Source organism: Sabethes cyaneus, chromosome 2, assembly GCF_943734655.1.
Source record: "Sabethes cyaneus chromosome 2, idSabCyanKW18_F2, whole genome shotgun sequence".
Lineage (NCBI taxonomy): Eukaryota > Metazoa > Arthropoda > Insecta > Diptera > Culicidae > Sabethes > Sabethes cyaneus.
In genome coordinates this window covers 234,557,836-234,623,545 of record NC_071354.1, presented here as the reverse complement: position 1 = coordinate 234,623,545, position 65,710 = coordinate 234,557,836, and the positions used below count along the sequence as shown (strand labels likewise).

The following is a 65,710-nucleotide window of genomic DNA, read 5'->3' as shown; positions in this document are numbered from 1 at the left end:
AGAAACTAGGTTTGAAATCGGACTTAAAGTTAAACTTGAAACATTTAAAACTGGACATGAAATGATACTAAAAAACCTTTATATATAAGAGGCTTGTCTGTAGCCAAAACCAGATCCCTCACGTCATAAGAGGTTTATCGGTAACTAAAAACAGGCCCTTAACAGGACATCATGCTTCCGTAGCAATGGATTCTATTCTCAGTTACCTCACTGGTCCGGACTGCTCGACCACCCCTCCATGAAATGTAGAACCAAAGCTAAACTACTTGTGTAGTGTAGTTTCAAAAAAAATTAAAACTAATTTTTTAGCAATTATTTCAAGACAGCCCTAATTGTTTATAAGTTAATAATTTATTGTTCTCTGACTTTTTCTTCTTGTCTGATTTTGTCATTTTCCTATTTTATTGTAGTACGGATAATGTTTTATAGTCCAACTTCGTGTCCTTAACTTTTTTCTAATTATGTAAGAATATTGTCTCAATTTAGTTAAAAAAAATCTGTCTTAACTGTGCTCCAAGTTTGTCTTAATTCACAATTCTTTTTCAATTATCACTCCAATTTATACTAATAATATTTTAACCCTCTAACGAGTAAGACCGTCTATAGACGGTCCTCGCTTTTGGGGCTCCAGAGCCACATTCGAAATTTGTTTTGAATTGGCAATATGCAAAATGTGTTCAGAACAGATTTCTCGACATTTTGATGTCAATATTACAACATTGTGAATATGCATTCAAAAGTTATCCTCTTTCAAAAACAAAAATTCCGATAAATTTCGAAAATGATTATTGCGCGAATATTCCAATTTTTACTTTTGAAGAAAAAGGACATCTAGAACAAAATGATTGACCTTAAAAATTTTCTATGAGTAAATTTCATGCTTTATTTCAATTTTGTAATATATCTGAATCGAAAAAATATCTGGGTAGAGCGTTTGACATGAAAAACGAAAAAGAGAAATTAGACTTTTTCTAACCTGGCGCTGCTCCAGATAATTCAGATTTTTGCATGAAAATCAGAACTTAAGGTTATTTTGAGTGTACTTTTATGGTAAAATTGTCATTAACTTGATCGCATCGTTTTTACGATGTTGCCCGTTTGAACGTTAATTTAGTATTAATTTTGACTCGTTTTTGTGTCAAATGTATCCCGAATTTTGTCATTATTACCCTAACCTTATTTTAATTTTGCACTAATATTGTACTAATTTTGACACGAGTTCATTCTAATTTATTTTCACTTTTGTCTTGATTGTGTTAAAACTACGTCTTGGTTTTATCCTAATTTTCACCAGATTTACACTAATTTTCTTTGACGACCAGAAGAAGAGAAAAATAGCCATCCCCCAAGTAACAATTCGGGTTTTATTACACTTTTATGATGGCATTTAGCACCAAAATTAGTCTTCAAGACCACCATAAGAGGAGTACAAAAAAACTCACACTGTTGCTTGGGATGCTACTTGCGTGGGTTGACGCACAAACACACACACACACACACACACACACACACACACACACACGCACACACAGAGATTGAGAGAGAGAGAGAGAGAGTATAAGAAAAAAAAGATAGGTAAAGAAGTACAGAGGAAAAAAGAGAAAAATGAGAGAAGAGCACCGTGGGGGAAAAATGAAGGGACAAAGGAAAGGAAAAAAGGCAACGGAAAAGAGACAAACAAACAAAAAGAAAAAGACAAACAAAAAGAAAAAAACAAAGGAAACGAAAAAGGGAAAGTGAGAAAAAAAGGTTTAATAAAAAAGAAAAAGAGAGAACGAAAATGGTTAAGAAAAGTATAAGAAATATGCGTCTTCTTGTCTTAGCTTGCCTCAGTCAATTTAATCTTTGCTGTCTTCTCTTTTCAGGGGATTTCGCCGAAATTTCATCTTCCTTTCACAGTCAGTTTAATAGAAGAAACATCCTAACTTAGTTATATATATGTATCAATATACTGAAAATGTTTCACAGCATATGGTTCGGTGTGAAGTAATTCTACAATCCTGACTTATTATCGCTTCCTGGGTTTCACAGTAATCGTGTCATATAAGTTTCTTTGTTGGTCTTTAATTCGACTGGATTAACACCAATCCGACAGACAATAACTGGGTTCGGTTGCAAATGTTCCCTGACAGCGTCATTGGTGCTTCATAACCGAAGTGGACGAGTTTAGTTCGGCCAAACATTATTTACGCCAATGCCGCTGTTTGTCGTGACAATCCACAACGTTTCTCGATGGAGCTAGCAAACAACCGGCAGAAAGGATCAGCCGCGTCGTCATTCGGCAGACAGCAAACGTTAGATTGTATAGTATTTTGCTTCCAGCTTCCATTAAATATTTCCTGGAGCTTAGGTTAGTGTGACCCAAATCAGTCAGATTCTGACTTAAAATTGAACTGTTTCTGTTTCACTGCGGGTCATCCTAGACATCACGTCTTTCTAGTCGTTTTTCCGGATTTTCGCTAAGCAAAAAGACTTCATAAAAGCGTGACTATGGTTTGCTCTGTGCCCAGTGATCTGCTTTTCCGATTCCGGTTCATGAACACGGGCAAGCCTTGTCTGCGCTCGGCGGGTGAATCTGATGAAGCTCGTGATGCCTGTACGCTAGCGTTCGGTTCCCCATATAGTTCACTAGTGTACACGGCCATCAAAGGGATTTGTAACATCATCATTTTTATTGCATTGGAGCAGGATTTGCGTATAATAAAATGTGTTCTCTACTATTGATTGATTACTCTTGCGATGCCTCCGGAAGTTCCACTGAGTAGGGGAGCAGCCGTTGGTTTCTCGGATGTGGGGCTCGATTTTGTTATTTTTTATATTGCGTTAAAGGTAAAGTAGGTTAGTAAACTTTTACTTTAGCTGCGCACCAAAGAAAAAAAAAAAATAAATTTAAATATCTGCTGAGCTCACGCTGATCCCACGCGTTCAGTCTGGTGTGATAATCGTAATAATTTCCAGCACGTTTTAGTGTCACGAACGAGTGATCCACTGCTACACTGCGCCGCTGATGAGGATATAGAGCTGGAAGGCAAATATGGAACCGATTTGCGTATTTTCACACCCCCGCTCGCCTTCGCAGCAAGCAAATACGTCCTAGCGGCGGAAATCGCTAGGCAGACTCGCTGACGGCCTAATTGTGCGTGATGATTCGAGCTCGGATTTGATGAAACCGCAGCGCGAGGCACACAGGGGGATGCTGCAAAGGCGTAGAAGAAAAAAAACTCGAACATGATTGATTGAAACGATCGTTTCTTATTGGGGACCAGATAGAACGCCATTTCAGACGGATGGTTAACTACAAAATACGGTGTTTGACACATTTTTATTATTGAAAAAAAGCTTGGTTCAATACCTTTAATTGCTCATCATTAAAGGTCGGTCGTTTTTATTGCATTTGGATCAGTTTGTTTGTATGAAGCATTTACCGTTCACACTAACCAACGATATTCAATTACCCTCGTTCTGGCTGTTACACCCGGACCAGACATCCTCCAAGGCATAAGCCAGCCCATAATCGCTTGGTCAGCAATTGACTTGCTCATCACCGGCACAAGCAGAATATATTTGAGGAAGCACACAGCACAGGAAACGAGATCAGCTTTCAAATATTTGCTCCCACAAGGACCATTTCGATCTTGCTCGCTCTGATTACCGGTCGGTGGTACTGCAGTAGCAATCCGTTACATCGGATCCGTATCCGATGGCAGAGCAGAATAATACCTCGTTCAGAGCGACCGCACCGAGCTCCATAGAATATAATTATTATCAAGACAGAAACAAACACCGAACTTACCGCGTAACGAGTCCGAGGGACCGACTGCGTGTGACCTTTTCTCGGCTGCCGAGGACGAACGGTCCCTCGGCTGAGATGGTTGGCTAGGACTATCGGAATTCCACTCCGACGACGTAATGGTAATGATATTAATAATAATAATAACGATAACCATAAGAATAATAAAGACTATGTTGGCGGTCTAAGAACACGCCAACTACGATGAAGCTGATGACAATCCTCTCAATAGCAACCGGAGAAGGTAGCTAAAATACATGCTAAGAAGGTACGGCGAGAATGAGCTTATTTTGATTGCACCTGCCTGGTGGTGGTGAGTCAGTGACTGAACGGAAGAGAAATCGACTTTCTGCGATTGAATAATCACTATCGTTTGTGAGGTATATTAATTACCCGGAATTGAAATGAACGATTCGACAGGATATCTATCTGGTTAATGTCAGAGCCATTCGAAGACTCTGCGTTTGGTTTAATTTATCAATTTGAATCTGTTTTTATTACTACTGGACAGTTTCTACACTTTGCTTATTGGTTTATGTATTTAATTGTAAAACTCAACTAACAAAAATGTCACATTGAACATTTAGAGTCATGTTCATAAAAATCAACACTTAAAACATAAAACACTTTTCAATTTATGTGCAAACTTGTATGACACTCAAAAAGACTTTGAACGGCGGAGAAAGTTCAAAGTAGAATCATTGAAATCACGAGCAACTTTAGCGAAGAAACCAACCAGTCGGGAAGCTTTTGATATTGCCGGGGTGCGGTGCAAGTTGAAGGTGAGTTTGTCGTCAAGCAGTATCCCAAGGTCGATTACTTGACCGGCTCTAGTGAAGTGAGTACATGCTCATTTATTACTTGGCATTTCTGGATGCTGATAACAAGCAAATCCAAGAGCATCTACCGCCGGACACGAATCACCTAATATAAGTAGTTTCAGACCATCAGCATACATCAGTTTGTGTCCAACTCCAAGCAGCGAAGCAATACTCCCAGAGGTCCCATATTGCCTCCTTGAGGCACATTTGAGCGGTTGGCAAACTGGGAAGAGAAACAGTAGTCAATTCCGAAATTCCGAAATGCATCGAATGGTATAATTTTCTGCCGCAGTATTTTGGGGTCTATACAATCGAACCACGTGTTCGTACTTTTCTTCAATGTAGGCATGCGAACATTTCGACTATCGCCATTTTTGGAAAAATGAAATGAAAAATGAATGATTGCTACCAGATGTCCGCAAATTTTCCATGATCGAATGATTTATTGAAAATAACACTATAAAACACAAATTAAACGGCCATTTGCAGGTTTCTGTAATAGAAAACTACACTGTCGTGAACTAAAGACATTCTTCTCTGATGCGGAAGTGAATGTTAGATTACAACTTGTTGGTTTACTCGTGAGCTCGAATTAATAGAGAATAGAGAGAAACTATTATACCGTACTATTATACCGTAGTGCCCTGGAGATGGAATAGCGCTCTTCTATCTCCGGAAATGCCTCGACCGATCTTACCTCAAAAATTATCAAACGTGGAATAGAATTTAGCTTCCGTTATGTGAATTGCAAGCCTTTTAATTAAGATACGATCACTATTCGAACGTGTCATCACTTCTAGTGGCGGAAGATTTTCCTCCGTCAGAAGCACCACCATCGTTCCAACTTTAACATTATCCCGCTTCCTGGTCTACTTGGTTCGGTTGCGCAGATCAGTGAGGTATTGTGTCAACCACTTCTTCCACATCAACTGTAGGCCTTTCTGCAGAGGACGCTGTAGAAGAAGTACCGGGGAGTCTGCGCTTCAAAGTCGTCTGAATCGTTGCCAAGCGGTGTCAGTGGACGTGATTTCAGGATTGCTTCGATTTGCGTCAGAATCATATGAAATTTATAGTAAACGATTTTGCGTAAGCTGGCAATGGCAGTGTCTTGAGCAGTGTCTTGATTCTTGAAGGATTTCACCGCGCTTTCCCACGGACCCCCAAAGTGCGACGAGCGTGCAGGTATGAAACAGTAATCTATGTCTACTGCTTGCTTGATGATGGCATTCTGGAAGTTCTGGTTGGGGAACAATATAAGTATATCTTCCAGAAGCACTTAAAAGTTATTTAGTATGCTAAAATACACATTTTTTTGAAGACTGAAGACTTAGATCAAAGACTGATGTAAACTGCATTTCTGGCATATGTATCTTTATAAGAATCTGTGAGCACCATTGTTTAAGTGAACGTTTAAAAAAGAGCGAAATATTTAGATTCAATTTTTCATTGAATGGAATTCAATGAAAATACGTAGACGGGGGTTCACAAGTACAACGCCTGCAACCATTGAGACATAGAAGATTTCTTTTGAAAATCACATGTGTACATCATAAAGGTTGAAATAGTAATGAGTGACCAGCCCACAGATTATAGTATTAAATAAGATTATGCGTAGCTTGACGTGTTTCAATAATCTTACCTTAACTCACTTGCGACCTTTAAAAGGGCCATTGATTACAAATAACATTAAAGCCAAAGCACTCATCTCATCTCATCTCAAATATTATGTGCCATTCGAATGTCCTTCTCTTTTGACATGAATGGCGACAGGCACGTAAGTTAACGGCGTCGATTCACTGTCTTTCGCTCCGAGAAGGTTTTACTAATTTGCTTTTACAGCTTACCGCTTGTTACATAGCAGAAAATACGGCATACGCGCAAAAATTTCTGTTTTATTTGTATGATAGTCCTTATCCTCCTACCGCAGGGGTGAGGGGTCTCAAACCATCATAAAATTCATGCCTCCAAAAAACGTCACATGCTAAATTTGGTTCCATTTGCTTAATTAGTTCTAGATTTACGAGGAAATTTGTATTTCATTTGCATGGGACCCTCCCCTCTTAGAAGGGAAAGGGGCCTCAGTACTCCATAGGAAAAATTCCTACCTTCTAAAACCCCCACATGCCAAATTTGGTTCCATTTGTTTGGTTACTTTTCGAGTTTTGAGAAAATTTGTGTTTCATTTGTATAGGAGCCCCCCTCTTACTTACTTTACTTACTTATTCAGCCGAGAGCCGGGGTGGCGCTTGCCGTATCAAGAATTCCTCTCCATTGTACTCGGTCCTGGGCTACTCGTCGTCAATTAGTTGCGCGTCTCGACACACGCAAGTCGGCTTCAACCTGGTCGAGCCATCGTGCACGTTGAGCCCCTCTATTCCTGGTGCCGGTGGGGCTCTTGAAGAGAACGGATTTCACTACACAGTCGTCCGGCATCCTTGCGACGTGGCCGGCCCACTGTAGTCTCCCAAATTTCGCCAGGTGTATGATGGGAATCTCTCCAAGCAGTGCCTGTAGCTCGTGATTCATACGTCTCCCCCACACTCCGCCACAGCTGTTCGCATTCAACGGTATCGTATGCTGCTCTGAAAGCCACGAAAATATGACGCGTGGGCACGTTGTACTCTCGACATTTCTGAATTAGATCCGTTGTAGCACGGGCCCCCATAAAGCCCGCCTGATACTATCCTACGAAATCGCTTGGTATTGGGGACAGACAACGCAACAAAATCTGGGAGAGCACCTTGTAGGCGGCGTTGACCAGCGTAATGCAGCGGTAGTTACAGCAGTCTAGCCGGTCGCCATTTTGGTAGATGGGACAGACTACGCCTTCCATCCACTCCTCCGGTAGTTTGTCTTCTTCCCAAATCCTTGAAATCAGCCAGTGAAGTGCCGTTGCTAGCGGTTCTTGGCCATTTTTGTAGAGTTCAGCCGGGAGTCGGTTCTTTCCGGCGGCTCTATTATTCTTCAGTAGACCGATTTCTCGTCGGATCACTTCGAGATCGGGAGACGGTACGCAGTTTGTACGTTTGTAGGTACTCCGAGGTTAACTTCCATCGTGACTCCTGCTGCTATATCGCCGTTGAGGTGCTCATCGAAGAACTGCTTCCACCTGTCGACCACCTCGCGCTCGTTTGTGATTAGATCCCCTCCCTCGTCCCCACAAATGTCAGGTTTTGGTGTGTGGGCCTTGCGAGTTTGGTTCACCTTCTCGTAAAACTTGCGGGTATCATTAGCCCGGAATAGTTGTTCTAGCTCCTCACGATCTCTGTCCTCCTTCTGGCGCTTTTTCCTTCTCAGGATCGTGGTCAACTCATTCCTCGCTCGTCGATACTTGGTCAAATTCTCTCTCGTGGATATGCTCAGATAGTTTTCCCAAGCTCTTTTTTCCTCTCTATCGCTTCTTGGCATCCCCCGTCAAACCAATCATTTCGTACACTCGAGGTTTTCACACCTAGCACCGCGGTTGCGGCCTCGTTGACGGAGGAGCGTATCCTAGTCCATCCGTTTTCGAGGTTCGAAGCATCTAGCTCCACAAAGGCAGGCAGAGCTTCATCCAGTACTCGCGGGTCGCGGGACTTTGTCGCGAGGTATAAACCGTCGATAGTTTTGAGCGCACATGTGCTGCTACTAGGTAGTAGTCCGAGTCAATATCCGCACTCCACAGTGATGTTCGAGAAAAACCGGCCTTGATGAGAATATGGTCGATTTGGTTCGAGGCCAGGTGATCTCCAGGTGGCCTTGTGGATATCTTTGTGGGGAAAGAAGGTGCTTTTGATCATCAAGCCTCGGGAAGCCACAAAGTTGATGCATCGCTGGCCGTTATCGCTCGTGTCAGTGTGCAGGCTATGGGGCCCGATCACCGGTCTATACGTTGCTTCCCTGCCGATTTGGGCGTTCATTTCTCCGATGACGATCTTGATGTCCCGTGGTGAGCAGCTGCCGTACGTTACCTCCAGCTGCACATAGAACCCTTCCTTCTCGTCGTCGGGTCTACCTTCATGTGGACAATGCACGTTTATAATGGTACTCTTGAAGAAACGGCCTTTTATCCTCAACACGCACTACCTCTCGTTGATCGCATTCCAGTCCATTACGCGATCCTGCATTTTGCCCAACACTAGGAAGCCCGTTCCCAGCTCGTTGGTCGCTCCACCGCTCTGGAAAAATTGGGTTTCGCCGCCACGGATCCTCCACACCTTTTCGCCTTTGCGACAGATCTCCTGCAGTGCCACGATGCCAAACTTTCAGGGTTCTAGCTGATCGAGCAGCACCCTGTCGCCACCAACGAAATTTAACGATCTACAGTTCCAGGTACCAACTCTCCATTCCATGTCCTTATTTCGTCGCCTTGGGCCATGCCGAATGTTCCGAGAAGATATTTCTTGACTCTTGTTGTAAGTTTTTTTGGTTTTAGACAGTTAGCCGTACTAGGGCTTACTCTATCGAGTCTCGGGATGGGGCAGCCATCTTTCAGTGTCGAGACAACACTGTGCCTACTCCCCTGTAAGTATACGACCTTAGTTTTCACCGGGGTTGGTTACCTGATCTCCGCTAAGGTTGCTCGTATTCCGGCTGGTACCACGTGGAGGCAGGGGTAGGAGTTGTTAGATAAGAGGCTAGGGACCACAATGGGGTCTGTTTTACGCATTATCCAACCATTTACCAACCACCCCTCTTACGTCGTCCATAAAATTGCCATCTCGCCCCTTTCATAAAATTGCTGATTATTTTATCTTTCCAACGACATATAAATTGTTCAGTTTCGTTCAGTAGTTTAGTAGTTATTAGCATTTGAAATCTTTCATTCCAACGTTACACTTCTATTTTCGTTTTCACAAAGTGCTACCTAATCCCAGATAATAAACAAAGATGTAGTCCTACGTCAAAAATAATTGAAAAATGTGTTATTTTTTGATAAAGATTTTTGATTTTTTTTGATAAAGATTTATAGCTCCATATCGCCATATTCTAGTATTATGTTTAGCCCACAAAAAAAAATTCATCAAAGCAAGGTGTGAGTTGCAGAAAGAGTTATTATCAATCGGTTTTCATGTCACATGGAGCACCTAAAATGGTTTGGCTGGAAATTAAGATTGATTAACTGAATATATTTATTTTGTTAAAATGATTAGGTAGTTTAATGCGCATAATACACATTCCAACGTGTCCCGTTACGACGAGGACCCGACTTTCATTGACATTCTGCTCCCGTTACTGTGTTACCTAACTCACTGCGAATATACGTTGTGTTCGCGTTGTGTTAATTTTGATCACTAAAATTAACGTACTTAAACGTTATATTTCAAGCAATGTTGCTATTCATCGATAAAAGTACTGATTCGGTTCGAAACACACTCAAAAGTGATTCCATAACGTCAAATTCTCTGGCAATGCTTTTCTAGCTGAGCATTATTTAATGAGAGTGAGAGAAAAACGAATTATCACTCACTCTTTTTCATTCATGATTTGATCGCTAGTGATCCCAATCAAACACGAATAGCTCACATTTTGACTCATCGCGATGAGTAGCGATGATTTATCAATTTTTGAAAACAGGCAAAAGCGCTATCAGATATTGAATTACACCGTCAAAAAACTTGTACCTAACACTTATGTTGACTTTTCAGTTTGACTATTAGCACCTGAGATACTTGGAATATACATTTTTGCGACATAATACATAAATGCACTTCAAAACATCAACTTTCTTCTACACCCAGAAGACTTTTAATCTCATTAAATTATTTTAACATGTTATTCATAATTTTTCAACATTCACGTTAAATCCAGCATAAATCTTTTTTCCGTGACAATGACAAGCACCAGCAACGTTTGCAATTGTTTAGAAGATACTAGCGATTTTTCAGACATGTTGGCAGGATTAAATTTTGAACAGTGACCGACGATATTTTTATTATCAGCCTTCATCGTTAGTCACACAAGAAGATGTATTATTTTTCATAGCTTCGAACCTTCGAGGCACCAATTAATAATAATAATAGTGCACCAGGTTTGCATTTCATTGAAACTAAATCTTGAAACCATTCTATTTGTCCGTGTGCCGCTTGAAGTTACTGGTTGTGTACGGCGTCGCAAGTATATGTGGACGTTTGACAAGTTCATAATTATATGTGATACGAATAACGTTTTATATTTGAACGAGCAATATTTTTTCTTTGTAATTTGCCAAAAAATATGCTTGTTTACGTTTCATCGCAAAGTACATTCTTGGTTGGATGACAGCGATTAACGATGATTAGCGATGAGTGTGAGACAGAGATACCGAGCGAGTATTTGCCAGCGTAATCAATTCATATTTTGCTCACCAGTTTTTGCGTCGGCGATTCATCGCGAGCAATCAGGATACGATAGAGTTGCCAGTTAATGAAATTCAAATCGCTGACGAGCAGATGATGAGCTTTCATCGTGATGAAAATCAGGGATGGCACGTTCACTGTGTTTCTGCACGTCGGTGAACTACACCCTCACTTTGCTATGTGAATCACAGTTGGTCAGAGAAGTGAAATACTGAACCACACAGCGTCGGTGCAGCGCACTCAAAGGTGAGTGTGTTGTTTCTTCATACTCACACTTGTTAGTCTCCTCTTTTCCATCGTGTTTCGCTAGTTCGCACAAGTGAAGGTGCGCTGGCAAGAACAGCCACCGCTGCGTAGGTATCACACAAATGCAAGACGGCACGGAATGTTTAGCAAACATAGCAGGGGTATTCTCGTAGCGTTTGCTATGTTGCGAATATGATGTATTTCGTGTGTATACTGCCGTTATTCGCTTAAAAGTACCAGTTTCTATGGAGATGGAACTGTTATGCAAATAGCGGCAGTATAAATACGCAATACATCGTATACGCGAGCGGGTTGGAATAAAATAATATAAATTATGCATGAGATACCTATCCATTCAAAATAAATAATCCTTGAATCAAGCAATAATTAAGTATATTTTGCAGTTTATATTGACAAGTACCAACTAATATTTTGGGTTTTAGCATTATCAGGATTATTTAGCCTCATTTCACTAATATAGTTAATAGCTACAATTTTTTTATTCCCATCGTGTGTATTGCCAAAAATTGCCAAAAATTGCCAAAAAATTGCCAGCTGAAGAATAGGACCGCCGAAAAGGACCGACTCTTGACAAAACTCTACAAAAATGGCCAAGAACCATTAGGAACGGCATTTCACTGAATAATTTCATACTACGGACTCCCCGTTCTCCCGAAATGCTACATTTCTTCATAGAATCTGGCTCCAGTCATTTTGACTGGTGCTGGTATAAATGGAAAAAACAAACATTATATTTGTTACTAATATATATAAAGTAACATTAAGTTCATAAAATGTATTCTCTACTTATAGCTACAAAAGTCATAACATCGTTTCTAAAATCAAATGTTGGATGTTGTAGAAATTTCAAATTGAAATTGCACGACCAGTCAAAATGACTGGTCTGGTATATCTAGTGTTAAAATCGGCGGCTTTAGAGAATAAAGCTTATTCATCATCGAGTCAGACACATGCATCGCGTTTCTTCACCATCCGGCCGCACAGCCCACGAGACCGCATTCTAGCCTTTGTTTATTGTTTGAGGCTTCAGTTGGGTTCCCCATTTGCTCGTTAACGCTTGTAGACATTCCGAGTCGGATTCGCCGTACAGTACAGCCAGCGATCAGTATTCAGTTTTTTCGCCAAAGCGCTATGCCGTGATGCTGAGATCAGCCTTGACTTTCCGAATGACCCTCAACCGCAGTAGTTGATCAAGAGTTCAACTCCAACATCTGGCCTGCACCTTGCGGATAGCCCTGAGTTTCCTTGCACCTCTCGATTACTAACACCACAGCTCTTTTAGGATAATCCGTCAGTCCCACCAGCTCCCGAGCCGACGCTGATGGATTCTGCAGGTGACCGCAAACAATTACTTTCATTTCTCCTCCTGCACAATGAATATTTCCAAACCACGTTACCTTTATACTGCGAAAAAATTATACCCAGCAGAACCATTTACAAATAACACAACGCTACCAAAACCTAGCATCCATAACCACTGGGAGCGCCGCTAGCGCCAAAATGAAGTGCCCAATTTCTGAATGACCCCATCTTTACTACCGAATCGATTTAGCAAATAAGCTATTCAATATGTCCCGCATTCATCCAAAAAAAATCTGGTCACTTTACATAAACACCAATTTCGAGAAAATGAAATAAAGTAATTAAAGTTTCAATTTGATTATAAATACTCAATGCAATAAATTTTCAACTGCTAACCTGATTTTTAGATAAGTCCTGTAAACAAAAATAAATAAGCGAGAGTTTGGTTCCTTATGGTACTGTGGAATAACTCTCACGCAGTTTTTGCGATTATGAATAGAATAGAACCTATTTAAAAATCGGGCCAGAATGGTATATCACGAGCGCGGACAATCTGGTGTGTCTTGTAATATTATAAAACTTATGAGGCGTAAATATTTAGCATGCAGCGAAAAAAGCGAATCATCCATTTACATGTATCATAGAAGCATTTCAATCCTGTGTAGCTCCACGAAATGGAACAACACATAGCTCACACACTGCCCAATAAATTGCTTCCATGTGACGTCTCAGTATCTTTGCCGCTGCATCGCACTGGTGAACCACACAGTAACTGTTCTGTGAAGTATGAATTCACAGTAAGCCCACACTTGGATCGCACAATGAAGTCACACTTGTATCTCACAGTGAAGCCACACTTGGGGCCTTCACAGTGGCAGTGTAGTTGTTTTCATGTCCGCTTTGTGCGGTGTTTCGGAGAAGAAAAAACGCTGTCGTCAGTTCCATTGCCACTTACACGTTGGTTAGGAGCGAGTGAACTAATGATTATACCTCTGCATCTTTGCTATTTACTGAGTGAATTGTGTGAATCACTCTTCACACCCGCTGCGAATTGAGGTGCTGACCATCCCTGAATTGAAAATTAGCAACATTGATTTCAAGTGCCACTGGTACGCAATAATTGTATTGTGAAACTGAATTGTTATTTATGCAACTTTTTACAAGCTAAATACAATAACAAATGCACAACTTATAAAAAATCGTTTGTTATCGATATTAGGTACATATGCATTATAAACGAATAAAACGTATGGTTACGTTTTATTTCAATAACACGTATATTCGCAGTGAGTCAGGTAAAACAGTAGCAAAAAATACGTTTATGACTAAGTTATTAAACAAGTTTTAAATTATGTCTCAGACATTGTCTGTTAAATGTACTTTCTAACGTAGTATTTACTTTTTGATTAAGATTGTTATTTAGGTAGGTAGGTATAAAAAGTTACATTTCGTAACGGGACACCATCGTAGAAATACCGCTTTTTCCATCATATTTTAATATGTGTACATTTCAATGTGCTTGTGTTAATTATTAATTAACACTGTATATTGATTGAGTTGAGAACTACATTTTATTTGTAGTTCAATAATCGCTGGTTCATATTCGGTATAATATGAGTTGAAATATACAGTTTTAAATACCGATTTCTTGGTGCACAAGTGCGTGGAATGTGTCATATGCTGCACAACTATGGAAACTGCTGAAAATTTATTATTTGTTCTATCGGATATTTCATCATGGTCGCTATAAACTAAATTGGGCAGTAAAACTTTTACTTTTTGCTCACGGATATATATTTTCAAGTTACAAAGCTAGCTGATTTAGCTTTTTACTAGAGCAAGCGTCATGCTTTATAACTTTCTCGAACAAAGCGACAAACTTCATCAAATTATGATGATTAGTGTTTGACATCGGAACGAAAATTGAAGTCCGGGTTCCGGTCCGGTCCGGTTCGGTTAAAAATCGGCTCGAACTTTGTTATTCTTACTTTATTCCGGTCCGATTTGGCTCTGTTCCGGTTCCGGAACAGATAGGCTTGACGATGGCTGTCAAACAGCGAAAGCATATAGGGTACGGGAGGGTATTTTCAGTAGGTTCCTAAATTCAGCTTATTTACCTCTTCTTTCGCCAATAAAAATACTTTACCGACATACAATTTTTTGTTCAAAGAACGTCAAAACTACCTGTTTTCCACTAGAACTAGGCCATCGCTTAATGGGCTTAATGAAAATATCCTCCCGTGCCCTACCTATCGTAATTTGCTGGTTTCAGTTGAGCATGATAAGAGTACTTGAGCTTACAGTCTGATTCTAAAAGAGGTTATAAAAACTTTCTGAAGAGTGAGCCACTTGGTCGGAATGCAGTTTTATAGCGGTTACCAGAAAGTTCTAGTGCAGTTCATAGTTTTATTAGCGATTTTATTAAGTTGGTCGTGAAAGCCACTAGAAGAACGTAATAAAACTTAAATTGCTGCTTGGGATTGTGGCCAGTGATTTTCGTCTAACGACAGCCAGTGGAGTCTATGCCACCAAACGAAGTGGTAGTGCAGTTGTGCCGGAGAATTGATATCGGTAGAGGCTTTTACACCTGCAGTGTGATTCCACGTCTCTTTCTTAGGAATGTGCCATATTTCGCACACGACGAATTCCTTCCATCTGAACGGTGGTGATGCTAACTACCACTTAACAATCATATGATCCCTTCAGATCCTTTGAAGTTTGTGCTACTGACAAGTGACGGTCAGCGAGCAATGGCGCTAATGACAACTCCAGTCGTGGGATTTTCTACCACTTATTTAACTACCTTAGGTTCCCGAGCGGGACAACCCGAGACTTCACCGTGAACAACCGAACTGAAACAGTGTCATCGTCAAAAAACGATTGTAAGATAGTTACAGGCCTCGTAGGCCTTCTCGGACGTACCGTAAATCCCGTGGATTGGACAAGATTGGATAGTTGTGCTGAATCCGATCCAGCGTGATCGGTTGTTATGTTGTGTTCCTGTGCCGCTGCTTTTCAAGTTCGCTGCTGAGTGGAACATCCCAGTTACACTCCAGCTTTCAAAGTTCTTGGATGTAAATCTTTGCCTGCACGATCATAGGTCCGATAAAGTCCAACGAATCAAATAGCTGGTAGATAACTGAAACAACGGTCCGTAAAAGCCATGCTAAATTTGAATCGGTCGGTATGTGGTTCCCAAGCATCTTGACAGTGGAGGTGGAAGAATCCAGCACTAGAATGGAACCGCAAAGAACCGGTGCGCAACTTAAACGTTCGGATAGGTTGATCCTCAGAATCCCCCAAGTAGCACACTTTTGTCATTTCTGATTGCTGCAACCTATTTATGACTAAAATTAGTCATTAATCGGTTACCACAACTAGTTTATAACAACTTTGCTAGTAGGACCTCTAAACGATTCGACTAAAAACGCATTGTTCAATGTTACTACTGTAGATGTGCGACAGGAAGCGTTGAAGACCACTGTGAGCTTCGTCGTTGAACTTCATAGTTTCCATTCCGATGAAAGATAATCAATTCTTGATATCTAAGAGATTCTTAGAAAAGTAAAGTTTAACTTAAAACTAACCCAGTAAGATATTTTCGGCAAGAAAAACAATTTTCAAACTTTGAAGAATTACGGCACCATTCGCCGTCTAATACAGGAGATTTCTTTAACTTTAAAACATAATTAAGATATCGAATTAAAAATCAATGTACCTATACCTACTTTACTTTGAATCAAACTTCCCTGAAATATATTAATAGTCTACAGTAAAATTCCAGTTCTAAAACAAATCCATGGTTAACAGTTTTGTAGTACCAATTCGGATATTATTATCCCCACAGCATAGTGAATCATTCATTTCCAAAGCAATGAATTTGGCACATTTAATCTCGCTACTCCACCACCTCCGTGCACTTGCATTCTTTTGTCCGCCAGCTCCGAGAACGAACATTTGCCCGCACCGCTATTTATGTTGCCTTTCTGCCACATAATTTGACCCTCCAATCTAAACTTGTAGTCCCGTTTCAATCGGAACGGGGGGAAAGGTTGTCAAATAAATTCACTCAAATGCAATTATTAAAATAACCGCATGCCCATCGCATCCCCATCCACAGTCGGTCGGTCGGTCGGGGTGCTCTCGCCTATGGGAAGGATGGCCTGAAATCAGCAACCCAAACTCACCCGCTGCCTCACAAATGACCAACTGCTGCAGTTTGACCTCTGTCAAAGCCCTTTAATTAACAACTTCAACACCCATGGCTACAAAATTCACTACAAATGCATATACGAGGGAGTGCATCTGGAGCAGTCTGGAAAGCAGCTGGAGACGAGCGGTCATTTACTGTTCGTTCCGAGCTCGTTTCATATTTTATGAACTTCCTCCTCTCGGCAGACGACTGACCACTTTTCCCCGTGTCGAACAGGCCAGCCGAGGTGGGTCGACCACACAGTGCTGCCAGCGAATCTGAATAGGTGCCTGCTTCGGAATTGATGGCTATCAGGTTGCACGGTACCTGGCAACTTTCAGCAGCAGCAGCACCCAAATCGGTGGAACATTTCAATTACGGAATTTATCAAAAGTTGATCTTTGCACACCGGGCTCCGTGCGTCGTAGGCTTTCATCACCCCTGGCTTGGAAGCCGGAAAGATGGAATCACGTCTAAACGACGTCGTCGTCGTCGTCGTCATCATCGTCGACGTTCGGCGATGAACGTCGGTGCCTTGTACTAATGAAGAGCCGAGAAATCTATTGCATCTGCAGAGGAAAATTGCCAACAAGCACAACAAACCGGGTGCGGTGCCGGTGGGATGCTGGACGGGGTCCGTCCATACACATACAAGGTTGGTTTTCTCAGAAAATGGTAACCAATCGACTGGTAAGAGGACGACGGTTGTGTTGCATCGTTTTCAATCATTTCGGCGCAATGCCAAGCGGACGAAAGACATTCAGAATCCATCTTCCATCCTAGAATGGGCGGGCGGGGAATCGTGCGCAAATAAGGCTTTTCGCAGCGTGACGCTTTCCCTGCTCTTCGTCGCAAACGTTCAATTAAAACCGAATTAATATTTTATTAAGTTTTCAATGGGTGAGTCCAGAGCAAAGGAAGAAGGAAACAGCGCGGTGGGTTTATTGGAGTGTAAGAAGATCATTGTGACTGATAATTGCAGTAACGTAGTAACGATGGTTCGAAGGATCATTTGGTTGGAAACTGGTAGCAATCAGACGGTATAGTCATTGTTGCAACTTGTTATTCCAGTAAGTGTAGAGTTGCAACAGGAAAAGCTGAATGTCATTGCTATATTACCGCATCTCTTTTAACGAGAACAAGAGCCTGCTTTCGAAGCAGAAACTGCTGGCTGGCATCGTCGGTTAGCCTTGGTGGACGACAGGACGTCCTGCCGACAACACTAATCAATATTGATAGTCAATACACTTCGGGTTGCAAGTTAGCATAATAGGAATTGTTGGAGTTGCGTTCTGAATAACGCCCACCGATGATGATTAATGATTGTAAGTTGTAACAGCGCGTTGGACAAATGTCTGCAGCTGCAGTACTTCTGCTTGGTAACGGTAATAAAATTCTAAAAAAGAGAGCTTTTGTTTATTAGCTTTAAATTAGAAGAATGTTTTATTCAATTTTAATCAATGAGATAGGAAGTTGTAGCAAGTAAGAGTGTACACCAGTAAGATTTAACAGATTTAACAACGTATGAACGTCGTCAAGTCACTATTTAAAATACTTGTTCAACCAGAAATATTTTCTGATAACTCAGATTCAGGCACTTTTATTCAAATAGCCAAATTAGTATACAAACTGTTCAGATGAAAGGCTCGTTGATACAGGCAATGATATTTTTTATGCGTTTGTCAATAAACCGGTTAGGTAACGACGACAGTATAATGGTGCCATAAAAAATCTCATCACAAATGTGAAATCGATGTGATATAAAATACGGTGATATCAATTACACATAATAGCGAGATTAATCACCCCTATCGATTTCCACCTAATTGGCGCAATTACATTTACATACCTGCTTGTCCTTTTTTGTGGCTTCGATTCGTGTTGCAATTTAACGTGTTCTTGTTGGAAGGAGGAGTGCAGATGCTTTTTTTTCAGTTCAGTCATATCGTAATGTCCAAGCTGGTCAGCAATAATAGTGCTGATGAGAAATATTAAAGGGTGTCCACGGTAAAATTGCAACACACTCAAACTGCTCTAACTTTTGAACCGTTGGGTAAAATCAACTGAAAATTTGCATGGAGAAAGTTCAATGTGCATTGTTTATACTGTGTGAGTCTTTTTATCAGGTGATAAAATAGATATGAAAAATGCCTTTGAAAAAACAGCTCGAAAAAGTTCTGCACAAAAACATCGAAAATCAGATTCAGTATCATATCGTGCATCCTAGCTACTGCAAAGGATAAGTTTGATGTTCAAAAGAACCTCCGAAAACAGAAAAAGTCGAACTTTGCCAAAAAATTCTTGGAAATTAAATAAAAAGAAAACTTATCCAACTTAATTCTACTATGTAAGAGTAATTCACGTTGAAACGGGGCCACTACTGACACGCGGTCTTATTGAATATTGAATATTGAAACTTTTGCGCTTAATTGGTTAAAAATTGTTAAAAAAGAAGAATTACACTTTTGATACGAAATAGTGGACCCCTCGTTCGCCAAGGGGTCTAACAGGTTCAAAAAAGTTGAATTTGAGCCCCAAAAGGTTATAAAAACGATGGATTTCACTCTCGTGTCTAACTGATAAATACAATGGATGTACCCGAAAATGTTCAAATGTGATTGGTTGGAAGCTCATGCAAATTAACTAAAATTGTTCAACTTTATGTAACACTTCCAGCAATTAGCTGTAAAAATCCATCTTTTTGTAAAAACCACAGAATAGGCACACAATTTTGTGAATCGATTGGTATGCAAACCAGCCTAATCCGTACAGAACTGACTGAGTTATTGTCGTTCGAAATCTATCACTTTTTCGTGTCACGATCATTTTGCATGCATGCATGCCACCCTATTAAGGTAAAACGTAGTCCTACGTCAAAAGCGAGGACGTTAGGTCAAATTTTGTTATTGTTGGTATTTTATTTGAAAGGTTTTGCACACTTGTGCATTCGCCTCTGAATTATAATTTTAATAGCAAAAAGAGAAGACGTTAATTCAAATTTGGGACGCGAAAAGTCCTCTCTGCTAATACAAATGTAAAACGCAAAAAGATAGGCGTTAATGCAAATTTCGAACGTAAAAAGAAAGCACGTTTATTCGTATTTCGGACGTAAAATGAGAGGACGTTGATTGAAATTTTGTTCACGTTCAAAAAGAGAGGACCTCAATTCAAATTACGGACGAAAAATGAGAGGACGTTAGTTAAATCTTCGGGCGAAAAAAGAGAGAGCGTTAATTCAAATTTTACACCCAAAAAGTGAGGACGTTAATTCGAACTTCGGACGTTAAAAAGTGGATGGTAATTCAAATTTTGAACGTAAAAAGAGTAGACGTTGATTCAAATTTCGGACGTAAAAGGAGATAACGTTTTCTAAAATTTCGGACGAAAAAGGGAGGACGTTAATTCAAATTTTGGACTTGAAAAAGTAGACGTTAAGCCAAATTTTGGGCGTAAAAAGATATTTGTTAATTCAAATTTTGAAGGTAAAAACGGATGTTAATTCCAATTGCAGACGTAAAAAGAGATGACGTTAATTCAAACTTCGGGCGTAAAAAGAGAAGACGTAAATTCTAATTTTTGACGTTAAAAAATAAAACGTTAATTCTAATTTCGGACGTGAAAAGAGAGGACGTTAATACAAATGTAGGACGCAAAAGAAAGGCGTTAATGCAAATTTTGGGCATGAAAAGAAAGGACGTTTATTCATATTTCGGACGTAAAATGAGAGAACGTTAATTGGAATTTTGAACGTAAAAAGAGAGGACGCGAATTCAAATTACGGACGTAAACAGAGATGACGTTAATTCAAACTTCACGCGAAAAAGGAGAGAGCGGTAATTCAAATTTTACACCTAAAAAGTGAGGACGTTAATTCGGACTTTGGACGTTAAAAAGAGGACGGTAATTCAAATTTTGAGCGTAAAAGAAGTGAACGTTACTTCAAATTTAAGACGTAAAAAGAGGGGACGTTGATTCAAATTACGGACGTAAAAGGAGATTATGTTATTTAAAATTTTGGACGTAAAAAGAGAGGACCCTAATTCAAATTTTGGACTTGAAAAAGTGGACGTTAATCCAAATTTTGGACGTAAAAAGATATTTGTTAATTAAAATTTTGAATGTAAAAACGGACGTTAATTCAAATTTCAGACGTTAAAAGAGATGACGTTAATTCAAACTTCGGGCGTAAAACGAGAGGATGTAAATTCCAATTTATTTATTTATTTATTTATTTACTATTTGATGGGGCTTTCAACCGTTGGTTGGTTCGCTCCAAAACATTCCAATTTTTGACGTTAAAAAAGAGGACGTTAATTCAAATTTCAGACGTAAAAAGAGAGAATGTAAATTCCGATTTTGCACATAAACAGAGTGGACGTTAATTCAAATCTTGAACGTAACAAGAGAGGACGTTAATTCAAATTTTGGACTTGAAAAAGTGGACGTTAGGCCAAATTTTGGACGTAAAAAGATATTTGTTAATTCAAATTTTGAAGGTAAAAACGGACGTTAATTCAAATATCAGACGTGAAAAGAGATGTCGTAATTCAAACTTCGGGCGTAAAAACAGAGGACGTAAATTCGTGACGTTAAAAAATAAAACGTTAATTCAAATTTTGGACGTAAAAAGATAAGATGTAAATTCGAATTTTGCACGTAAATAGAGAGAACGTTAATTCAAATTTTGAACGTAACAAGAGAGGACGTTAATTCAAATTTCAGACGTGAAAAGAGAGGTCGTTAATTCAAATGTAGAGCGCAAAAAGAGAGGCGTTAATGCCAATTTCGGACGTAAAAAGAGAGGACGGTAATTCATATCTCGGACGTAAAATGAGAGGACGTTGATTGAAATTTTAAACGTAAAAAGACAGGACGTCAATTCAAATTACGGACGTAAAAACAGATGACGTTAATTCAAACTTCGGGCGAAAAAGAAGAGAGCGGTAATTCAAATTTTGCTTATATTATCTCACACTAACGCAGCCAATGCAGAAGGCATCATGGAAAATGACGATTGCTTGAATCAATCATTTTTCATGTCAATGGCCAGGCCAACTGTGCAGCATGTACCGCAGAGAGAATTCCAAAGAATCAAGTGTAATTAGAAATGATACTTAATTCCATTCAACTCATTGAAATCAAGGGGGAAAAGAAAGCGTGGACTTCCCGTACCAAACGGTTCCCTTGAAGATATTGATGAATATACAGATATACATATAAACCCCCAAATATCATTATATATTTGGAAAGAGCATAAAATTTCCTATTAAAAATGAACAAATTAATAGCATTTGCCTTACTTAGATTGTTTTGGAAAGCAAATATGTAGCGTGACGTTACAACGCGCCAGAAATTCGTCTTTCGGTTCTTCTGTTAAAAACCTGATTTAATCCACCTATTGGTGAAAGGAACCTTTGTTATACGGTCTTACTTGCTATTTGAGATAGAAATCGACACGTCTTTGGAACATAATTCATCTATTAGTTAACGTTGCATTGTGCGTTGGTTTACATAAAAATTTTGGAAATTGATTAAGCTTACAAAATTTGAACAAAATAGTAGCACTTACAAATTTTGATAGTTCTTTTTCTTATCAAATTGCTGAGTAAGTTGTTACTAATGTGGGTAAGTGCAAGTAAAAGTAAGTTGTAAGAAGAAATATTATTCTTTAACATATTTGAGTCTAGTTTATAGGTTTTTGAACTATGCATAACTATGCATCAATAAGGTTTTCTTGAAAAAATTTCATCAATTTTTATTAACCTTCGGTTACTCACGCTGTTGTATACTGAATAACATGTGTAGGTTTTTGAATGCCATATTTACCAATCGGAGTTTACCTAACGTATATTCTTCAAAAAAATGTTCAGCAAAATGTCTGAATTATTCAATGCAATAATACTTTAAATTGTTAGGAAAATAGATCAGCATAAACCGAGAGCACAGAAACGAAGCAAGCAGCATGTGAGGTGTACCCAAGGTTGCCACCTGGTTTTCCCAAAAATCTGGCGAACACGAATAAAAGTGTCTGGCAAAAAACTGGTGGTAAATTAGTCCGACGGGGAGGCGTTTTCCTGAAAAAATCTTGCTCGTTTTGCTCACCGTAGATGCAAAATTTTGTCCAAAATTAGAAGAGATAACCTTTTTGCAAGACGGATAATCGAAAATCTGGCACAGTGCCAAATACCTGGAAGGTTTTAAGCTTTGTCTGTTGGTCTGGCGCGCAATCAAAAATCTGGCAAAATCCAGATTTATCTGGCATACTGGCAACCGTGGATGTACCGCTATTGGCCGTTACTGGAATTTTTTCACGTTACTTCATAGGGAAAAATGATGTCTGTATGTAGCAAAACTATCAGCAAATGTAAAATGTTTAAAATGTATCCGTCAGTTGGTAGTCGAGTAATTCGGGGTTAAAATCAGGGTATTTTTATAATCAAACTTCTACAGTTCCTAAACAAGCAAACATAAAGGTATACTATTTTCAGCAAAGTCGTGTATTTTTACTATTTGTATAACTTTGTAACACATGAAAAAGTCATACAACAATTACAAAAAGAGCTAAAATAGAAAAACTGATTTTACAAATACAGAAACAATAAATAAGATTTCTCTGTCTTCGCTTCTATCTCAGGTTACAGTCTTCAGCAAAATTTCTTGTAATAATAGGCTCTAAAACTTTGCAGAACATATCAATGTGTTATATTGAAACTGAAAAAAAAATTTTTTTCACTTTTAGGGGGATTAATCCAAATTTAAATTGCACCTGATGATAGAGCATTCAATTTCAAGAAACTCTTCCAAAGGTTCGATAAACTTAAAAACAAGTTTTCCTAGTCAAAACTCTAGTGCGCACGTTTTCTTTGGTTTTGGGTTATTGTGCGCGCGAGTAACTGTGTTGCAAAAGTTGGCGCGAGCGTTTGAGGATTGATATCTTTTGACCGGTAAAACCAATTCTTCTGAAATTTTGCATATATATTCGTAGTGTCAAAACCTCTCGTTTGATATTAAAATAATTGAAATTAGGTAAATTATCTTGGTTAAAATCATTGTAAATTATTGTTAATTTTGGTGTGGTGTATACGATTGCTCATAACTTTCAAATTAAACGTCCAATCCAAAAACCATTCAATAGTGATCTATCCGGCTATATTACCTGCCAAATAAAACTAATGGCGCATAAATCGGCTTGGCCATCTCTGAGAAACAGGCGATCATTTGAACCTTATCAAAAATGGTTTTTTAAGGCTAACTTTTAAACTGCTTGTCCGTTTTCAATAAAACTTGGTAAAAAGTTTAGTAACAGCAAGAGCTTTCGTTTGGTACTAAAATCGTTAAAATTGGTTGCGTAGTTCAGGAGAAACGCGTGTCACGTAGTTTTCACATTTTTGCTTATAACTTTTAAACGAAACGTCGGACCGCAAGGCAATTCAATAGTGATATACTAAACAATAATACCTTTCAAAAAAAAGTAAAAGCGATCAAATCGGTTCAGCCGTCTTCGAGAAACAGGCGATAGAAAATGAGCTGCACATACACACATACACACATACACACATACACACATACACACACACACACAGACATTGCTCAGTTCGTCGAGCTCTATCGATTGGTATATGTGATTCGGCCCTACGGGCCTCGGATCAATTTCGTGTTTTTCGACCAATTTCTAAACCTTTGTTATATAGTATAACAAAGGTAAAAATATGAAAATTCAGCTCTCTTTCAAATTTTATCTAAAGACTCTCTTCTATGATTTGATAAGAGATGAATACTAAACAACTTGCTATGTTCAGAATTCCGATAATTAGTGAAGTTAATTTTTAAACAGGTTTTACTTTTCGTTGTTGCCTTCTGTACATAAGGGATAATCCAAAACCGTGTTGTTAATTTGTCTTTTCACTATTTTGCCTACGTAATTGTGGGGTTCTGCACAAATTACGACGCGCAGTGGGATAGATTCTAAGAAAGTGAGATGTAAGTAATAGCATCGAAACTTTAAAACATAGCATAATAGTTGCTTCAAAAAAGTTTCTTCATTTAAAAAGCACTTTCTAGTGGTGAAAAAGTATTCGGACATTAGGGTGTCCTTAAGCAGATACAAAAAGTATTTTCTCTCTTTTCAGTCAGAAATGATTGCTGTCTACAGAAAATTTATAGAAAAACTAATTTTAAGAAATTTTGTTGAATGCTAGAGATTTATATTTTTACATGAAAAAGTTATAGAGCCAAACTCTTACGGACACCCTTAAAAATATTTTTTTCGATCTACCTCTTTAATAACGCTTCGTATGGCTTGCGAATGTTCTAAAAAATTGTTAATCTAATTAAATTGCACATTTTTGTCGAAAATAGTAGAGCACTATCTTTTTCCCTTTAGACGCTATCACTGGCTTTTTTATTTTTACATGTACTCTTTAAGGGGGTGTAACTCGAGGGAGAGCAGCTATGAGCAGCTAATTTCACTTAAGTTTTTGGAGCGTCTTAGTAGAATACGAAACCTAAAAATAAAAAATAAGAAAACTTATCCAATTTAATTCTACTATGTGTATTTTATTCACGACAGATACGTATTTCGCCTACGACTTGCAGGCTTCTTCAGTGTCTGTTTTCGAAAACAGACAGGCAAATAAATATGCGGATTCTTAAAACAATAGCCCAATAGCAATTGACAGACAAGGATGTCTTCGAATTCGTTGAGATAACAAAAAGTGCAAAAAACTGACAACCGACCGTTGGTGGGTACATCGAACCGTCCCGTCGTTGTAGAACAAAGTATCAAAATTTTCATTTAATCGTTGCTTGTTATTCAAAACAACCACCGCGTCACCGAAGAGTGTACACTGCCAATGCGAAAGGGAACAGGCGGAGGGAAATTAATTGCTAGGATAATTCACTTAATTGGCGATTAATTAGGATCGAATTTCAGTCACGCGTTTCGGGTAGTACTTTGCAAGTTTTCACAAGAAGTCGCCACCGACGACGCGGGCCGCGTCTCAAATGGAGCGCGACAAAACGACCGACAGCAATCGGAAGAAACCGGATCTGAAAAGTTCTCTCAATTCTTATTCTGAGTGGTGTTATATTTAGAGTGTCTATTCCTGAGGAGTTCAAATTCCACTAAATGATGATTCTAATTCGATTCAACGGTCTGCCTGCATTAGTGATCGCAAATGATTATTATCGGAAGTGATTGGATTTGGATTACGTTTCACAGCCACAGGAATTCATCGACCGGTTATCGAAGGCGTTAGGCAGAGCGAATTCAAATGAGTGCCAGTTTACTGGAGTGGGCACATTTATTGTTAACAATTCCCGATTGATTCACATTGTTCAAACCAACTCGTTCAGGTGTTAAATACAATATTCATAGGTACGCGTTTAACTATAATAGCACAACACGGACACTGGATTGGAGAGATTTCATTCAAACTTATCCGAGAGTAAATGGTACAAATTGTTTGCAGCTTGAAAATAAAAACACCATCGAGCAGCAGCATCAGTATTTGCCAGATGCACTGCAATGCAATGGCAGCAAATCAAACAATGTACCTCCCTCACTTTTTTTTTGTTCGACGAGATCTGTAACTGACAAACGGGGGAAGCAATTAAAGTTCGATTACCATCACGCTGAAACCACAGTCAGTATGAGTTCGACATTCCACAGGACATCTACGGTTGAGTATTTACCGACTCGACTGCTGGTCGACGAAGCAAATGAGTTCTTCCGCGTTTTTGGCACGAACTCAACAAAAGTCACCACAATGCTTTTTCGACTGAAATAGGAATGTACTTCAATCTGTCCACGTTCTTGCTGCTGCTGCTGCTGCTGCTGCTACTTACCATCCTCGACAGGGAAGTTGTTCTTGTCTTGGAAGGACCTGAACGACATGACTTGTAGAGAAGACGAAAGAAAAAAAAAAGTACGCTGAAAACCATTTCTTCATCCGGAATGCAGTCCAACAGCAATGGGGGAGCTTTAAAATTAAATTTCATTGCACCATTGTTGGCACAGAACAGCACGTTTCATGATTTTGGTCGGTCTGTCGGTCGGTCGTCGCCAGTTGCCGGCGAACTGAGATGGAAATGGCGCCATTTCCATAATTGAGCCATAATGGTGAAGCGTTTTGGGATGTCGGTCGCTGCGCTCGAGGGCGGGGAAAGTTGCAGCCAACCAACCGACCGACCAACCGACCGTATTTTTTCTTTTTTGGTTTGAAAATAGAAAGCATGTTTCAGTCGGGAAACTGATCTTTCAGATATAATGCGGAGTAATTGCTTCGTAAGTCCGGATTAAGTTATACAAACATGTGAAATCGATGTTGAATGCTGTGAAAAATGGTTTCTCATACGAATATCAACAGAAACAGACAACCGGTTGGAATTAATTCCTTTTGCATGTCGGATTCTCGGCTGCAATTGCGCTGGCAGTGTGAACAGCCCCACAAACATAATTAAGGCTGAAGATGCGAAGTGAAACGAGGAACGTCTTTGCTTTGGAAACTTAACGCGGCGCATTCGGTGCACATCGCAACGCTCGGTGAGAGCCTGTGAGCCTGTGAGCCGGGAAGGAGCAAATTCCGACAATCTGTTGAAATCGGAAAATGGTACGAGATAATCACATACCCACTCGTACAACATTCATGATTATCGATTATCTCCAGCTCGTTCGCTCGCAGCATGTAAATTGAATGCATATTTTCCCGCAAACGGAGCTGCACTTGTGGAATTTCCTTTCATGTGCGGTAGAAATAGTTGTAGAACCCGTGCGCTTGGTGAATAGATCGGGAAGAATTCGAACGCACAATCTACCCGGAACTGATTAAAACTTTTATCGTTTGTTTTTCTCATTATCCCAATTACGATGTATCAAGTTTTGAATTTTTGAATATTAATGGTTTAAAAGGTTGCTTCGAGAGAGCATCATTTGTAATATATCGTGATATATCGTGTAATGACTTTTTTGGAAATTAAGGAAATGTCTGATGCAAAGAATGATTAATTGGATGAACTGGAAAAATTCAATATAGACCGTAAATATATCGGATTGTTCAATGGCACAAGTGAGGCTAGCACTCATACTATATCGGTTGGGTACTCGCATGTTTTACTCACTAAACCAATCTTAAGCCTAATGTTTAGTTCTAAATATAATTTCAAATGCAATTCGAATCCAACTTATATCTAAATCTATTCTTTAAGTTTACTTTCAGGTCTAATTTCATGTCCATTGCCAGGTCTAATTTCAACTTTGATATTAAGTCCAACTTCAAGTACAATTTTAAGTCCGATTTCATGACCAAGTTTAAATGCTTTCAGATTCAGGTTCAGGTTGTAAGACAGATTTCATATTAAGGTTCAAGTACAATTTAAGACCGATTTTTATTCATTTTGAAATTAAAGTCCAATTTTAAGTGGAAAACTCCAAAGAAAAGTCGGAAAATTATGTTCTGTCACATGGAAATTTTTTAATTTTTTTTTTTGTTAGTCAATTTCCATAACAAGATTTTTCTTTGTTCCTGAGGCCGAAAACCCTGATTTCAATGTTGCAAATTCTCATCACAATGAAGGCTCATCACCTGCTCGTCAGCGATTTGAATTTCATCAATTGGCAACTCTATCGTATCCTGATTGCTCGCGATGAATCGCCGAGCAAAATATGAATTGATTACGCTCGCAAATACTCGCTCGGTATCTCTGTCTCACACTCATCGCTAATCATCGTTAATCGCTGTCATCCAACCAAGAATGTATTTTGCGATGAAACGTAAACAAGCATATTTTTTGGCAAATTACAAAAAAAAAATATTGCTCGTTCAAATATAAAACGTTATTCGTATCACATATAATGATTATGAACTTGTCAAACGTCAACATATACTTGCAACGCCATACACAACCAGTAACTTCAAGCGGCACACGGACAAACAAAATGGTTTCAAGATTTAGTTTCAATGAAATGCAAACCTGGTGCAATATTATTATTATTAATAGGTGCCTCGAAGGTTCGAAGCTATGAAAAATAATACATCTTCTTGTGTGACTAACGATGAAGGCTGATAATAAAAATACCGTCGGCCACTGTTCAAAATTTGATCCTGTTAACATGTCTGATAAATCGCTTATATCTTATAAACATTTGCAAACGTTTCTGCTTGCTGGTGCTTGTCATTGTCACGAAAAAAAGATTTATGCTGCACTTAACGTGAATGTTCAAAAATTATGAATAACATGTTAAAATAATTTTATGAGATTAAAAGTCTTCTGGGTGTAGAAGATGTTGACGTTGTTGTTTTGAAGTCCATTTATGTATTATGTCGCAAAAATGTATATTCCAAGTATCTCAGGTGCTAATAGTCGAACTGAAAAACCAACATAAGTGTTAAGTACAAGTTTTGTTGACGATGTAATTCAATATACAATAGCGCTTTTGCCTGTTTTAAAAATTGATAGATCATCGCTACTCATCGCGATGAGTCAAAATGCGAGCTATTCGTGTTTGCTTGGCATCACTAGCGATCAAATCATGAATGAAAAAGAGTGAGTGAAAATTCGCTTTTCTCTCACTCTCATTGAATGATGCTCAGCTAGAAAAGCATTGCCAAAGCATTTGACGTTATGGAATCACCTTTGAGTGTGTTTCGAACCGAATCAGTACTTTTATCGATGAATAGCAACATTGCCTGGTTTTCCTGAATATCGACCTAATTCAAAAATTCTCGGGTAATTTTTCAAATAGACCTATGTGACAATGAGAGATTCTCTTCGCGTCTCCTCTCTTCCGCTTTTTACGGCTACTTAAATGCACAGACAAGAAAAATTTCAAAACATTTAGCTAACTAGCGACTCTGGCTAGCGATTTATGCAAAGCTGGTGTGTTTAATGCATTAGTAACTCCGTAAGAAAAAGGGAAAAAAGTGCACAAGAAGAAGACCAGAGAAAAATAGAAAACGCAGCAAAAATAAAGAGAGAATGAAAATGACAAGAAGAAAAATGAGACAAAAGTAGAAAAGATGACAAAGCAAGCGAGAATGAAAATGAGGACAAACTGGACAGGGTCTGAGAAAAAACGAAACTACAAAGCAAAAAACCGGGATAAGAAAAAAGAGAAAATACGGGAATAGGAAAATGGACAGACAGATAAAGAGAAAAAATAAGACCGGAAGACAAACGGGCTAAAACGAAAAACAGAACATTGCAGAAGAGGAGGATCATAATAAAATGAAGAATAGAAGCGACAAAACGAATTGAAAAGGAGGAACCGAAGAAAAAAGAAACGTAAAAGGGGTAAAAAGAGGTAGAGAGAGATAGAGAGTATCCATGAAGTTAACGAGAAACAAACAGGCAAAACGAACGAAAGAAAAATCTAAAAGTGGAAGATTAGAAAAGAAAAGAAGAAAACGAAAACAAAAGAAGAAAAACGAAAATGGATAAACTGGACAGAACAGTAGCAAAAATGAAACAAAAAAGGAGAACAAGTAATAAAAAGGAGGAAAAGAAAAGTAAAGAAAGGAAAGAAAAAAAAATATGAGCAAGAACATTAAAAATAGAGAATAGAAAAAGAGAAAATTGAGACATATTTCTTACATTACATGGGATGAAACGAAAAACAAAACGTGACAGAAAAAGAGGAACTGCAGGACATAATAAGACATACATAATAAAAACGGAACTTTCGTCGACAGTAGAAAGAAGAGTTTACGGGATAGGAAACAAAAAACGAGACTAGGAAAAGGGTGAAGATGGAAGAAAGAATACGATAAACAGAAAAATGTAAAACAAATGGAAAAATAAGATCAAGAAAATGAGAGATAACGAAGATAAACGGTATGGAAAAAGCAAAGAGAGAGGAAACAGCCGGCAGACAAAGGAAAAACAAGACAGAGGGACAGAGGAAAAGAGGGAATGATGGGACAGGAAAAGGAAAGAAACGGGACGGAAAAGATGGGAGACTGGGAAAAAAAGAAAGGCAAGAAGTCAAACGTGGGAAAATGGAACAGAAAAAAGAGAACCCACAAAAAAGGGAACAGAAGAATGGCAAAAGAGAAAAAAGAAAGTCGATGGCGGAAAAGAGTACTAAGAGGAAAGATGAGACAAAATTGGGTTGAAATGGGAAAATGGGACAGAAAAAGAAAAAAATTACAGTAAAAACAAACCAAGGAAAAGAGTGTAAAATTTTAGAGAAAGAGACGAAAAACGGAAGATAAAAAAGGAAAACCGGATAGCGAAGGAAGTCAAAAACAAAATAATGGTGACTGAAAAGTCTTCTGGAGCTGGAGCTTCTGGAAGAGGAAAAACTGAACAAAGTAAAACGAAAAACTAGGAGAAGAGTTGAGAAAAAAACGAAAACAGAAAACGAAAAAAGGATGAAGAAAAAGAAGGAAAAGTGGAAATAAAATAACGAGAAAATGAGTAAAACATAAGAGGTAAAACACGGCTGGAAATAAAAAGAAATGAGGCAGAAAACGAAGGAAAATGGAACACTGAAACCGAAACCACGAAGCAGAAAACAGAAAAACGGTAGAAAAAGAGGAACAACAGAAGGAAAAAGAGGATAAGTGAGCGCATAAACCAAGCAAAAAGGTACAGTTAAGAAGGGACAACAGATCGAAAAGCGGTAAAAAACGAATTGGAAAGAGAAAAAATTCTAATCTCAAGTAAAACGGATGAAACGAAAAACAGAACGGGACAGAAAAGGAGCAAATGTAGAACAGGAGTAAGAATGAACTGACTGGAAAGGCGGAGAAATGGGCATATTGTTGGAAAGAGAAATACGACAAAAAGGTTGATAAACGGGACAGGTAAAGAGTAAGGTAAAGAAAACAGGGAACAGCGTGCAGGAATAAGGAAAAAAGAGCAGAGGAAAAGGATAAGAAACAGAATGGAACAGAAAACAAGTGAAACCAAAAGGGAAAAGAAGAATAGTGAGAAAGAAAACCGACGGCGGAAGAAGAGAATAAAGTGGAACGGCGGGACAAAATAGGACAAATGGGATAGGAAAATGGGACAAAAAAGAAAAACGTGAAAAACAGACTAACGAAAATGGTAACATTTTAGAGGAAGAGAGAAAAGCTGGTAACAAAACAGGAAAACCAGAGAGCAAAGGAGGAAAACACGAAGTTAAGTACAGAATAACCGTGCCAGAAAAGAAGAAACGTCGGGGGATCTAAAAGAGGAAATCCAAACAGACGAAGATGAAAAACGAAAGTGGTTAGAAAAATACGACTACTGAGAATGAAAAAAGGGTAAAGAAAAGACGAAACATGGAGAAACAATATTACATAAAAATGAGTGAAAAATAAAAGGTAAAACAGAGCTGGAAATAGGAAAAATGGGGCAGGAAACGAAGAAAAATGGAAAACTGAAAACGAAAATACGGGACAGAAAAGAAAAACGACCGGAAAAGAACGAAAACGGAAGGAAAAAAAGAAAAGTGAGAGCAAAAATTATGAAAACGATCCAAAAGAAAAAGAAACGCAATGAAAAGCAGAAAAATGGTCTGGAAAGAGAAGAAATAGAACAGAAAATAAGTAAAACTTAAAAAAACTAATGATGAAATATGTTAATTATAATTTCAAATAAAACTTTGAGTCCATGTCCAAGTTCAAATCTAATTGAATGTCCAATATCAATTCAATTCAATACCAAGTTCAATTTTAAGTCGAATTACAAATCTAATTTAAAATAAACACTTCAAAGTCTCTTTTACGTTCAATTTAACGTTTAATTCTAAATTAAACTTCCAGTCCAAATTCCTCCAAATATAATCCAATTTCTAGTTCAATTTGAAATAAAATTTCAAGCCCGAGTAGGACTAAATTCAAGTCTAATTAAATGTCCCATGTCAAGTGTGATTTCAAATTCAATGGCAATTTTAATTTCTAGTCCAGCTCCAAGTCTTATTTATAGTCATTTCAACTTTGATTTTAAATCCAATTGCACCCGAAAGAAGAAGCTTTTTACTCAAATCGACCGATTTTTGTGATAAATGGTAATAGATTCCAGACCAAACCATTTTTCTGAAAGGTCCGGTCCGGGTACCTATTGTTTATGCCTGGGCACGCTAGTGACGATAGTTATTTAGAAATTCACAACTGAAACAGTATATTGAAACCACCTCGTGTTGGAAACCTAAAGAGCACTGAATATTTTACCGATTACTCCTAATGGAAGATGTCAATTGTTTTCCAAAATCCAGTTAGTTAATGATTCTTACCACTGTATTAAACTAAACCTATATTTACACATCACACTTGCATTATCCTTCCCAAGTATCCTCTTCGACAGCGGGTCGAAAGGGGCCATAGAAAGTATCGCAATTGTTCAAAATAATGCACATTGTTGAACTTTTAAACACATCGCACTTCAACCGCATCCACCGCCACGCCATACGGAGTCCATCATACGGGAGGGCTTGGAGCGCGTTAAAAGCTTGTGAATCAAACATGGTATGCATTTCTTTCGGTCGGTGCCCCCTCCCCCAGCTCCCCGGGTTCTACCCAGCTAGGGCGTGCCTCCGGAGATCAAAATTCCTGCCACCATTGTTTGTGTGAAACCTGCCGAACACGACACAACAAAGGCTTTCCATTCACGCTCTCGCTCTCCGTATGGAATATTCATGGGGCGACTGCTTCAGCAGCCGTTTCGCCCGCCCGTCCGTCCGTCCGTCCATCCACCCAGCTCCAAACCATCATTGGAATTATTACGGAAAAGGTGAAGAGCTACAGCCAACGAGGGAATTCCCGAAGCCATTATTATCCCCGACCAAATGCATTTGCTGTATCGTCTCGGCTACCAAATGTCACCATAGTCAAACCGAGCCGCTCCGCGCCACAACCTCAGCTGCATAAATAATGTCAACGCCATTTTGTATTCATCTTCAGAATTTTTATGGTGCATGTTTCGCTTTTGACCTCCGCTCTTCGGACCCCCCCAAGCGGGTATTATTATTCATATACGTATTGTGACGCCATGCATGCACTACACATATATCCCCGACCCGAAGAAGCCAACACGGAAAGAGTTTTAGACTAACACTCAAAAACAATAGAGAGCGAGTGGTTTACTACCCCTTAAGCGAAGTCCCTGCCCGCCCGGAGCCTGTGCCGTATTGGGATTGCACACGTACGAACAAAGCACTGCGGAAAAAGGTGATGCACTATCCCGCTTCTTGCATCGCACCAAACATACAGTCCGGGGCCGGGTAACTTCTCCGATTCCCCCCGGTGGTGCCTTCATAAAAAATACCTTTGATTTATGGTGTGTTTATTACATATTTTGTAGTTTCATCCACTTTTTTATTACCTCACCAAGCACCGACACCGACACACACACACAGTGGCTGTCTCGACTCGACTTGACTCGACTCGACTGTGTGGTGAACTTGTTGCAGAGCTCGATCCTCGCTTGGAACGTCTTTGCCCTCTCCTATGCTATGCTATATGGTAGCTGCCCTATGTGATAATGCTCCGGGTTTAAAGCTATCGGAACCGACCGACGAGCTGACAGTGGACTTGACTTGGTTGGTTCGGTTTAATTCAGCTGCTTTAGGTGTCCCTGTCTGGCTGGTTGGCAAGAAAAATGATGCAGTATTTGTACTATGGCGATGAACAGTTGATTGTTACGACATTACCCGGGAGCTAACTTCGCCACTATCCTATGTTTAGAATGTTTAGGTTAGCCTTTAAGAAAGAGTGCTTTAATTTGTGAAACCACGGTAAAAAGTTTAGTGTCTCAACTACACAGAGTTAACCGTTTTAATTTATTTCTATATATTTCAAGCGATGATTTAATTCAATTTATTCAGAATGCTTTCTGAGCTCATAAAAGCGTATATTTCGCTGGAAGTAGTCAAACCTGTAACTTTTGTTAGACAAAAGCAGTCCGCTATTTTCGTTTTAAATTAGGAATAATTCGAACTGATTATAAATGTGTTACAAGAAAAAATACTTACAGTTTACACCACTTTTAATTATGCATACAAACATTATGTTTCATGTAGTTGAAGCCAAATTTTAATCGTAGAAATTAATTTTTAAAAAAATTTTAAGAAAAAGAGTCTTGAATTCTTATTATAGAAAAGTCATATGAATGATGACTTTAGAGAAGATATATATAAGCTCTAGATATGGTCTAAATGCAGTTTTCATTGGAAACCTACCCTGTAACAAAGTGACAGTTATTAACAGTTTCCCATAACACCCGCCAGTGTCAAAAATGTCGCGACGATCGTTTTTACGTGCCGGTCAAAATTGACGCACCTTCGATTTCCAAAGGAAATGTTAATTTTTGTTACGTTAAATGTGAACGCAAAAAGCTGCCTGGACAACGATTTGAAAAATGCGTATTGATTATTTCAGCATTGTTTCATGTTTTCGGTAAAACTGTTTGAATGCTTGGTGGGTTGTTTGATTGATTTGTTTACAAGATAAAAAGCGGTATTTATAACAAGATTGTCACTCTTGTGTACGAGTTGTCTGCTCTAAAGTATTTAAATATTGCGTGTTTCATTGAAAGTTATCCGCTGCTCAATTCAAAATGAAATGGTCTTTCATGATTGCTGGATCGATTTTGTCGTTAACAGAACAAGTTAAGCAAAATTCAAGAGTAAATCCAAGCAATAGAGATCGTTGCAGTTGTACAAAAAACACTCTGTTACATGACAGAACCAAATAGAGCATGTTATTATGACAGAAGAACCAGTTATGCTGCTATTGTCATTACCACGGAAACGTTTTGATACTTGACATAATGTTGTCAGTTCGTAAAATACTCTATTGAAATAATAAACCAATTCAGATCTTATATGCACAAGGGATTTTTTGCCAAAACAAATGATAATAAACTCTTTCTTCGATATTTACGCCGCTTTCAAACATCTGTCGTGAACCATGAACCAGCAGTTTTAGGTACGTTTGATTAGTATGGGAGCTGTCACATTGTTACCGGGTTGTTGGAAACTAACATCGAAACAACTGTTTTGCATAAACCGATCTTCTTCATACACATCCTAAATTTGACATTGCACTGAAAAAATAATTTAATATTTTTTTTAGAAAAAATATTCGTAAAACTACCGTTTGAAAAATTTCATTTAATTTAAAAATATTCATGGGTTTATTTTCCACCGCAATTATTGTTGTAATAGAATGGTTTTTACGTCCATTTATTTTACGTGATTTCTTTATACGTTCGGTTATTAACGCCCGAAATTTTAATTATGTCCTCTCTTTTTATGCTCAAAATTTTAATTAACAACCTCTTTTTACATCCGAAGTTTGAATTGACGTCCACATTTTCACGTCCTAAATTTGTATTAACGTCCTCTTTTATACGTCGCAAATTAAATTAACGTCCTCTTTTTTGCGCCCAAAATTTGAATAACGTTCTCTCTTTTTACGCATGAAGTTGGAATTAACGTCATCTGTTTTTACGCCTGCAATTTGAATTAACGTCCTTTTTTTTTACTTTAATATTTGAATTAAAATATATCTTTTACGTCCAAAATTTAAATTACCGTCCACTTTTTCAAGTCCAAAATTTGAATTAATCTCATCTCTGTTCACGACCGTAATTTGATGTATATTTGTATTAACGTCTTTTTTTTCACGTCCGAAATTTGAATTACCGTCCTCTCTTGTTACGTTCAAAATTTGAATTTACATCCTCTCTTTTTACGTTCAAGCCCGAAGTTTGAATTAACGTAATCTCTTTTTACGTCTGAAATTTGAATCAACGTCCATTTTTACCTTCAAAATTTGAATTAACAAATGTCTTTTTACGTCCAAAATTGGAATCAACGTCCACTTTTTAACGTCCGAAGTTCGAATTAACGTCCTCAGTTTTAGGTGTATAATTTGAATTAACGCTCTCTCCTCTTTCGCCCGAAGTTTGCGTCATCACTTTTTACGTCCATAATTTGAATTGATGTCCTCTTTTTAACGTAAAAAAACTTGAATTTACGTAAAAACGAAAAATAGAAGTGTAACGTTTGAATGAAATATTTCAAACGCTAATAGCTACTATACTACTGAACGAAACATAACAGTTAATATGTCGTTGGATAGATAAAATGTCCAGCAATTTTATAGTAACATATTAATAATAATTTTTTATACGCTAAATAGTGAAAATGTGTGTAAAGTTTTAAGGTCGAATTTTTCCGTACATTTCCCTTGTGATCGCCTAGCTTCACAGGCACGGACGACAATTAGATACACCAAAGGATTTGGATCCAAATGATAACCTTTGAGACCACTTTGTAAGCCACACCCCTTTTCCAATCCAATTGGCAACATCGATGACTATTGACGGCAACACCGACCCCGAAGACAAGCGGAATCAGCGAGCAATGGCCAACGTGAATCCCACACGATGCACTTTACGTTACATTTTGCATTATCCCCATCGCAGACATGCGAAATTGTTCGATAGCTTGCTCAATCAGTGTCGGACAATCATTTAAGCAGCAGCAGCCGATATGGTTTCCTCCACCACCTACACTAGCTTACAAGTAGCAGCGGCAGTGCTAGTGACTATAAAATGGTACACTTGGTTCGCCGTTTGCTCATTTATCGCACGATCGCACTGACAGACGGTCAGTATTTTGATAAAACTAGTCCATTTCTACTTTACAGTGATTTGGTATTTCCTATCACTCCTGTATTAGCGGGCAACCATCATCCTAGAGTCTAAAGGACCGAATAGCGACATCCATCTATATATTGGCAACAGTAATTATAGTACTGATTTTTAAGAAGTGCTATCAGCTCAAACATAGTTCTTTTCAGGGCCACCAAACAATTTCAAACGGTTTTTTTCAAAACCACCATTGATTCAATGAAGAATTAAATTAGAATATTTTGCTCTTCTTTTACAAATAACCACTCAAACAATGATACTCACAGATACTCTAATATGCATATGCCATAAATGCAGTTTGCATTAGTCTTTGATCTAATGATCAGACATAAAGTTATACTTCATCGATTAAAACATGTTATCAATGTAATGAATATTATATGACACAGTCCTACGTCACCCTTCCGTACAACCCTTAGGGCTGTATACCTTGTAGTTTTTTTTCTATGTCACTTTAACAGCTTGGATCATTCGTGACTTCCGCGGAGTTGGGATTTGAACCCGGGTCCCCGGCGTGAGAGGCATGAATGCTAACCACTACACCGGAACTGATCTCTATTCAACCGGACCGATGTCCTTGCTAGAATAGCTGTGTATATACAACATGATTGGTTAAACAGTAAGGCTAGGAACATTGGGACAATGAGAAAAGAAACCTTTGAAAGGGTTCACAGGGAACCTTGGACCTTCCTTAGCGCTGTTACACATATTGATGTTACCAAAGCAGAGTTCAGGAAGAGTATCCATTTGGAAAGAAGAATAGCTTGTAAAGACTTCACACCTGGCACCCTTACTTGCATTACACAGTTGAGTAACACAAATATTAGAGGAGACACAATTTTCTTCAACACAGAATTAGTAGTAATTAAAGTAAAGAAGCCTCCCCATTATCCCGTTTTGCCTGAAACAATTGAAAGCGTTGAGGGCATTCTAGGACATTCTATCCATTCTATCCACCTTTGGCAAGATGAAAGCTCAAGATAGTATTTTATATGAAAGCAGAAAATTACAGAAGAATGTTACAAGAAGCAGAAAATCAAAATGTTGAATGGAAAAATTAGTGTATTCGTGATGGTGTTCAAGGATCTCAAAAAGAAGCTATACATCTAACAACCCTAAACCACTTCATAATGAATCTTGCTCATCCACAATACACCAATAAATTCATACTGATAATAATGTATTGCTTTAGCAACAATTCCCCTTCTTTCATCTTGGAAATTCGTGGAAATTTTTCAATGGTACGGAACAATACTGATCCATCTTAACCAAACAGGGGAGGTTAGGCCATTGCAAATCATATTTAAAGTTTTTCTCACCCCCCCTTGGAAATTGGCTTGAAAAATCGGGGGGCAAAAAAATAATATGTAGGATATGAGTCAAATTTCTTTCAACTGTCTGTAGTCTCTACAGTCTGAAAACCTCGAAAAGTGAGTCTCCGAGTTGAATTAACGCTTCTAGCACGAAACAGAATTAGAAATTCGAACAATGGAATTTCCGAAAATCGTCCAAAAAAATTTTCTTTCGTTTTTGTCTTTTTTCATATATTTTTGCATAGAAAATAATAACGTATATATTATAAGCAAGAATAGATTCGGTTTTCACGTTTAAACCTTAATTAAAAATTCTTAAAATCCATGTTTTTTTTGCCCGATTAAAAAATTTACTTTGTTTTTTTTTGACCCCCCCCCCCCTTCAGTGTCCGAAGACCGGAAGGACAAAAACTATAAAATATTTGTAATGGCCTTATTAGAATATCAGTAGATGGCATATTTGTTGGAGACCCAAAGATAAAACAGGGGAAGGAGGCATATAAGGAAGTGAACATTCAACAATTCATCCCAGGATGCACTTGAGTCGGGCAGCCGAATCGAATGGTTTAGTCAAGCAGACGGGTCAAGCGGTTGAGTCGAACAGGCGAGTCGAGCAGTTCATTCGAGCAGTCGAGTCGCACAGTCGAGTCGAGCAGTTGAGTTGAGTAGTCCAGTCGAACAGTTTATTCGAGCAGTTCCGTCGAGTAGTCCAGTTCAGCAGCTGAGTCGAGTAGTCCAGTCGAGCAGTTGAATCGAGCAGTTAAGTCGCGCTGTCGAATCAAACAGAACTCAAGCAGTTGAGTTCAGCAGTCAAACCGAGCAGCCTAGTCGAGCAGTTAAAACAAGCTATCCAGTTAAACAGTCCAGCCGAGCAGTTGAGTCGAGCAGTCGAGTTGGGCAGATGAAATCGAGTCGAGCAGTTAAATCGAGCAGTTCAGTCGAGCAGTTTATTCGGGCAGTTAAGTCGAGTAGTCCAGTCGAGCAGTTCAATCAAGCAGTCTAATCGCGCAGATGAATCGAGTAGTCTAGTCAAGCAGTTGAGTCGAACAGTCTAATCAAGCAATCGGATCAAGCGGTTCAGTGGAGCAGTTCAGACGAGTAGTCCAGTCGAGCAGTAGAATTGGGCAGTTAAGTGGAGCTGTCGAATCAAACAGTTAAGTCAAGTAGTTGAGTCGAGCAGTCGAGTTGAGTGGCTAAGTCGAGCTGTTGAATCAAGCTGTTAGTTGAGTCGAGCAATCAAATCGAGTACCGTGTACCCCCGTTGGTATGACCTTCTTTAATCTGAACATTTTTAATCTGTACCCCGGTGGTATGAATGCGTTCACATTAAAAACCGATCAAGCGTCACACACAATTGACGTTAAAGTTGACCGGTAAATTAAAAAAAAGCAAAAAATCTTAATGCGTTTCCTCTTGCTCAGGAGCTTTGGCAATATAGTTCATATGCAACTTACCTCTCTCCAGCACTCAAAATAGACCATTTTAGTCGAAACTGCCGAGCCAATTTCGTCTTATACAAACCGAACCTTTAGAATTCGCGCATGTTTGAAATGTTTTCAAAACGTTTGTTTTCGTCAAATCAAAACAACAAGTTCATAGGGTGCGCGTCTTGCGCGTGTGTGAAAATGGATAGAGTTACCAAATATTCAGATTAAAAATGAACTTGCCCAATCTGAACGAGCTGTTTTTCATATTAGCGGGGGTTGAGTGTAGTCTAGTCGAGCAGTTGAATCGAGCAATCGGGTTAAGCAGTTGAGTCGAGCAGCCGATTCGAATAGTCTAATCGAGTAGTTGAGTCAAGAAGTTCGTTCCAGCAGTCGAGTCGAGCGGTTGAGTCGAGTAGTCCAGTCGAGCAGTGGAATCAAGCAGTTGAATCTAGCAGTTGAGTCGAGCATTCTAGTCAAACAGATGAACCATGTGTCCAGTCAAACAGTCCAGTCGAGCAGTCGAATCGAACAGTCCAGTCGAGCAGTTCAATCGTGCAGTTAAGTCGAGCAGTCGGGTCGAGTAGTAAGTCAAGCAAATGTGTCAAGCAGTCGAATTGAGTAGTTAAGTCGAGTAGCCCACTCGAGCAGTTAAATCGAGCTGTTCAGTCAAGCAGTCAATCCGATCTGTCCAATCAAGCAGTTGAGTCGAGCAGTCAAATCGAACAGTTCAGTCGAGCAGTTCAGTTAAGCAGTCCAGTCGAGTAATCAAATCGAGCAGTTCAGCAGTCGACCAGTGAGGTGACTGAACAATTCGAACAATGGAATTTCCGAAAATCGTTCAAAAAAATTTTCCTTCGTTTTTGTCATTTTTCGTATTTTTTTGCATAGAAAATAATAACGTATATATTATAAGCAAGAATAGATTCGGTTTTCACGTTTAAACCTTAAATAAAAATTCTTAAAATCCATGTTTATTTTTTGCTCGATTAAAAAATTCACTTTGTTTTTTCTTCGCTCCCCCCCTTCAGTGGCCGAACACCGGAAGGACAAAAACTTTATAAAATATTTGTAATTGCCTAACTGTCAGTAGTAGTGACATGAACCAATCAACAAAGCGTAAGCCAACAATTGAATTATGTTCCGAAGACGAGTCGGTTTCTATCTGAAAAAACAAGTAAGATGGTATAACAGAGATTTCTTTCATCACAAGATAAATCAGAAGTTTCCTTTATGTGTTTACTTTTTTTATTCTCTAGGGCCAGGAAGTACGGAAACTAGCAATAATTTTCCCTTGGATGAGAGGCCTCATTACGCACCTCGAGCCAGTACTACAGTATACTTTATTTAATTTCAGGTTTCGTATTCTAATAAGACGCCCCAAAAAACTTCAGTAAAATCATGTTTAACTAATTCTGCAGAGATTCGAACCCATGACCACCAGGTTTCATTTTCAGTTTTTTGCTCAGACTGCAGCGCCTCTACGAAACAGAGTTCGAAAAAGTAGTGTAAAAGGCCGTTGTAGAGCTAATTATTATCTACATTATTGTTGAAGAAAGTATAGTTCTATCTTACGTATTTATGGCGCTATGGGGTTGCTACCCTGTTGGTAGTAAAAAAAGCGCTCATTTAGCTACCAACGGGTTAGCAATCGAATAGCGCCGTAAATACAAAAGATAAAACTATACTTTCTTCAACAATAATGTAGATAATAATTAGCTCCACAATTGCCCTTTACACTACATTTTCGAATTCTGTTTAGTTGAGGCGGTACAGTCAAATGAGCATCTACTGAGCAAAAAAACCGAGAATGAAGCCTGATGACCACTCACTTGTCAAAGCAGTATCAACGAAAAAGTTACACCGAATTCCCATAGACTAAATAAAACAATCGTTATTAAACCCACATGCAGTAAATCCTTACGAGCACATTATTAGCTTAACCGAAATGACCCTTATTTCTTGCCGTAAAACGACACACATAACTTTTCTAAAGCTGCACAATATAACGATTAACCCATTAAACATCAGTTATTCACTGATGCAATTTTGGAAGGAAAGCCAACCTCCAATCAAAACCGAACTCTGCCAGTACACCACTCTGGGGGGGATTTTCTCCAATAAAACCACCAGAAGATGTTCGCTTATGTTTATTAGTTTACTGTCACCGCGCCGGAAAGCCATAGATCCTTGGCTCGGTTTTCGTTGCTAGTAACTGCCTTTGATGGTATGTTCTTAAGCAATAAATGTGAATTTGTACCATCAAGCCGTTCAGAGATGCGACCAAACCGAGACAGAGAGAGAAAAAAACGGAAATCCCCAATTCGAATTAACCCATACCATCCGCTTGAGCTTCACCATCAAGAAGCAGGAGGATAAGACTCCGTAATCTCGAGCTCGCATCGCGCAGCGAAGGAAAGCGAATAAGTAAAATCGTACATTTCCGGGAATACACATGAAATCATCAAAGCGTGAAAATCGGCAAATTAAGTTACTATTCGTTAAATCGTACGCTGACCAACCATGGCATCATCGGCATGGTTGGCTGACCATCCAGTGGCAGTATAAGCAGCAATGAGAAAGCTACAACGATAAAAAGCAATGTAAACTGACCGAACGAAACTATGAGCACATCGGCCCCGGTCGCATCTTTCGCAGCCGATCCAGCTGGGGGAAGGCATCGTAACCGTATTTTATTTGATACGATCGAAATTACAAGGACAAGCGGTAAGATGGTTATTCAAGTTAATGTGCGCGCTTGTACGTTCTATGGAATTAAGAGCATCCGCCCGGTGATTGTGTCATAAGAATGTTGGAACATTAATAATTTCTCTTCTGCCATTTTTCAGATTTCTTTACTTTTCAAATATAAAATTGACGACTGGAAGATTTAGGAAGTGCTAAAGAAAGTCCGCAAAATTCACTAAGAAAGCAAATTTCTGCAATCAAAATGCAATAATCCAAACTAGGCTCCAACCAAACTCCTTCGACCTTAGCGAGTCCTCTAAATTTTATGCAGATAGTATATATTTAAGAATGAAACTATGAATGTTTCAGAACTTTCCAACTTGCAAATAAATAAAACAGTTTTAGAATACTAACCGTACCCCGTTGCAGCTGCTCACACAGCGGAATGACAATGAGGCCCGCGTCGGATGAAATTTACGGCGTCGTATAAATGATAATTATGCCACCGAGTGCAACCAATACGAGTCAATTTATTGCAGCATTCAAAACCGCAAACTTTCTCATATTACGTCAGATTGTTCCGGCTCGCCGGTGGCGCTGGCGTTGGCACTGGCGCTGTTCTTACGGGCCAACAGGAATTTCCGATTTCGACGGAGAATGCTTTGCACTCGCTGCTCGTGACTTATTTTCAGATTGCACTGTTTGCAGTTCACCACCTCAACGAACCAGTTTTGCTTCAGCACTTCGATCAACTTTTTGCCACCGGTTTTGCCCAACGGAGTGCCATTCATATGGAGCACCTTCAGCGGTCGATGGAAACCGAGCAGCTGCACCACTCGGAAGGCACCTTGCGGACCCAGCTCACAGCCGGTAACTGCCAGCTCACGCACGTGTTCCGTGTTTTTGATTGCTCCGCCCAGCATCAGAACACCGGCCTCACCGATAGGATTATGTGACAGATCGAGTTTGTCCAAAACGCCCTGGTAGACGTTGATTCCGTAGCTGAAATTCTCTATTTGGTTGCCATCCAAAAAATTTCCCGATAAGTTAATGCTTTTAAGTGTCCCGGGGCACTTGCTGATGTACCTCCCTAGAAGAATGCCTGTTTCTTCCTGCAAGTAGCAATACGATAGCTCTAAAGTCTTGAGTTTCACCAGTGCCAATTGCTCGAGCAGTGCTTTCAACTTCTCCGGAGACATTTTACTTCTAACCAGTGTAAAATTCTCTAAAACAAGCAACTTGGGAAGCGCTTTGCACAAATTCTCCATGTCTTCAAGAGAAAACTGAAAAAATCTTCGTTCATAACCTTTAAGGACATCGTTCAGTCCAAAAACTAAGCTCAACGACGTGAGATTTGCCAGATGTTTTAAGATTTCCAACGAACCATGGCTGCACAGCTCGGGAGGTACGTCGTAAACTTTGTACTCTTCATAACCTTCGGCGGTTTCGATGTTCTCCAACGGCGTCAGTTCAGATATCACAAGCTCAAATATATACGGAGCTGTTTTTATCAGAATATCTTCCAGAATTCCTTCAAACCAATATTCAGGCTTTTCCCGTTCGAGTGCTTCTGCCACCAGCAGCTCCATTCCCAATGATTTCCAGTAAGAGTTAGAATCTCGTTCATGTTTCAGAAAATCGATAAGACGCTTCGTTTTAGCCTTTACAACTCGTTTCCAGTAAGTTTCATTCTAAAATTAAAAGTTTTCAAAGCTTCTGAAAAATGTTGCACATCCACCGGAACTAACCTCAAACTCCAGCAGATCCAACACGGGCAACTCCAGCGGCAGAAGCAACCCGAAATCTCTCACCTGCTCGCAGGTCAAACCACTTGGCACCGGTCCGCTCCGGTAGCCGTTCACCAAACTTTGCACCGCCAGCGTGGCTAACGATTGCGGATAAAAGGTTCGGGACCCCTTCTGGTCACCGAACGCGATCGCTTCCGCGTAGATAGCTCGACCGGCTTCCGTTGCCAATCGGTGCGTTACGTCCGACACCCGGTAGGTTTGCCAGCAATTTAGTAAATCTCGCTCGGTTGCCGTGAATCGTAAATGGCAAATTTCCTCCAGCAAATCCAGTTGGGACATTTTGCTTGCTCTTCTATTTTGTTTTTTTGAACTAGCGGCCAAGTGTTGACAAAGTTGTCGCCCAACTGCCACATCATAAATTAGTAGCAGCTCACGACGGAGACAGCCTGCTTCGGTTGCTTGGCCTGAGTCGGTCAGCTGTAGGCGGAATCTTTGTTTTCTTCTACATCTTCTCTTCATCTTGCCTTATTGGCAAGAACTTTTAGGGCCCGATGTCTCTGGCTTGAGCAACCCAGATCAACCCAGATCGCCGGTGGCCAGCAGCGGGTGAGGCAGGGAGTTAATTTTAAAACATATTTTATGGCCGTCATAAAAGAAAAGTTCGCCTTGTCATAAAAATCCTCCGGTTCGCGAGCGGCCGCGCCGCAGGGGGTTGGAGGTGGCCTCCTAGGGAGTACAATTTTTTAATTAATTTTGCATTTCTTGCGCTTTCGGTGCCAGTAATTTCTTTTTCTGCTGACTGGCTTTCGAATTTCGATTTTATCTGGAATTTATACTTTCTTTCCTTTTGTGGCCATTTTGTAGCATAGCTTATGGTGGCATAATGTGGATTAACTGTTTGACGTACTGCAGTATAGTACTTTTACTGCTTATCAGCTATCATAAAGTTGCATTATGGGGAAAAGATCTCGCGTTTTTTACCCATTCGTAGACGTAACCTCTATGTAGCGATTAGCGTTATTCATGCTCAAATTTGTGTATCAAAAGATTGTCGGCTTACTCCCATGCCGAGTTCAACTGTTTTCGTTTCACAGTACTTGCAAATCTTAATTAATTCTCGCTTGGTAAATAATTTTCGTAACTTTAATCTCATTGCAATAAAGTGGCAATACTGTAATGGTTATCTTACAACCATTATCCACTGAAAAAATCTTAATTGCAAAGAATGTGGCCATTGGCAAGTTACTTTATTTGGAAAGTGAAATGTGTCGAAAGTCAGGGAAAGAAGGGATTGGGTATTTTTCAAAATTATCATACAAAATTAACGATTAAAGTTCTCAGAATTTCATAAAAGTTTGCTTCCTAACGTAGTTTATGGACTTATAAATGAAAACAATTTTTATTTCAGCGATCCAGGAAAAATATTAGTTGGTAAAAGTTTTCCGTGGAATTTTCCACGCTGGTAAAATAATACGCAGACAAGTCAGAAAAACTATATTCTAATTCTTAGATAACGGAGTTTTCCTCGAGTCGTCTGGCTCTCTCAGATTCTCTGCTGAATATTATTTTTTTAGATTGTATCTCATCCGGCATCCTTGCTACGTGGCCAGCCCACTGCCGTATGTCGTGTTTTAGTCGCTCCAATCATTTTGCATGTTTGTATACATGGGATATTTCGTGATTCATATATCTGCGCCGCACTTCTTCTAATATGCCGCCATGAATTGAGCGCAGAATCTTACGTTCAAAACGCAAACAGCGCGTCGGTTGCTCACTTTCAACATCCACGCTTCGTGGTAATGGAGTACTATTGGGAGAATTAGTATCTTAAAGAGCGCGAGTTTTGTACGGAGTTGCAGGCTACGGGACCTCGACTGGCTACGTAATTCGTAGAAGGCCCTGTTGGAAGCAGGGATGGAAGATCAGTGATTTTGATAAAATCTGTGAGTTATCAGCACACGCACAGATCACGATCGGTACAAATCATGACAAACAGTGAATCTTTAATGTTGATCACAAGATGTTGTTCTCTAAGCAGTCTCAGCAGTCGATCACTGTGTTACATCTTACCTAGCTGCGAGAAAAAAGGTCACACATGTTGTTTGTATTGTGATTCATACGATGCACACAACCAATCGTCTGTATCTGTTATATTTCTCAACGCAATCATGCAATGAACGTGATCTGACATGAGGTTTGTCGTAATCGGTACGGATCGCGACAAAGTGTTTGTCGCTTACAAGTAGTGATGTCAATGAATCTGAATCTGATCGCTCCTATGATCTTGATCGCTAGAAGCGATTTTTTTCCATCCCTGGTTGGAAGCCGTTATCCGGCATTTTTGCTTCACGCTTTGCATTATTGATGCTTGTTGTCACTAATCTAATAGACACTTTCGTTGATCATTCCAAAAGTATCTTCATCTGTTACCACCGCAGTTCCAACACCTGAAGAGCGACCACGCTCGACACCAGCCACCATATTCCCAAGCAACCAAAAGTTACGATAAAAGTGGATTTTTTAGCTTAATCAGTTGCCCAAATTATCATGAATAGAATACTATACAGCTCAATTTTTAAGCAACTAACCGTACTTTCAAGTTTCAAGTAGGAATGCTAAGCAACTTTCAAACAGAACTAGAAAGTTTGCAAAAAGTTTGCTTAGGTCGCTGTATAGAACGCTGTTTAACTCGAAAAAAACCTTGATAATCTCAAAATTAAAAAGTAATTTTCCACTTTTCCCTGTTTTTTCCTTAACTAAGCCATTTGTTTTGGTTTTCAATGATAAGCTTAGATCGAAAACCTAGATCAGAAGAATAATGATTGTTTATTAATATTAATTTATTTTCATAACTTGCCTCGAGTTTCGAGCTCGAGCACTCCTCTTGGTAACCTAGACACATACCACTGCTCCATTGCTGAAATATGAGATCTGCATAAATTTCACTCGGTGTACTGATTTCGAATTTACTGTAAATTCAAGGACAGCTCCTGTTTTCTTTTTGAACTTGTAAGTCATGATCTGAACTTGAAGTTCAGAAATAATACGCGCAAAACTTCATCCGAACGTGAAAGTTTTGAAATAGTTCGCGAAACTTCATTCGAACGTGACAGTTCAGAAAAAGTACGCGCGAAACATTTTTCGAACTGGATGGTTCGAAAAAAATACGCGCGATGCTTTATGTGAACTTGCGAATGACAGTTCAGCAGTTTGTTTTGAATGTTTCAGCAGCAGCAAGCGGTAATTCTTACTGCATCAACATTTTTCGCAAAATCCAGATTAGTAATTATATACAATGCAAACAATAATGACTGACGCAAAATTAATTACAGCTTCATTGATTACAGATATGCCGTTTGCCGAGGTCGAGACTATAAACGCAAGGGGCCACAATGAGCCTTCGGCGGTGCCAGAAATATGGATCCGAAGCTCCAAATCCGGAAATTTTATGCCGTGGCCCAGTTCACAGCGAGTTCAAGATGTGAAAAAAATGCTTCGGGATGCCAACATCACCCCCAAAAAAGCATGGCTAAAATATAAATGTACAATCAAGCGGAATGGCATCCGGTCCTACGATGAGGCGATGGGCTTATGTGAGGAACTCTCCGGTGGCCCCTCATCAGATGCGTGGCCAGCCAACAGCCAACGCAAGAAAAAGGTTAACCAGAATACTGTGAGCTTTCAAAACATGCTGGTTAAACTTTCAAGTCGCATGTTGAAGTTTCAAGTCGCATATTGAACTTTCAAGTCGCATGATAAACTTTCAAGTTGCTATAAATATTAACGGTACTTTATTAGGAATCAAGTTTGGTTTGAAAATGTAGTATCATGTTGTTCAGCAAGAAAGTCCTGCGGAACTAAATTTGAACCAAATATGAACTTCTGAGTTCGTTCCTTAAGTGAAATCCAAACTTTTGGTTGCTTGGGTTCTTTGTTTTAATAGAATTTATGATAAGCCCTACTCTCACAGCTTCTCCCATAAGATGCGTGATGCCTCTTTCACAGCTCGATGTCGTCCTGACACCCCAGGAGCATGAGTGATTTCGTGAAGATGGCGCCGCTTTCCTGCACGCCTGCCCTTGGAATACCACCTTCCAATGCAATGTTGACCTGCCCAGTTAGCTTTGAGGTACGATTCTGGTCTAACAAGCCAGTCGTCGTATGTTCGAATCTCGGTGGCGGTGCTGCTAGTTAGAGTCAGTAGGACTGTTGCACTAGCCCCGTAACTATCATGTACTCTAATAGCCGGCTGTGAAGTCTGTCGATAACGAAAGGTCAAGTCTTACAAGGACGTTTAACCTCAAGGCTTTGCTTTTTGCAATGTTGAACAGCAAATTTGATAGAACGTCACTTTGCTCAAACTATCTAACGTCACAAACGAGTCCGATGTCTCACTCGCTATGCTGATGGTTGATTATGAACCATAAAGGGTTCGTTGCCATCAATCAGTTTTGCTGGAAAATAATGTTCAAGTAAAATCCACCACGGCTTATTTCGCTTAACTGAAACTGCAAGATGTGAGTCTGCTAGATCGTCATCGGGGATATGAGCACCCAGGTCGGTAGTGAAGAAACATAGACCGGTGATGATAAGGACGATAACGGCCAACGATGTATAACATTCGTAGCTTCCTGATGCCTATTGATCCCAGGCACGTTTTTCCCACGCAAAGATATCCTCAAATCCAACGGAAGATCACCTGACCAACGTGCAATGAACCAGCTATACTTATGTACTCACAGATGAACGGTTCTTCTCTAACATCAAGAATCAGGATAACAAGCAATCTACCGAAATACGCATCAATGCTGGATGAGACACTGCCTTCTTCTGAAGAATTAAGTGCTTCAAACCTCGAAGACGGCTGGGGCAGAATACGCTCGGTTATCGGAAAGGTCGCTACCCTGGCACTAGATGCAGGGCCCCGGAGTGTTAATTTGATGGGGAATGCCAACAAGCGGTGGAGAGAAAAAATGCTTAGAAACATTATTTAAGCATTGCTACAAGCAGAACTTGGCCAAATACGTAATCGGGTTGCTGAAGGCCTACAAAGCTGCGAGTAAGGACCGCCGAGAAACGCCGGCACCGGTTGTGCACTGGGTTATTTCCAAGATTTGGGAGGAGGAGAAGCTAATATTTTTTATTTGGAATTAGCTTTAGACGCTAATTAATTTAACAAAAGATTTTCCTACAATTATAGTCTTCAATCCGATTTTCTCTTGTAGACGGATCCACTCTTACAAACTGACACTAGAATGCCTATTTTAATTTATTAAATTGTTAAATTAAGTTTTTATATGTTTAGGTTTTACCTAATTAGATGTTTTTACTTAGTTGGTTTTTAATCGGAACCATGTTCTATTTTGTTGATTTGTGTTCGATGTTCAATCTTTGTCTGTTTAGATCCTGTTTAGATTAAGCGATATGTTAACTAGAATAATTAATTTTCTGTTTTGACTTACGTATTTAGCAATAACAAATATAGATTTATATTAATTATCCGTACTAATCCGCATTAATTATCTATACTAATAGTTTGGTAAGCATTTAATTATCAAATATTCAATTTATCACTGCTTTTACTTTTCACTTCAATCTAATTAATCCGCTTGTTTTGATTTCTCCTGGCGTTTTTTTTTTTGTTAGGGGGGACTTAGACTACTCTCCTGGCGTTTACATGGGTTTCCAGTTCTTCACTTGTCAAGATCAGAAACATCATCTACCACTCATCGCATTTACTCATCAACTTACCACTTATCGACAGGGGTCAGGCAGTGCACCCAGTCTATTCGTTCTCAACAGGTAGAATGAGTAGTTTGTCCCATCTACAAAAAGGGTGATCACGTCGACTGCTACAACTACCGCGGCCCCAAGAAACACCCTTGGTTTTAAATAAGAATTGACAACAGGTTCAACCCTCTAGTGCTCAAGTTTATTCTTAGTTTTCGAGAATTTTTTACTTTTCGTAAGCAATAACTCTTTTAAATTAACATTAAAAATCGAAGTTCGAAAACAGACCGTGAGGGAGCCTGCAGTCGTAGGCGAAATACGTATCTGTCGTGAATAAAATATACATAGTAAAATTAAAAGCGATAAGTTTTCTTTTTATTTAATTTTTAGGTTTCGTACTCTACTAAGACGCTCCAAAAACTTCAATCAAAAATCAAACCACGTATTTAAATCGATAGATCAAACTATGATGAGAAGGTATGAGTGTATATTAATATATAGAAATAAAGTATAAAAGTTTGAAAGCGATTTAAAGAGAAATACTCCTACTCCAAATCGAATTGCTAAGCTTTCGTTTATCCATACATATTTACAACCTGATTACGACTGAAACAGTGCAAGAAACGAGTTGCAAAATAACATGTTTGTGAAATATTTCAAAGTGACGCCTATGCGTTGCATGGTTTTCGTACTACCAACATAAAAGCTTAATCGCGCTGTTAACAGCAATTTTTGACGTCGGATTACGTCTTACGGCAAGGTTTGGGACAGGGTGTCATTCCAAAAAATCGAAAAATGCGACCGTCACGAAAAATGAAAGATTTCGAGCGCTCGCTAATAGCTTAACGGTTTCCAGATCTATTTTAAATATGTTTACGCCAATCGATCGGAAAATCTTCTACGCATCCACACCAATAATGAAACCTACTGATTTCAAAGTACGTACTATTGAAAAATTGAAAATAATGAAGCATTGTCCAACTGGAAATCCTCGCTTCGTGATTGGTTGGAAGATTCTTTACGATGATCTAAACCTATACCAATTTGATATCTGTGCTTGGGAAGTAAGCCAAAACAAGTGACAAAGCTTCCTCATCTCAACAAGATTACTTACTTACTTACTTAGGTGGCTTGCCGTCCTAAGACAAAGCCTGTTGAACAAAATTTCTCCATGTAACTCGGTTGAGGGCTACCGCTCTCCAATTCCTCGGACACCGAGTCAACAAGATTACTTAACACCGCGATTAAACCTAGACCATTTGACGTCCTTGTTTGGGAAGTACGCCAGAAAGAGTGACAAAGTCTCCTCTTGCCAACAAATTTCATTCGAACGCGATTAAACCTTGTTTAGTTTGATGTCTGTATTAGGGAAAGTGTGCCGGAAAAAATGACTAGAGTCGATCGTCCCAACAGATTGCAAATTCCTTACGATGAGACGATTAAGCCTAGACGAATTTGATATCTGTGTTGTAAAAGTGCGCTACAGCCGTAGTGTTCGGTAATAATTTAATTCTGAAAAGATACGCATGTTTACCGTTTCATTGAAAGTGTAGTGAAAAGATATGCTTTTGATAAAATGGTACTGAATTGGTAAGATCCCTTCAACGTAGTGAAACGATTGGTAATAAAATCTTTAATTTCTGTAAGGTAGCAGAAAAGCAATAGTTTGTATTCTTGCTTTTGTTAAATTGTTTTCAAATGCACATAGAAATAACTCTGAAATATACATCGAGGATTGGACGTATATAATGTTACTACGTTGATAAATTATGTAACATTTATCGCATTATTAACGCATGTAGCATGTATTTATGCTGCATATAGTATGCACACATGAAAAATCAAATGATCACATGCATGGATACATGCTACTATCACTACAAAGATACTTTTACGTAGTCCTGCGTCACCTAAATATGCGGTCGTGTCTTATACACAACCCCTCTGATTTTTTTCCGATATTTCCCTGAAATTATACATTTGCAAGCAAAATAATTAATACTTTTTGAAACGGTGGTTCTACAATTGATGAAGAGACGGTAGGGGAAAGTAATGAAGAATTTTTGAATGGTGGTGAAAGAACGAAAAGATGAGGGGAGGGGCTACGCTTAACAAGTAGTCTTTGTGACTCCCACCTTTTGTCCAATGCTGGTTCGACCCATGCACCTTCCAGCACGTAGCTACTAATAAACCTTTGAAAAACATGTTGCAAATGTTACTTGTTGGCATAATGCTGGTTAACGCCGCCTACAAGGTAATTTCCGAGATCCTGTTACGCCGGTTTTCACCGATAGCACAACGTTTCGTAGGGAATTACCAAGCAGGCTTCAAGGGGGCTCACGCAACTGCTTACCAAATATTGGGAGTACAACATGCCCACGCATCACATCTTTATTGATTTCAAAGCAGCATTCGATACAGTCGATCGAACCCAGCTTTAGTAGATAATGCCCCTACTAATACAGTTGTTATAAAGTTACTAAGGCTGCTCCTTATATGACTGATTCTGATTATGAATAAGTCGTCTCAACTAGAAGTACCAAAATTGTGTTGCTTGGGGCACGAACACGGTTTTTCGGATAAACTGGTGCGGCTGATCAAAGCTACACTGAATCGAGTGATGTGTTTCTTGCGCATCTCGGGGACACTCTTGAGACGTGGCGAGGGTTGAGATGAGGTGACGGTTTATGCTGCATATTGCTGCAACATCGCTCTTTAGGGGGTAATTCGATGAGCAGCTATCGAAACGAGAGACATGGGTGCTTATTACCAATCTCACTTCACGGTGAAATAAATTTCACTTCCAAACTCACGTCACTTTTTTTGACCTATTCCCGATTCCACGTAGAGTGAAGTGAAAAAAATTTCATTCGTGAAGTGAGATTGGCAGTGAAGTGAGTTGCATAATAACCCCATTGACAAGATTGACGGAATAGCGTCGGATTGTTTCATTTGCCTTCTCATGTGAACTTGTGCAATAAAATCTACGGTCCCTTATCAATGGTTCGTGGAATAAAAGGGATGCCTTTCTTATTTCCCTTGCTGGACGGACGGCCTGTGCTCAAAGGCTAATGCTAGTACAGTAGTGCACATGTGCCATATTTCCATCTGATTCTGCATCATCCTTGATTCTGCATTCCGATCGGGCTCGTTCCGATCAGAAACGTCCCGATCGACGTGTGTTATAGCATAGGATGTATTCCGATCGAAGCGCAATTTCTGATCGGATCCGACTCCTATCGGCATGTAGAATAGAGGTGTGTATTTTAATTTTAGCCTGGCCAGCTGGGACTTGAGACGCGGAGACATCAAATTGGACTTGAAATCATACTGACCAGACGTGTTGGATTTTGCGGGACTGTACCGGATTTGGAAGGTTTGTTCCGGATTACCATGTGTCCCAAAAATGGTCCCGCATTGATTAATTTCTTTATCGTGTCAGTTGAATATTGAAACGCTACTGTGAGTTATAGGAACTATTCAAAAAATTCTCTATAGGTATACGAATTATTGTTGAAGTAAGTTCATTCAACTGAAAAATTTATGTAATTTTGTATTAAACTGCCTTTAAATAAATCTATTATATACTACTGATCAAATTTAGCAAACAATCCATTCAATATGTCCTGCTGTCGTCGTCATCAGCATCAGAGAACCAGGGTAGCTAATCAAGCAGTCGTTTCCATTCAACTCGATTTTGGGTCATTCGTCGCCGTTTTCTCCGGCGTCCTAGAAGTCGCAAGTCGCTTTCGACATGGTCGAGCCATCTTGTATGTTGGGTCCCTCTGTTCATGGTGCCGTGGCACATCAATGGGTTTGTTTCGTTCTACCCATTACGTCTAGTCTAGCGTCTAGTTACGTTCTAGTCAGTACAAACGGTTGCCTGCTCGTTGACGGCGTGTCGCAACGTGGCCCTGGAAGCCACGGAGAGCGCTACCAACAGCGGTAAGGCATCAGCCAAGCGTCTGAGACAGTCCTCGGGGGATGGCACCCCTGGTGGACCAAAAAAAACGCCTGATCGCTAAAAGCCCTCAGGCTGGCGAGTTGGTGGAGCCAACCGACCAAGCAGTGGGAAACACCAAAACGGGTGGCCCGTGGATCGAGGTCACGGCCAAGAGGAAGAAAAGAGGAAGATTCACCTAAACCGACAGGGAAGCGAGCGAGGAAGGGGGACGCTCTTATCCTGAAAATCGACGGGTCGAAATACATCCGCCGCTCACGCCGCATCCGCCGCTCACGCACGGGCGACATGATCCTTGAGTTGAAGAAAGACGCCTCCAAGAAGAGTTCCGCATACAAGTCGATAGCGGAAGGAGTGCTCGGGGAGGGAGTGCAGGTACGTGCTCTCACATCAGAAATGACTCTCCAGCTTAAAAACCTGGATGAGAACACCGATGTGTGTGAGGTCGTACAGGCCCTCAAAGAGCAAAGTGGAGTGGTGATGGCAACCGAGGCGGTCCGCCTGCGTAAGGGTCCTGTCGGGACCCAGGTAGCCACCTTACTACTTCCGCTGGCGGACGGAAACGAAGCCCTGAAAGCTGCTAGGCTGAAAGTGGGGTGGTCGGTATGCCCACTAAGCGTGCTGAAGCAATTGGAGGCTTGCTTCCGATGCTTCGAGCACGGGCATAAGGTCTGGAACTGCAAAGGGCCAGATAGGAGCCAATTGTGCAGGAGATGTGGCAGTGCTGGCCATAAAGCAAGGGACTGCGCGGAGCCTCCCCAGTGCTTGATCTGTACCGGTAAAAGGGACGCAAAGCACGTAACGGGAGGTCCAAGGTGCCCGGCTGGTGTGCCGGCGACCAAGCCACGATCATAGTGCAAGTGACACAACTCAACCTGAACCACTGCAGCACGGCTCAGCAGCTGTTACACCAAGCAGTTTCCGAGTCGGCAACGGACATTGCCATCATCTCGAACCCATATCGCGTCCCTGCCGGAAACCGCAACTGGGTGTCGGATGGGTCCGGGACGGCGGCTATATGGACGACAAGCAGGTTCAAGAGGTTGTGTCATAGGGGTCGGATTCTGCTTGAGGCTCTGGCAAAGCTCAACGTAGATTTGACCAACGTCGGCACCACAAGTACCTTCAGTAGGAACGGTGCGGAGTCTATCATCGACGTGATCTTCGGCAGTCCTGGTCTGATAGGAGGCTGAAGGGTAGACAATGGCTACACTCACAGTGACCATCAGGCGGTCCGCTATAGTGTCGGTCAGATAACGAGGCGGCAGGTGGCGAGTAGAGCCAACACTCCAACCACTCGTGGATGGAAGACATCATACTTCGATCCCGAAGTATTTGTGGAAGCGATCCGAAGAGAGTGCGGTAATCGCGGTATGCCCGATCCGAACGCTGATTATTTGGTTGAGGTACTGTCGCAATCGTGTGATGTTACCATGTCTAGGAAAGGTCGACCTAGGTATGGCTGGTCACCGGCTTACTGGTGGACAGTTGAAATTGCGAAACTCCGCGAAGCGTGCTTTCGTGCGAGGAGAATTATGCAAAGAGCTCGTTCGGACGAAGGCAGGGTTGAATGTCGAGTAGTACTTGTTGCTGCACGCGCAGCGCTTAAGAGTGGGATAAAAGCTAGTAAACGAGCTTGCTTTGAAAGGTTATATGCTAGTGCCAATGCGAATCCGTGGGGTGATGCCTACAGGGTCGTAATGGCAAAGACCAAGGGCGTGATGGCGCCCGCAGAGTAATCGCCAGAGATGCTGGAGTGGATCATCGAGGGCCTCTTTCCACGCCACGAGCCAAGGCCCTGGCCCCAGGCCGCTGAGTCGTCCCACGGCCGACGTTTCAGTATCTCAGACCATAGCGTAGGATGGTCGGCCTCCCAGCCGAACATCCAAAGTAACGTGGGCGACGGCGGTTTGGAGGTCGGGGAGGAAGTGACGGTTACGAACGAGGAGCTCATCGAGATCGCCAAATCCCTAAAGGTGAGCAAGGCACCGGGGCCAGACGGTATCCCGAATATGGCCTTTAAAGCGGCTATTCTAGAGGCTCCCGAATTATTCGGGGCAGTAATGAGTAGATGCCTGGAAGATGGCCACTTCCCGGACAGATGGAAGCGACAGAACCTGATCCTATTGCCCCTCGAGCAGTAAGTGGCAAACTAAATCTTGATGTCGCTGCCATCGCTGCGCCAGAAAAACTCTGAAAACTGATTTGAGAAACTTCCAGCTGACAAATGACAGTCACTTGCATTTGGACGATTACTACTAACAATCGTTGCTCTCAGCCATCGGCACGCTCAACATAGGCAGGAATTGAATATCGACGTCGACGTCATGGTTATTCTGCCTCGATGTAGATCGTGATCTTACAGTTCCTACTTCACTGATGTCACCGTTGCTGTCCAGGAATTGATCGTCCTCGTCACTGTCGTTACTGACAGCACCATTGCCGTTGGAATGAGTGCTAAAGTCCAGTGTGTCCTGTAGCTGGCAAAAGAACGACGGATTAGAGAGAGGTTTGGCCTTCTGAAAACAGGCGGCGTAGGCTGTTTCCAAAGTTGGTTTGGGGGAAAAATGTTTCTGCGAAATTCGCACTAATGCATGCATTATCTCATTGAGAGATTCTTCTGCTGCTTGAGTTGCACGGTGTATAGTTCCGGTCCATTTTCGACAAGCGACACGTAAACCTGATATGCTGAACAACGTGGTGTAAACTTCCTTGCCGCTATACCGCTGCTGGCATGTCGTGTCGTTTAATATACCTATCACTCTGAACGGATTGGTGCTGCTAGTAGGAATTAATTTGCACTAAAATTACCCGGACCGTGACGATTCTGTCCCGTCGTATTGACTGTTTTGATCATAGTTCATTAGTCCAAAACGGTCCTGCAATAGAATATTAGTTGCAATTAGCTTTTGCCATATTATAAATACTAAAACCAGCCCTCTGCTGACTAATAAATCGATAAAAAATTGATAAACCAAACTTACCTTTTTTCGTGGAATCATTAAAATCGTGGAATCATCTAAAAACCAAGTGGAATGTTTTCACGCGAAATGTCATTTTTTTCGATTCCACGCAGGTCGCATGACATTGGGAATAACCCTGATTTCACGGGAGGTGTGTCTTGTCACTTTTCATCTCACTTGCGTGACTTTCGGAATAGGGCCGATGATGTTCACCAAGAGTGGTCAACTCCTTGGCTCTGCAGATGATTCTGATATCATAACCAGGAACTCTGTCAGCTGGCAAGTCTAGAAGGATTGGTCTGAAACAAATGCACCGAAGACCAAATAGGGTAAGTTATCCTATAGTGAGCCCTTTACCTATAATGGACCTCAGATACAGTTTCGGCGTTTATTGGCTTTTGCTTCTTATTCGAGGAAATATGACATGAAACAGAAAGTACTAAACATACCACACATTCCAGTTTATAATGATTTAGCAGCATTCAATTATTAATGCCTTAAAATCGATATTTTCAACAAGTGTGGGTCCATTATAGGTTAACAACGCAAAAGATGTTGCCATCAGTGGACCCTCTCCATGCAAAATACACTAGAATTCCTATAACGGACCCGGTCGCTATCCTATTGTAAACTACAAGATCCATTAAAGGAAAACGAACATTCCAATCTGTTTTAAAAAATATGCAAAATATAGAGATTTTCAACATAAATTAATATTTTTTTAGGCTTAATCGAAAGTTACTCGTATTCTAAGTGCCATCGGTTACGTGTTTAGCGTTACCAGTTTAAAATAATTCGTGGAAGAAAACTACTCAAGTACTAACTGGTCCACTAATGGTTAATTTACCCTACATGAAAGGAACTCAGATACTCAGAGGAAACAAACGCAAGAAATCCTGGTCACTTCACCGAGGAACTGTGCAAAAACTATCAAGCTTTGATATTCGATAATCATATAATGCAAATTAATCGCGCGAAGTTTCTAGGTGTTCGTGTGCAATAATTCCATTCGTTGGCCGAAATATAGCCAAAACCGTTCCAAAAATTTACCAAATACAGGAAAGAGCGGGAAGGTGAAACGGTGGGGGGGGGGGGGGGTGGTACGGTTTTTTGGTAGCTACGCTTAACAAGTAGTCGTTATGACTCCTACCTTTTGGCCAATGCTGGAAGGTGCATGGGTCGAACCAAGCTATAAAACTTAGATTATAGCTTGGTTTGACCCATGATACACAAAAGATACGATTTAATCAAACATGATGAGCTGTGGCAGATAAAGCTAGAACATGATTTTCCGACAAAACTCGTTACGCTGATTCGTGCGACGCTGGATGACTCAAAAACATACGTCAGAAAAACGGGTGAGACCTCAAACCTTCACGCATTGTTCTGTTCTGTTTGGATACTGTCCTCACTTTTGCTGCATTACTTTCTTATACTTTCTCCTCCGTCAACTGTAAAAAACTATCGTTGTAAAAAATTGGAAATTTTAGTTGGTAAAACAAGGTTGATCGACACTAACGGAATAGATGGAAGGTATAGACTTTTACAGATGTTTGTATAAGCCTTATTGATAATTAAATTATATAACAAACCGATGAAATAATGTAATGTTTAATAAAACATCCACCAAAGACAAATAATATATTTATTACTGTCGGCATTCAATGGGTCTCACCAAGGCTACATTTGGGCGGAAATTCCACGCCAGATGAGAAAATTCCAGACTGCTAATAATCAACCAAGCAAGTAAATTTCCTCCTTTGAAATGAGAGAGAGAGACTTATTTACAAACCCGACAAGGCCCCAAAATCCATTGCTAGAGCCAAACACTGATCTGCGGATTTTCACCGGCTTTGATTTACAATTCCATATTACCGACAACACCCACCCCGGGGGAGAAGGGAATCCCGCCGGAAAAGCGACCATTCATCGAACCGAACTGAATTTAATAAAATGAAGCGAAACCAACCGGACCGTTCTGTCTACATTCCTGGCCATTCGCCATTCGCCTAGCAGCCGTGTGGCTTCGGTACGTTTTGGGGGTCTTTTCGATAAGGATCCTCCGGTGGTTTTCCCTCATCAACTGACCCAACGACCTTCGAGCGCACACAGCCTTCGTCGGTCGGCCGGCCGGCCGGCCAGCCAGCAGCTGGGGCGGTAACGGCAATTATACTAAAGCGGACAACCGGAAATGATAGCAACGAAAGCGGTTTGAAAAATTCGCCCCAGCAGCAGCAACAGCAGCCGAACAAACAATCAAGGCGGGACAAGTTCTCGCATTTCCACCTCATTTGCACGCTTGTCCCTTCGTTTCACACAAAAACGGTTGGCTTTACCCAAACACGTACGCTAAAAGAAATTGGGCTTTCGGAAATACGGTCGAAATACGGCTTCATAATGGAAATAGAAACGTCTGTAAAATGTGAATTATTTACAAATTAATTTTACAACAGGTGCTACGCGACCAACAGTTCTGGCAGTAAAAGGAGAACTTTCTCAACTTAACTGCGCTGCCGGTTCGTTTCAAGCTGCTCAAATATTACCGCCAACCAGAATGACACTCCACTGACTCGTTTGCCAGTTTTACTTTCCACGAAAGAAAAAAAACCGAAATGAACCACAAGAGTTCACCGCCAGGAACATTACCATCATCATTATTCTTAATTCTACACTCACGAACAACGAAGTTGTGCGCCGGGCCCCACCGGACTCCCACTTTCGCAGATATAATGATTATAATCCATAATAATTCTGTTGGTAAATTACAATATTTTCGCGCCTCGTCACTGCCAGCACTGAAATTATGTCACTATCACCTTCTGCTGCTCCGGTTCTCTCAAACGGTTGCCACACAATCTGTGCCAGCACAAAAGGATAAAACGACAAGCGCTGGAGGCAAACTATAACTGGCTGGCTGCTTTGTACCGCGCCGAAAATCCACGAACCTACATACCAAGGAATGAACCGAGAAAATCCAATCTGCCTGTCTTTGCGACTCCTTTGAAAAACAACAATCGCTCTAAGCGGAGCCCAGCAACACAGCAAGGAACGAGGAAACCGGCAAACAGATCATTGTTATGAATATTGTTCTCCCTTGCTACTGCACCGTTTCTAGCGCGCGCTGGCTGCTCTAAGATGGTTGGTTGGTTGGTTGGTTGGTTGGTGATCGTCGTTTCATTTTCATAGCCAGCAGTTTCGGGTGCTTCAGGTCCATCTCGGAGAAGAAGCTGCTGACTGAGCGCACTTTTCACTTCACCGTGCGGAATGCGGCTGCACGGGGCAGCTGCTGTGTTGTTGGAAAAGCGGACACGCTTTCTTGAAAAGCTGCTTCGTGTGTTCTTTTGGGTGATGTTTTTTCGCTAGCTTTCCGGTTTGAGCACATCGCCCCCCTCCTCATACGGCTAAACGACAAAGGGAACAAGGAAAAAAAACGAACGACGAAGGTGCTTAATTAATCTTTTCGTGACACTGTCGCCACCGGGGCAATTCTTCATTAGGCAAACGACGACGACGACGACGACAACAGGGCGCGCGGTGGCACGGGTGATGGCGTGGTACACGAATAAGGCCCTTCGGTCGACGTATAGCCCACTTCCGTTTCGGGCTGAGTGGTGCAGTTGTTGCATTTTAATGGGGTAGGTGTCAGCGAGTTTAATGGCTCGTGGAAGATTAGTTTATTATTCGGGCGAAAGTAAGGAGAAAAATGCAATTTGCTGATGCCCGGTTGATGGGACTTGGGTTGACGGTGCACCGGTCGGATGTTGATTGGTAGCTTGTTTAATCTGCATTTCGTGGCATTTTGCCGGTACTCCGAACACTCCGAGAGAATGGGGTGAGTTTGGTTAGCTGACAGATTTACGAACGTGCGATCAAAGTGTGCCAAGATACAGTGCGCGTCCACCTTTTCAGATTGATGGAGACGCTTGGTTATTTGTAAAAACCGATGCGATTGAATTTAGCATTTGAAAGCGTCGATACACTGGAAACTCCATCAATGTTCAGCGCAAACAGCTTGCTCAAGTTGTAAAAAATTTAAGCTACAATTCTTTTCTTTCTTACAAGCTTTAAAACGAATGAAACCCCAAGTCCAAGTCCATTGATTAGGGCGAGGAGGAAAATGAAAGTCGAAAAACTGTGCGACAGTCGGCGGAGTCGCAGTCGGAAAGGAAACACAATGCTGGGCAACTGTAAAACAACCGCTTGACAGCGGTGAAGAAAAATTACTCGACATAAATCTTCACTTGTAGCAGAGGGACAAAAATAAGACGATGCTCTCTCGCTCTCCGCCCGCCGCCCGCAGCGCAACGCGCCCTGGAATCCGGTCGGTTGCTGTCGGTTTGCTCGGTTCGTGCGCGTGCTTCTTCTAACTTTTCGGCGACGGATATGACGGAACGAGTTCCTCAAATGCCGCACCGCCTTTGGCTAGAGCATGAAGAAAAAATTGCGACTCATTTAATAACAAAAGCTGGTCGCCGTCGAGAAGGCATACTGCTGTCAAAATCGCAATACACTAAATTACCTTGTACACCTTTTTTATTCAAACGTTTTTTAACACGCTTTTTTTCTTTCAAGTATCTCCGGTTTACGAACAATACGTGCTATTACGTTTTATGGCTGTTTTTTTCTGTTTTGTTGTTTTGAAGACTCCATGTTAATTTTTTTGTAAATGGCTTCTTTGAGAAGACGCATTTCCTGTGTAAGGCGGGGACTGACTGTACACCAAGATTATTTATGATTTTAATGAATACCAGCGCTCGGCTGACATTGATTGGTTTTCTTTCGCACTTTTCCTTTGAATAGAAAATTGGCTTGTTCGTACTTTACGAACGATTCCCTTCCTGACAGCTTGTGTCGGACTTATTTTTAGTTTGGACACTTTCTGTTCGATTCTTTGGAGTCAGAAAAACAAATAGAATTTGTAATCGTGTATGCGTTCATTCGACCCATTCAAAGCATAATAAGAACATCCTTTCGAATGTTCACTTACAAACGACCATGGATTAGTCCCCTACAAAAAAAACTTTCCTTTCACCGGATTCATCTAAACCGCAATCCATTCGAGCATCGAATGGAACAACCGAAGTTATTTGATTTCGTGTTATGTAAATCCGGACCTTGGTTTTCAAAGGTCGACCCGGTTTCTGAAGGGTCCCTCACAACTGCGCTGCACTTGCACTGGGCAGAATTTCAATAGAACTCCGGTTCGCGCCGTGGCTGAAAAGTGCTTTCGGGATGATGCATCGCACTACTTGTTCGTGCCAGTGCATACTAGGCCGTCCCTTATTTTTCAAAAATTGACCTAGCGATGAGCTCAACATCACAAAATGTTCGTTTTTTTATGCAGAATAAAATGACGTGTTGTTAAGGTCCCTGCGATAACGTTAAGTGGTCCCGCAACGGACTTTTAGATAAAATTATGTGAATGACTGGATCCTCCACATAATGACAACTACGCCACTATAATGCGTACGCTTGGTCATCCGTTATTCATTTTAGTGATGAGTTCAACATCACAAAATTTTCGGTTGGCCGTGCAGAAGAAGATTATATGCTCTTAAGACCCCTATGATAACATTAGGTGGTCCCCCAACGCTCCATAAGTAGTTTAATGAGCGACCTCCAACGTAATCACAAGCTCTTTACCGCAGTGAGCGTTCTAAAGGGTCTAGCAAGCAAAAAATCGAGGCAGTTATCGCATGTGTCATTTTCAAATCAATTCTCGATCCTACGATCCTACAAAGTTACGTAGGGATACCGTCTGTTGGTTTGGAAGTTTCTTCCGAAAATCCTCAATATTTAGCAGCAAGTTCTGAAAAGCCTTTTCTTTTTGGGTAACATTTCTGTTCTAGTCTTGCATTAATTTTATTGGTTAATGTGATTTAGCAGCTGCTGGCAAGATTACTGGAGCAGAATCTGTGCTAACCTGTGCAGCGTCAAGAGCCTGTGCCAATTCAGGGGTCACAACATTCTGTGTTCCTCTGCGTCTTTGTGGAGATTCTGTCGATACACGATATTCGTCTCCATCGCTTGTATTCTCAGAGTCTTCATCTTCACTATATGTGTAGAGAAGCACGGTATTGGCTGCAGTTTAAAAATGTTGTAATGTTGAATCTATTAAGATAGAGCGCTATTTTGGCAGTGGTCGATTTTCAGTTTATTTCCTTCGGCTTACCATGTGTTTCCAAAATGAATGCCGAAGAATATCTGCTGAAGAGAGCCAGTATCAAAATAGTTTGATACCCTAAATGTGCTTACGATGTTCTTCCAACAGCTTTTGTCTTTGTTTCTTACGCTCCTCTGCTTTCTGTTTCTCCTGGATTTTGCCAGCAAGAACTCCATCGACACCAGCAATAGTACATACACGACGACCTTCTTTCTGATCCTTCAGAAATTGTGTATCCTCCAACAGAGCTTGCTTCACTATTGGATCCCTTTCCTTTTAAGCTTTTTGCTGCATATCCGTTATCGCCGTGCGTTTGGGTATATCGAAAAGATTGTCAAGCTTTTTGCAGAAGAGAGTCTCTCGATTATGTTGTGTTTTGCTCTCCTTTCGTGATATTTGCTTGCAGAGTGCTGATAATCGAGCATGGAGGGATACGATTCTCGTAATGCAATGTGCCTCCTGGATTATTGGTATTTTCTGTTTCTGCCAGTAGCACAACACTTACTTAACGGCGTTCTGCGCACTCACTTTAAGTGAAAGTTTTGCCGATCGGAGCTGGTAATAAAACGCAGCTAATACTTGGTGTATCGTGGGAAGACGCGCACCAGTTATAAATTCGCATTCTTACTAAGAAGTCACAGCATTGTGAAATTTGTTGGACCTCAATGATAACTAATTGATATAAATAAAACTAATTGATTTGAAAATGACACATGCGATAACTGCCTCGATTTTTTGCTTGCTAGACCCTTTAGAACGCTCACTGCAGTAAAGAGCTTGTCATTACGTTGGAGGTCGCTCATTAAACTACTTACGGACAGGGATGGTTCGTTCACTTTGACTCAATTTTGATTCATTTGACACTACCGTCTCAGCCGAGCAAAATTTGACAAAGTTATGTATGAGACATTTGTAGAACTCATTATTATTTATAATTTTGCAGAATAAAGTGTTGCTGTAACTTTTATAGTTACGGCGATACAATGCTAGTACCTCTGTAGTGACTAAATGAACGTTCATTTAGTCACTAATGAGGTACTAGCATTGTAGCACCGTAACTACAAAAGATACAGCATCACTTTATTAAGCAAATTTGTAGATCAAGTTATTATCTACAAATGTCCCATATATCAGTTTGCCAAATTTTGCTTGGTTACGACGCTACTGTCAAATGAATCAAAATTGAGTCAAACTGATCGAACCATCCCTGCTTACGGAGCGTTGGGGGACCACCTAATGTTATCATAGGGGTCTTAAGAGCATATAATCTTCTTCTGCACGGCCAACCGGAAATTTTGTGATGTTGAACTCATCACTAAAATGAATAACGGATGACCAAGCGTACGCATTATAGTGGCGTAGTTGTCATTATGTGGAGGATCCAGTCATTCACATAATTTTATCTAAAAGTCCGTTGCGGGACCACTTAACGTTATCGCAGGGACCTTAACAACACGTCATTTTATTCTGCATAAAAAAACGAACATTTTGTGATGTTGAGCTCATCGCTAGGTCAATTTTTGAAAAATAAGGGACGGCCTAGTGCATACTTGCCTGTATGGGAACCGTTGTCGTCGTCATGCCCGCCTATCTACCTATCTATCCATGATGATGCTGTTGCATCCCGGAGCAAAGTTCCTTTATATTTGGCGCCGAAAAAAAAGCGCTTTACCCTGTGCAAACCGTCTGACCGACCATCGCTCTGTTCGACAGCTCTCAAACCACTTCAAATTGGATCGGGCAAAAATCGTATTAGTGTGATGTTGCAGCCCTTTTTTTTGCGCCCCACATCCGACCGACCGACCGACCGTGTGCCAGGGTCAGACTGAAAAATAAATTGATTGGAATGAAACGTGATATTTTTTAACCTCAAAACATCCGGGAAGCAGCCGACAGCGAAATAAAACCAGGGTAATCCATCTTGTGCTCGAAAGCGGAAGAGCTTTTGTGCGGATCGTATACGTACCGTTTTCGTGCATCCCGCCTCTTTCACTGACTGTAGACTGTTCTTAATCTGGGTCACATTCGCATACGTTATTGATAGGATATATCTCAAAATAGATGAATATCAATTGACTTTCTGTGTAGCGTTAATAAATGCTGAAGTGAGTTTCTTTTTATGTTTTGATAAATCGATTGGTTTCGGTACATTTTTAATGTCGAATAATTTTAAACTGAACGCCGTCTGTCGGTAGTTTCACTCACTGTGCGGCACCGCAACAGCCAGCCAGCCAGCCTGGCACGGCACGGATTGCATCCGCGACTGCTCGCCACTCACACACAACGTGTTGGAGCAAGACAAATATTTGATATTTGCATAAGTGATGTTCGGCGCTGATATTCAGTCAGAGCATATCAATCAGGGCAGGGCCTTTGGCCGGAGCCGCT

The 65,710-nt window shown here is 40.3% G+C and overlaps 1 protein-coding gene across 1 annotated transcript; it reads right to left on the bottom strand.

Annotated features, from left to right (window-relative positions):
• Positions 1–5,536: 5,536 nt before the first annotated feature.
• LOC128736789 (uncharacterized) lies at positions 5,537–44,844 on the bottom strand. Its single transcript, XM_053831279.1, has 3 exons — positions 44,506–44,844; positions 43,327–44,448; positions 5,537–5,848 (listed from the first exon to the last, which is right to left on the bottom strand). The coding sequence occupies exons 1-3, from the start codon at positions 44,842–44,844 to the stop codon at positions 5,537–5,539; spliced, it is 1,773 nt and encodes a 590-aa protein (XP_053687254.1).
• Between the last annotated feature and the right edge of the window lie 20,866 nt (positions 44,845–65,710).

Bases quoted from the DNA above. Each gene is read 5' to 3' on its own strand.
- LOC128736789 (XM_053831279.1), bottom strand. From the start codon at position 44,844: ATGTCCCAACTGGATTTGCTGGAGGAAATTTGCCATTTACGATTCACG. The intron at 44,449-44,505 runs GTTAGTTCCGGT...TTTTAATTTTAG, and splicing joins TGGATCTGCTGGAGTTTGAG to AATGAAACTTACTGGAAACG. The intron at 5,849-43,326 runs GTAATATGAGAA...TTCCCCAACCAG, and splicing joins GCGAGCCGGAACAATCTGAC to AACTTCCAGAATGCCATCAT.